We start from the raw sequence: 71876 nt of genomic DNA on the forward strand, positions 1-71876 counted from the left end.
CCTACATGAAAATAGCCTGGTATGTTCTACTGGTTTTTCTAAGCCCAGATTTTGTCTGTAGCTAGCTGGCCAATAAAAAATACATTAGCAATGACTATCAGCTAATGTATCATCTCATTAGATGAACTCCAAGCAAATTACTAGCTTTTTCTTTCCAAAGGAGACAGGAATGGTTTAGTGTTGATTGTCTAGGCTGAATTTTATGCATCTTCTGCTAAATGAGATAGAAAGCCCCCCCCCCGCCCCGTGCCCCACACCTCGCAAGGAATGTGGGGGAGATCTTTATAGTGTAATCTCACACTGCAATATGGCTTTTTGTTGCAGACAATAAATAAAGCATCTCATTCCCGCCTCCCCCTCACACCTCTGCCCGTTTTTTAATTGCCAACTCTGCTATGATAGAGCTAAATTGCTGTTATCTCATAATTAAATAGATTTTAAGGGTTAGCCCATGTAGATTTCAAGCAACCCATTAGTCGAAATTTGGAGAGACAAAAGCCATGGAGAGGCAATAATATAGATCAGAAATCATGAGCCAGAGTTTACATCTTTCACATTTGTTTAAGTTAACAAGATATAATTAGCAGACATGGAATCCCATCCCATCTCCTTCGAATCGCATGTCTACACGAAGGGTTTGCCCCGGGGTTGCTTCGCAGTAGCGGCACGTCATCTACATGACGCAGCAGCCGTTGTGAAGCCATCCAGGAGCAAACCCTGAAAACTTCGCTCCAAAAGAAGGACCTTTTAAAGGACCTTCAGAGGACTTTTAAAGGACTTTTAAAGAACTTTTAGAGGACTTTTAGAGAACTTCTGGGAGCAAACCCTGAAAACTTTGCTCCAAAAAAGTCAGGCACGTACCCTAAATTTTTTGGCAGTGGAGGCGCCCCTGTGCATCTAAAAATTTTTTCAAAAAATACCAGGAGGGGGGAGGAACAGTGCCATTCCTCCCCCCTTTTTAATTTTATGATCTCTATCTGCAGCGCTCCGCAGAAACAAATAATAAAAATAAATGCGTGTGGGTGGAGAGGAACAGGCAGTCAGAGGAAGGAGACACTGCTCAGTCTCCAGTCCCTTTTGTGTCCTCCTCTGGCTGCCTTGTTCCTCACCCACCCACCCATTTTTATTTTTAATTATATAAACCTGTGGCGCTCCGCAGATTGAGCTTATAAAATTAAAACAAAGGGGAGAACGGGCAGCCAGAGGGAGGAGACGTGTTCAGTCCTTCTTGCGTCCTCCTCTGCTGCCTTGTTCCGTTCCCCCGGGTTTTTTATTATATGAATCTGCAGATAGAGCTCATTAAATTAAAAAAGGGGGGAGGAAAGGCCTCGTTCCTTTCCTCCCCCCCCCCATTTTGGTTTTTAAAAAAACTTTTAAAAACTTTTTAGTTTTTAAAAAAAACGGGCAGGAAAAATCGCACTTGCCTTCCCTCCCATGCAGATGCCAGGAAGGAAGGCAAGTGCGGGTGCAAGGTGCCCGCTGCCGCCAAAGCACCTCCGTAAAGATGGAAGCCCAGTGGTCACATTCATCAAGAGTGTATCCTAGCAAGGATACACTTGGGTAGCCATGTGTCCTACTTCACAGAGGAGAGACCTCTGTTTGAAGGTGTCCTCTATTTGATGGATTGCCCAGTTCAGGTTTAGTTTTACATTAAAGAACAATCAGAAAGGAGAGCAGGGTGGACCCTTGAGGCTGCCCATCAATAATTAGCACCTGGAGAACCTAAGAACCTAAGAAGAGCCCTGCTGGATCAGACCAAGGGTCCATCTAGGCCAGCAGACTGTTCCCACAGTGGCCAACCAACTTGCCTAGTCGCAGGGAGATGTTCTGCAATTCTATTCTATTCTATTATTTATTTATGTGTAGTACTCATGCATATATATTCACATCTGCACATTTTATGGACATTGGTGGTGATGGATAAGTGGCCATCCTACTTAAAATTTAAACTAATTCTGCCACAACTTTCATTTAATGTTACTGTTTTACAATGTTGTTATTGTCCCCTGTGCCTGTTTGGCACATTCCCTTCCCTTTCTTGTTGTTTTATGTGATTTTATCAGAATGTAAGCCTATGTGGTAAAGCATTGCTGTGTTACTATGTACAGCACCATGTGCATTGATGGTGCTATATAAACAACAACAACAAGAAGAAGAAGTTGTAAAACTATTCTGTGTTTACATGTTAGTAATTCTCCCCCAATTTGTGAAAAGGGGAGACAATCACTCTTGGCTTCTCTTCAGACCATCATTAATCCTGAGGCTATTGTGCTAGAACAACATCCCAAAGTCTCTGGCTGTCTTTGCTTATCTTGATTACCACCATGCTTGATGAAATAAACCTGCCCAAGTTATAATGCTTCTTTGGCCATAGCTAGACCTAAGGTTTATCCCTGGATCGTCCAGGGGTCAAACCTGTTCATCTGGGTGACACACAGGGGATCCAGTGCTCAGGCAGGGGCGAACCCTGGATGATCCCAGAATAAACCTTAGGTCTAGCTGTGGCCTTTGTATCTCTCCCCCACCCCCACCCCACATGCACTAGTGTTGCATGCTGTGACCAAGAAATTGGGTGATTTAAACTGCATTCCTGTGATTGGTTTGTAGATTGCTACCTATCTTGGGTTGGAGATAGTACTGACCAGGTTGCACGTTATTTATTATGTGCTCCATGTACGACTGGCCTTCTGGCCAAAATGCACATTCCTTTAAATATGTTTCTAGCAGCTATGTCTCCTTTCCCATTTTTACTCTAGATTAAGCATGGGTGGTGGGCAATTCAGTCCCACTACCACCTCCATGCTAGGGTCCCGGTCCAGACTGAGGCCCCTGGACCAATGCTAGAGTAAAAAAGGAGTGGGCTAGAAGACATAACTGCTAGACTAGGGTGACTATATGAAAAGGAGGACAGGGCTCCTGTATCTTTAACAGTTGCATAGAAAAGAGAATTTCAGCAGGTGTCATTTGTATATATGGGGAACCTGGTGAAATTCCCTCTTCATCACAACATTTAAAGCTGCAGGAGCTATACTAGAGTGACCAGATTAAAAAGCGGGCAGGGCACCTGCAGCTTTAACTCCTGTGATGAAGAGGAAATTTCACCAGGTTCCCCATATATACAAATGACACCTGCTGAAATGCCCTTTTCAGTACAACTGTGAAAGATACAGGAGCCCTGTCCTCCTTTTCATATGGTCACCCTATGCTAGACACACATTTAAAGTCTGTTTTGGCCCTTAGGAACTAGTCTGACTACTCTCATGCAATGGTCTGGAAACTACTCAGATACCCTTATCATGTTCTTCCTCTTCTTTTAAACTTCTCTCCTACCTCTCCCACCAAACAGACCCTACTAATAACTTACTAGACAATGGAAATTGGAGGGGCACTATATCTTTTTAATCCTACCTGTTCTCCCCTTCCCCTACCTTGCTGTATCTTGCTATTTAATTTTGAATAACCACCATCTTGTTATATATGAATTTCTGGATAATCTGGATGGTGTGTGGGTGTTCACACATAGACTTCTGCAGTGGTGGGGAATTCTACCCCATTACTACTTTGATTATACACATCAAGGCAGTAGTAACCCCACACTGTTTTATCTCTCTCTTTGCATTTCTTAGTACCACCAAGCCTTGTTCCTATACAAGGATCGGGTGCTGACATGAACACATCTACTGACAAATACCAACAGTGACAAGATGAACAACAATAATTTCGTAAACACATTTGGGAAGGAGAGACGCAGATCCGATTTCAAGCCTAGTTACGTGTGCATTTTTAACAGCGTGACAAGTGCCAAGAGATGCTTCTACTCCAGTCCGTTATTCAGTCTGTCCTGCCTTTTCCATGTACTGTATGAACATCATTAGCGTTACAAGAGCTCCTCCTGGGCTTGGTATCAGGGACTGCTAGAAGCTTTAGGAAGCAGAACTGGGGGCCGGGGGGGGGGGAGAGAGAGAGAGAGAGAGAGCATGGATTCCCACCGTTAACAACATGCTTCTGTTCCAAAGCTGAGACTATGGCCAGATCTACACCAAAATGGTTTGAAAACTGCATATGGAGTGTGTCCTGGGCCCCAACAGTTGTCACTACTGTTATAAACCATTTTAAAGCAGGAGTGTAGATCCTTCCAATAACAAGGAACCTGGGCTGGCACCAGGTCAGATTATTTGTCCATGTAACTCAGAGCTCTATCACAGCTACTTTTTTAATCCATTTTTCATCCTCGGTTCCCCCCTCCATTTCCTTAGGGAGTCGAGCGCTAGGCAATTGCACGTGTGCGCTCTTTCAGCTCATGCGTCTTTTCACTGGGAGCACTACTATGCCGGCGAAATCTCCCACTCTGCCCCCTACGTTCTCCTTTTCCCTGCAGTTAATTTTTTAAATTATTTTTAATTATTTTTTTGATTTCTGTGCAAATACAATAGTATAGCAGCCTGAAGCTGTGCAATTATGATAAAACAACACACTGTACTTTCCCCTAAGATTATATTAAACAAACTCCAGGGAGAGAAGGAAGGGAGGCTGTTTGTAGGAAGTAGGAGGGAGCGCATGGGCTGAGTCTGTTCCTGCCGCTCGGCTTGGGAAAGGTTTACAGGGGAGGAGAAGCAAAGGTGCACTGCAGCTCAGGTACCAGGCATTGCGGTGCCTCGCTCCATTTCTAAAACAAACCAAGTCTCTAACAGCAAAGCTTCACAGTTCTAGGGAGGCCCGGGGGTGAACCACCACCACCCCTGTCCCAGTGCATATTCCGCATTTCTTTTAAGGTGTAAATGTACCCCTGGTCATGCCTACTCAGGAATAAGAACATAGAATCAAATGGGATGTCTCCCCCTCCCCCTCCATGGTTGAGTGCAGGACCACCCCTCCCTCCTCTTTTGTTAGCGAGACCACCCTTAGACACACACACACCCAACAAAGAATGGGATAGTCTGACAGAATGCAAGGACAGCAATACACGGGAAGGAAGAGCGCATTTATTTCGCATGGAGGGAAAATAATTCAGACTTTCCCCGCTCCGAAAAGAAACGAAACATGGAGGGGAAGAGGCGAAATGAGTGCAGGACAGGGACGACTTCATGTGAGTACTGGGCTGCAAAACCGCATTCCAGGCATGGCGAGTGTGTGATAAATCGCTGGTGTGATGAGCTCTCAGTGTTGTCTTTATTTCAACTGGCAGTGGCTCTCCAAGGTTTCAGACCCAGATCTTTCTCATTACCTGCAAAATCAAGACCCTGGGGGTTGAACCTGGGATGTTCTGCATGCAAAGCTCTGCTCTACTGCTAAGTTCTGTGGTCTTTCCTCAAGGATCCCAAAGAAATAACTTACAGGCTTAGACCAGGCATGGGGACCCTCTGGCCTCCAAATAAATCTATTTTAATGTGTTTTTATTCTGTTTTTATTTTATTTTATCTTGTACACCGTTCCAAAATTTTGAATGGGGAGCGGTATATAAATATTGTAAATAAATAAATAAATAAATGCCACAGGTATTCCTCATCTGGACCACCAGCTTTTCTTCCAGACCTCTGATCCCCTGCCTAGCATGCAGCCCTGACATCTTGAGCCAGGACAATTTGTTCTTCAGGCTGGAAGTGGTTTCCCACCTCTGGCCTAGACAAAACAGAAAAAGGAGAAGCAAAGTGGAACACAGACAATCAATACCTGTCTAAGGCAAGAACAGCCGTTATCATGTCCAGGTGCTTTAAGGGTAGGCAATCTATGTTAGATGATCTAGAGTATGGGTTGTATATATCAGCGATCTCTCTGCTATAGCTAAAGGAATGCTAGTATAGAATACAATGGGGCACAATTCAAATCTCATGCCAGTCAGGAACATACTAGCAGCTGTAAGCCACCATCTCCCTGACTCAGTCCTGTATTTGCAATATGAGATTGTTGGTTAATGGATCAGGATCTTCCTGCACTGAGTTTGACATGGGCTGAGAGGCAGCTACAGCTCCTCCTTTTCACCACCACCACCACCACCATTGCTTGGGCCAGGGTGAGAGGCAGTGTTATGTGTGAATGCAGTATGATTTATATAGAAGGATGGCTGCATAAATTGTACAACTAGTAAACAATGAAATGCATCATTAATACGTCATTACAGAGTAGTGTGAGGGCGCGAAAACATCCCATAAGTCATCAGAAAGTCCTTAGATCACCCCGGAATGTCGAGAGATGGTGGGGCAGTACAGCTGTTCTTGCATTTTCTCTGACAGCTTTATCTGAATCTTCTCCTATTGGCCATTTATGGAGACAGCATTGAGAACGGGAAGAGTTTATGAAGTCAGCAAACTCATACCAGCATTCCTTGTGCTGTAGTATCAGAGATGCCAAGAGATAACTCTTGACTCATGGAAGATCTCACACAGGAGGGGACGGTAGCTTCCCTTGATACCCGACACCAAATGCAACTCCATTTTCTCATGCTCACGTCACGCCATTCCATTGTCTGTCCAGCTGGACAGACATATAACCTGCCCTCAGATTCCTTCTGCCAGTGTTTGTTTATCTGGACAGGCAGAGAGCATATTAAGATATCCAAAGCTTTCCAGGCAACCTCTCAGAGTGGTGACTGTCCTAAACTCCTCGGAGACCTTCTTCCACCAACAGCTTGTGTTCAACTTGTAGTTTCGCCTATAATACAGAGGTGGGAAACCTCTGGTCCTCCAGATGTCGTTGGACTGCAACTCCTATCAACCCTAGCCACCATAAACAATGGTGAAGATTGATGGGAATTGTAGTCCAACAACATCTGGAAGGCCACACATTCACCATCCCTAGCATGAGGGTTCGTCACTATCTGTGTTGCTGGAGTACTTCAGGACTGCCATGGGAGGAAGGCGCATTGTGCCCTGTAAATCAGAAATGGATTGAGATGGATGCTTGAGCTGGTAAGAACACCATGCAGCATTTGCTGTATTGGTCACACGGTTCAGTTAAAAAAACTACACTGAGATTCTGCAATGCACAGACAACTCAAGCACAGCACACTGCAGACTGTGCATATGATTAAAAATAACATTTTTAAATAGACATAGATATAAAATAGACATAGCTTAAGGAACCAAAGCATAGTTGATGGTTTTGTACCTTGAACTGTCCACAAGATGGAGGACCCTTGCCAGGGTACTTCCCATCCCTTGCACTCAAATTGGGACTGTTCAGACAACACGCTAAGCCATGGTTAGGCCACTAACCCTTTTACAGCAAATGGTTAGTGAGCATGTTTAAACTGTGGTTATGTAGCCACCATGATTAGGAAAGGTTCACACAATACACTAAGCCGTAATGTTTAGCTCAAATTGCTTAACCACCGTGGTTTAGCGTTTCATCTGAATAGGGCCATTCATATCTGAAGATGTACATCTTGAAATGCATGGTAGTGTCAATTAAATACTCTGCATGTGTATCTTTGTTGAATTGCCAAGACATCTTTGGAAAAATTCCAGGTGGTTTTCTGCCGAATGTAGTAAAAGAGCCATGGAGAGGGCACGAACTATCCAGAAATCCTCAAATGATTGAGAAGAGCCAGATTAGTGCAGTGCTTAGAGTGTTAGAGTAGAAGTTGGGAAATGAGAGTTCAAATCCCCACTCCGTCAGGAAGTTCACTCTGGGAAAGACACAACTTCCCAGCCTAACCTACCTCACAGGGTTGTTGTAAGGATAAAATAGGAAGTGGAAGAGCCACGTACTCTGCTCCTCAGAGGAAGGGTGGGGTAAAAATGTAAATGAACACAAGCAATAGTAGGAGTCCTCTGGCTGGAAGAACTCTGGTTTAATTTGTTTTAATGCAGGATTTTTCATTTATTTTTACCTGCTCAGCTGCTCACTGTTTTGTACCACTCCTTTTTTTAAAAAAAAAAACTGATTTAAAAAACATTTTTAAAAAATAATAATAATGCAACCTGTTTTTGGAGGCTTGTTGGCTGAAAAGTAAGATAATCCATGGACTGAGTAAATCAGATTAATTAATTAAAAACAAGTGAGCGTTCAATGCAAGAGCAGGGCTGGGTCAAGGCATGTAGCCGCCTCATTTGAATGACAAGATGGCACCCTCTCCCATGCCACATAGAAAAGCTTTTGCTTCCACACTGGTGATGGGACAGCCTAGGGTGACCATATGGAAAGGAGGACAGGGCTCCTGTATCTTTCATAGTTATATTGAAAAGGGAATTTCAGCAAGTCTCATTTGTATATATGGGGAACCTGGTGAAATTTCCTCTTCATCACAACAGTTAAAGCTGCAGGTGTCGTGCCCTCTTTCAAATCTGGTCATTCTAGTATAGCTCTTGCAGCGTGATGAAGAGGGAATTTCACCAGGTTCTCCATATATACAAATGACACCTGCTGAAATTCTCTTTTCTATGCAACTGTTAAAGATACAGGAGCCCTGTCCTCCTTTTCATATGGTCACCCTACACAACCCATCCAGACTGAATCTAATACTTCTTTCATATTCTTAGACTGCATGGTATACTAAATCTACACTAAGCAGGATATGACACTTTGAAGACTGTATTTGGAGCGGGTCCTGGGCCCCAACAGTCGCTACTGTTATAAAATGTTTTAAAACAGAAGTGTAGATCCTGCCCAAACAGTGAGCGTGACATGAGATAATTGAAGGCAAATACGCTCATAACTCCAGAGTGACTGAGCTGGCTGCAACAGCTGCTAGCAGAAGAGCCATGTCGCTTCCAAGGGGACCAGGCATTTGAAACTCGCCTACATGAGCTCACGCAGGAATTGCTCGGCATGAATTAAAAGTAGCAGGTGCTTAGACTGGTTGTCTTTTAAAATGTTTGCAGCCTTTCCTATGAGGAGCAGCCTTACGAAGTTCTGCAGCTAATGCAAAGCCTAGAGAACAGCTTTTTAAAAAGCAAGAGAAAAGGAGCATATTCTAACAAGATCAAAGAAGATGCACCCAGGGTTAGGTTGATCTCATTTCTTAAACCCATCCCTTGTTACAGCAGCCTTCCCCAACCTAGTGCCCTCCAGATGTGCTGGATTACAAGTCCCATTGCCCCAAGCCAACCTAGCTGAGAGGATGGGTGTTGTTGCAATCCAACACATTTGGAGGACACCAAGATGGAGAAGGCTGTCCCACCAAGAAGGAAGAGCGGAGGAGAGGGATGCCACATGACCACTTACATCTGCAAATTTTGTTTGGTCGGATAATGAAAACTTCTGGTGCAGACTTGTTCTATCTTCCCCTGCTCCTGGGTTTTCAGATTGAGTGAATTGCCTCACTGGCATAAATATATGGTGATCATGGTGGTGGCACAGTTGTACACCTATGCAGCCCAGGGCAGCGCAGGACAGAAGCAAGTACATCTTCACATAGCGCATAGAAGGAATTTGCTACCACATGATGTAGTGATGGCCAACAATTTGGATGGATTTAAAATGGGGTTGGATTAATTCCCGGAGGAGAAGGCTATCAATGGCTAGTAGTCCACATAGCTGTGTGATATCTCCAGAAGCAGTTGCTGGGTGGGAGGGTTCCTGTTGCACCCCTGTTCTGCTTGTGGGCCCCTAGTCAACAGCTGGTTGGCCACTGTGTGAACAGAATGCTGAACTACATGGACACTTGGTCTGATCCAGCAGGGCTCTTCTTATGTTCTTATGGTCTTTGTGGGACTTACGGTGGCCAAAGATTCAATTAAAAAGTACATTCGAAAGGGATCCCAACTGTACACAGCTCATGAATGATACAGAATGGCAGGAGAACAAGACATTCCCTGCTCAGGGCTTGGCCTCTCCACTCTCAACTGTGGCACTTTCACAAAATTCCAAATGTGTCCATGGGCTCAAAAGGATTGTGGACCCTGCTCTAGAATATTGGCTCTACTTTGGCCTGCAACTCTGATGTTTTTAAAAAGTTCATGGCAAATCTGTGTTTATTATTTGCAAAAGCTCATGTGGAAGGAAGGTGTATCCCTCTCGGCACATACTTCTGGCCCTGATTACGGGCTTCATCAGACAAGCGTTTTATTGCACTCTCGTTACTGGGCACTCACGGATTTTCGGGGGTCTTACAACGTCATGTGCCACCCACATGCCTCCAGCCTCTTCGCACGACCCAAAAAGCCCCCGGCAAGTTCATATTATTTTTAAAGACAGAAGTTGCCGCTATCTCCTGCTGTGTGCAGGAGGAGCGGCATGATAAAGACGCCCCCTGAATGGGCCATCTGCACTTTTTTACTTCCTCTTTCTTCTCCCTGAGAGAAAAAGGAAGTATTGAGCAACAAAAGTGGGGTGGAGAAGCAACGGTAGGCAAACGCGATTTCCCCCCAATTTGGTGACGCTCGGAATGATCAATTCCGAGGTTGTCTCTGAACATGCCAACGTGCCCTGTGCTAGGAAACACTTCACCGCCTATGAGATATTTACCTTATGTTCAGACATCTTGAACACAGAAAACATGAAAATTATACAGGACCCAATCTGATAAACAAGCTAGGAAGGCATGATTTGTGTTGGATTACGACTGAAGAGTGTGTTAGAACATGCCAGCAGACATGCGGAAAGGTAGCATTTTCTTAAAACCAAAATATTCCAAGAATAATCATTTGTTTTGCCACCATGACCTAGAGGAGTCTACTTCCCATTGTTAGCACTGCTCTGTTTATGGAGTGTCTGGTCACATATTTAAATAATGGCTTGTGGGTAAAGATTTCATCACTGATTTTTTTGTCTTAGGCTGCAGGCATTATCAGGATTTTCAGATCTTCATGCAAAACAGCCAGTGTTTGGATTGCTGTATCCAGAATTCTTTCAGTCCTGTATTTGCAGAGGCCATCAACTCTTTAAGATCTAAGACTCACCTTTAACCCTAACTTGCAACATATACGTGCTTAAAAATACTACAGCTTTGTCTTCTATTGCATCTTGTCACTTTGCTTACATACAAACTCTTTCCCAGTATCAGGAATAAAACATTTTAGCGCCACTCTTGAGAGTGCTTTGACACCACACACTTCATACTTTTCAATGTAGCTTGTGCTACGTGTTGGGAATGAGTTGATGGCTTTATTACTTTAGTAGACCTTCACAATATGCCGGTCCTTACTACTATGGGCCATGCTGTTTTATTGTACCAACCAGCCAATAGCTTAAAAAGAAAAACTTCTACAGGCTACTAGGTCAGGGATCCCCAATCCCCGAACCTTTTGGGTCAGTGGGCACATTTTGAATTTTGAGATGAATATAGAATAGATTTTGAAGGGGCCAATAAGGCAATCAAGTCCAACCCCCTGCTCGGTGCAAGAATCCACATTAAAGCATACCTGACAGATGGCTGTCCAGCTGCATTTTGAATGCCCCTAGCGTGGGAGAGCCCACCATTTCCCTGGGTAATTGGAAGTTTTTCCTGATGTCCCGACGGAATCTGGCTTCCTGTAACTTGAGCCTATTATTCCGTGTCCTGCACTCTGGGATGATTGAGAAGAGATCCTGGCCCTCTTCTGCGTGACAGCCTTTAAGTATTTGAAGAGTGCTATCATGTCTCCCCTCAATCTTCTCTTCTCCAGGCTAAACATGCCCAGTTATTCCAGTCTCTCCTCAAAGGGCTTTGTTTCCAGACCCCTGATTATCCTGGTTGCCCTCCTCTGAACACGCTCCAGCTTGTCTGCGTCCTTCTTGAATTGTGGAGCCCAGAACTGGACACAATACTCAAGATGAGGCCTAATCAGTGCTGAACAGAGGGAACCAGTACCTCACGTGATTTGGAAGCTATACTTCTATACCCAAAGTCACACTTATCTTGAAGCTGACAGGAACCATTTGTGCAGAAGTAATTCTGAGTTTTGCAACCAACTGGACACAGATTCTGACAATTAGCAGCACTAATTTTTAAGATTTGGGAGCAGTGGTGCAATTAGGTAATTTTTGACTCTAGACTTCCCGATCGTATCCTCCTGCCCCCTCCCCATTTTTCAGATGGCAATGTGCATTTATTCTTTCACTTACTTCAAAATGTGATAAGCCAGGCCTGTTGCATTGGAGGGTCCTCCCCATGCTCACTCTGCTGCATGGGGCCCTGGACTTCAGCCAGAGTCCTGCCCTGATGGCACCAGGGTTTGGGGACTGACGTTGCTTTAAGATCTTCTGCTGAGCCCCCTATCCAGGTGCCTCCCCTTATCAGAAGTATGCTATTGTCACAAAGGAAAGGGCTTTCTCAACACTGCTGCCCCAGTTATGGAAAGCCCTTCTGAAAGAGCCTCGCCTGGTACCAACACTGCAACCTTTATGATGTCAGGTAAGAACATTCTTATTCACCCAGGCAGAAGCGTCTGCTAACAGCAAAGGTTTGTCCAACAACAATTGTATTGTTTAGACTTTGAGCAAATACAGTGAGACTCTCTACAAGAAATAATCAAAGGAGGGACAAGCTTCTGTGGGTTATTTAAACGATTTGTCCGTGTAGCCGTAAAGGACAGGAAAGAACAAAAAACGTGACAAAACCACCAAAGATGCTATGGTTCAATAAAACTGTAAATAATAAAGGAATAGGAAAAGATGTCTGCTGGGAACATCAGACCAGAGGCAGGGACTTTATGATTGCATTCTGGAGTACCTGCTGAACTCAGTGGGACTGACTTTTGAGTAAATATGTTCAGGCTCACAGTGTACAACTATTAACCTGAACTGTCAGCATGCAGCTTTGAGGAAGGCATTGGCTCTGTGCCTTTTAAACTTCCCCATCTGTAATCCCTTCTGATGCAGAAAAGAATGAGGATAAACTGAACGATTTGATGTTGCACTTCTGCATGGCCCAGGGTGAAGTATTTGGGAGGTCTGATGCTGACTCTTCTCTACTTTTATCCATTCTAAACTGATCCGGTTGTATTAGTGCTACCCCCAACTGTTTCTGTTTTTCTAAGCTTGTGTTTTGAGCTTTGACCATGGCTTTGTTATTGTTCTTGGAACACAAAAACGCTGTTCAAAAACAAACAAACAAATGCTATTACAACAGTTTTATTTTGTTTTTTTAAAAAATATTTTTAAGCTGCCTTTAAGGGTGGATCCCTAACAGACTAAACCAGGCTTCTCCAAACTGATGCTCTACAGATGTTTTGGACTTCAACTCCCATCAGCCCGTCAGCCTGGCCAATAGCCAGGAATGCTGGGAGCTATAGTCCAAAACCTCTGGAGGGCACCAGCTTGGAGAACGCTGGACAATAAGCTACCTAGTCTATTTTGTTTCATTGCATACAGGCACTATGCAGATCCAAATTCCCATCCACCTTGAATGATAATCAGTGTCTTGATCAGTGAATAAGGTGTTTGTGAACCAATCAGATTTATAAACATAGGGAAAGGAAAGGAAGAAGGCACACAGAAGTATACTGTATTAGGCCCAATATGTTTTGAATTAAGATCATCTTCAGGGGCACTATATAATATTAACAAATCAAAAGACTGTATTACAAGAAATTGGTAGAAATTACAATAAGGAAACATGACAACAAAGCTCAAGAATATCACTTGCATGGTTACTGTCAATGGCAATGAAATAAACGATAAAGACGACTGAATTATACTTTGCATTTTGGAATAAAAGATATTAAATTACTATGTATTTAAATAATAAAAAGAATAAAGCATTTATTTTTATTTATTTTTACAAAACTCAAGAATATGTTTTGGAAATGTGTTACAAATCCCAAATATGAGATGATGCCACTCTAATGCACACATAATTTAGACTTTACCTCTTCTGGCATACTTGTGTCACGTGTCCCCTTTCCCTCCGGCATTCCCATGTGCTGGCAAACTGACACGGGGCACCCAATCAGTGAGACCTCTTTTAGTCAAGGAAATCTCACGGTGAAAAGCTCAATGGTTACCCACTTCAAAAATACGTAAAGCTGCTTGATAGTCAGAAAGCTTTAGGCTCGAAGATAACGTACAGTCAAAATGCTACTCACTACGACTTGCGATACTGCCGATTCTCAGTGGTAAACTGCTTTGCAATCTTCCTAGCGTCTAGATGCGCAACTTCCCTGGGTCTTCGTGTGGTTTCGTGTCAACTGAGCTGAGGAGCAGTCAGCAGTAGGGCAAGGCAGGAGAAGCAGGCAGAAGATGGGGGCTTGACTATGTCATAACTAGGCTCACAGGACTTCCTGCTCCCGTCTACGTAGGCCACAAGCCCCAGCTGGCTGTGCCACCCATGCTGCCAATTGGATGCCTACCGGCTTTCTCAGGGGTGTTACACCTCAGGCCTTTCGGCCAAATCCAGTGCACCTGAGGTGCCAATTTGTAGTTCCCCAGATGGCCATGCTCCCTTCCCTTAGCCCCGCCCCGCCCCTTTCCCCTCGACTGCCAATCATTTGGTGATTTCCTGGATTTGCACTGTGTCCCCGTCCCCCCATTCTAAAAGGATGAAATGCATCTGCTAAGGCTTTTTTATATACTTGCAGTAAGAGCCTTCAGCTAACACATGCTGGTGTTTATTGAATTTTTGTCACCACCCCTTTGGACTTTCATCCTATCCCACTTTGCATTTGGCCTCACCCACCACTGGAATGTGGGCCCCAAAGATCCTCTGAAATTAAATTCGACCTTCTGGCTGAAACAGGTTCAACAGCCCTAGGTTATACGAATGAGTAGCAGACGTTGTTCAATGTAACCTAGATGTTTCTCAGCATTATTTTAACTTTTTGTATTACCAGACTATATGTTATATTAATATACCAATATATTTATTTAGACTGTATGTTATGTACTGTATTGCATGGAATATACCATATGTTTTTTTAAAAAATATTTACATTATTCTGGATAGAGGAAAAATGACACTAAGGGCGCAATCCTGTGCTTGTTTAGGCAGAAAAAATGACCTATAACTCTCAGCATGCCCCAAACCTGCCATGCTAGCTGAGGCATGCTGGTAGTTGTAGGATATTTTTCTGTCTAAATATGCGTAGAAGTGGGGCCCAAATAGTTTAGGTAAACCAAATACAACTTACACTGCTAATGTGCACTTCTCATATAGTGGTATATAATTTGAGCCACAGAAATATTTGTTACTCATTCCCCAGAGGGAATAAATATCACCCAAAATAGAATTATGAACATCATACAGCATGAACACAATTACTATAAAGTGCTTTAAATGCTTCCTCTTTCCCTCGCACCGCCTCATTCACTCAGGTCTGTATTCAAAAGGCAATCAAGACAGGTTTACTGGCTTAGTAAATATTTGATATGGCTTAGTTTTCCCCAAGAGAGATTATTTCATGGGCCTCAATCACCTGCTTGGGAAGGGATGGGAAAGACCTGGGATAATTTTGCATAAAAACAAAAAAACCCAAGTTTTTCAAATACTTATACACTGCCAAGTAACCAATGTGTCTTAATTCAACTATCAAAATGTGGTATTTCTGTTCGTCTTACAAACCTTATCAGAAATGACATAAGCATCTTTATCAAGGAATGAGCATCTATAAAACTGCAACTTTCAAACAATCTCAAACATTTTCATGAACATGGGCTAAGACGAATATAGATGGCTTTCACCTAACACTGCCCAATGAACAGCTTAATCTTAACAGTGAGGACACACATTTTAACACCAAGGATGGGGACATTGCCAAGTTAAGAAGAGACTAAAACCAGGTGCACGTGTAAACCAGGATCAAAATGCTATACTGGGAACTCCTGCAGCCTCCTTCCTCTCTGCCACATGATAAGCTGCTCCCAAACTTCTAGAGACCTTTGGAAATGGCTTCTAACGCACCACAAAAGTCTGTCTGTGGTCGGAAAGGAAAATTGGAAAACCAATCGTGTTGCTCAAGTAGAACCCCTTGGACACACTGAACAGGTTTACACTAGGGTTGTGCAATGTTGGAAACTCAGATATTCCAATACAAGGCTCAGAGGCCATTTTGTGACAGATCCGCCATTTTTGGATGGGATCCGCCAGGAGCAGAAGGCAGATGTGTCCTCGCTGCGCACGATCACTGGCTTCCCCACTGCCATGCTGGCGTCCTCTAGCGAGATCGCTGGTAAGTCCAGCCCTCCCAGGCACTGCATGCTGGGGGATGTAGGCTGTACCGTGGCTCAGGGCTGTGCAGGAAAATGGAGGATCCTGTCCTAAAATGGTAGACCTGCCACAAAATGGCCTCTAAGCCTTGGATTTGAATATCCAAGGTTCAAACCTTGCACAGCCCTAGTTTACACATAGGCCTGGTTCAGAAATAATGACAATCCATGCTAATCCATAGTTTATTTAACACATTGCTTGTTGCCCTATCCAGGTTTTGTCTGGCAGATGACTGAACCATGGTTTTCCCCCTCAGTTGTTGGTCTGTTTGTTTCCCTCTTCTTCCACCCACTCCCTCCCTCAATCCCAAATGTCTTTGCAGTGCTGTAATATGGGCATGCAAAGTGGAAGGATTTTCTTTTATGCTCTTGTCTACCATCTCTGTAGCTTGGTGAAACGACCCATGAACAACCCACAGCTCTGCATTCACTTGTAACAACAAGCCATGGTTTAAACAACTCAGAGTTCACAATCCAACAACAAACCATGGGTTCTCTTTCTGGGTTGTTTGTGATTAGAAAACCATGGTTTGTTAGCATGGCAGGGTTTGCACATCATGGCAGCAGCGAATTCAACCACCACCACCCATGGGTTGAATAAACGATGGATTTCAACTCTACATGAATATTCTCTGCAGGCTGCACCACAGCTATCGCCATGTTTTTCTACAAATTCTTTCAAGGGGTGACAGCTGGAGGAAATCCAACTATTTCCAGTTTTCTTTTAAAAAGCACAGAATTGTATTTTTTTTTTAATGTTACGAACCAACTCATGCCACTTCACTGCTTGGAAGGCCCCGAACGCAGTGGCTTCTGAGATTCCTACGCCCTCCTGTCCCTCTGATCTCTTTTATTTTTCGAGTAGGAGGGAAGGAAGCTAGAGGACAGTCAGGAGAAGTCATATCCTGGCCCCTCCAGTCTTGTCCCCCTCCGTTCCCACCAGAATGCCTCCTTTCCCCCTCTGCAAGGTCAATCTTCTAGCTGCGAGGAGGCAGGGTCAAGGGTTGGATCTCTGACTCCCCCTTCTGAGGTCAGAGTGCTGTCTCAGACTTCAGAAGGGGTTTTCTGAGCCATCCTATCATCCCTGGGATGCTTGCCCAGGGACAATAGGATTGCTCTTTTAGTCTCCTCCTTTTATTCTTGCTTAACTCTGGGACCTTCCAGTCAAACAGTTTCCCCAAAGCTACGTTATATAGATACATTACTATAGCATGATCTCAACTATAGTTCGGTGAACTAGATTTTCAATTCAATCCTGGCCTCACTCTTTAAACTCTCTTAAAAATAAGGCATCATTGATTAGATCATAATTGTTCTGTAGTAAAATCACACCATTCATTGCTGCTTCCAGAAATCTGAGTCAAGTGTCTGCTCTCTTTTTCTTAATGAACTAGTAGGCAAAGTGGCAACCAAGGACACCTGGGTGTGCTATGGTACGCTGGCCACTCAGAAGGCTGATGGGAGTTCTTCCCGAGGCAGGTCCTGGGCCACCTACACTTCAGAACAGACTCGGTTCTTCACTGCTGATGGATTCATTTTCCTGAATATACTTGAGAATGTCTACCTCAGCCATGGTTTGAATCTTCTCTTTCATTGGTGTTGCTCTTTGGGATGGTGATAATGAGAGCTTTGTATCACTTACTACTGGCTTCTTTGGTACTTTTGGCTTAGGTGGCACTGCAGGCTTGGTCCTGGGTTTGGGTTTGGGTTTAGAGCTCAGTTTCAACACTTCTTCAAAATCCTCGTCCACTCTGTGAAAGAGAAAGGGAGAGGAATCAAACAGGTGAAGGCTACCTTATGTCATTTGGGCAACTCTTACAGTCAAGGCCAAGCTACCCTTGATGGCGGCAGACCTGTGTCTTTTATCCTCGGTCTGCCACTATCACATGCTCGGGGAAGGGCTGTGTAGCTCAGTGGTAGAGCTCCTGCAATGCATGCAGAAGGAACCAGGTGCAATCCCTGGCATCTCCAGGTAAGGCTGAGAGAGACTTCTTTGCCAAACCTTGGAGACTTGCTGCCATTGTAGACAAGACCGAGCTAGATGGGCCAGTGGTCCGACTCAAGGTAAGGCTGCTTTCTGCAGTTCTTCCTGTGTCCCACTCCGGTGACAAGTGTTATTTAAAGTAACAACCAGGGCAAACAGATGGGCAGTACTGAACCCTCTCCCCACCTTCCTTCCCCCTAAAGTCAGTGCCCTGATAGCGAACCAGACTGGGAGATGAACAGCTGGGGAGTTCAACACCTTGGCCTGTACATCCACTTTGCACTTTAAACTGCACACCCCTCCTCCCACTTTATATGGAGCTTTTTCCGACTTGTGTTTAAAGACAGAGGTCCGTTTGTCACCCCAAGACCAAACTACAGTGCTCAAATCCATGTGCTTCACCGGAGCTTTAGAACCAATGAGCATGAGCTTGCTTACGCATGATCTGGTGAGAGAGTACACAACCTCAGGTCTATACCACCACTACCTAACCCCCCTGCAATAAGCTACCTATTTCCTCTGAATTCAGACTGGTATTTATGGCACGGTTTCAAAAGACTGGAGATGAGCCATAATTAACTGGAGGCATAGGGATGCTAATGGCATTCAGGATTGCAGTGGTGCAAAGCGTGGCATCTGCCAATGCTGCCACCGAAGAACGAAAAGGAACTCTTGGAATGATCTGCCAAAAGACACATTTCCAGTAAAAAGGGGTTGGGTTGAATCCAGATGAAGTTAGCCATATTTTAGTCCCAAAGGCCAAAAGGGGCAGCTGTCTTCCCAGCCCGCTTCCCCAAGAAGGCTTACAGGAAAGATGTGATGTCATGATGTCCCATGGGCCTCTGTTCTGCCAAGCTGCTGAGAACAGTCAAACTGTCGCTTGAAGCAATGACAAAGCTTTAAAAATAAATAAGAAGAAACCCGTATTTATGGCAAGCCCTCTGAAAGCTCTTTGGTTCCCCCCACAGATTGGGTAAAATCCAACGTAAGTCCTATTTAGAGTAGACCCATTGAAATGAAAGAGACTTAAGTTAGTCATGGCTAAGAAGTCCCATTCATTTCAATAGGACTTACTTTGGATTTTAGTCATTAATTCAAACTTTTGGGGTGTGTTTTGACCCCCAAAAGTAGTGAAAAGGTTTGGGACAAATACATCATCTGAATGTGAGCACATTACAATCACAAGTAAATGACCTGTGAGGCATTGTCTGGGGCCTCTGGAAATGTCTGGGCAGCTCATCTTTTGTTCTTGAGAACCTTTTTCAAATTCTTAAGATGTGGCTACTTTCATCTTAGTAGGGTTGGGTAACTAGAGAATTTCTATTGTTGTTTGCCGCCTCTTGTTCCCATTTTCCATAGAGTGTATTTTATATTCTTGTTATTCTCTATTAAAGAAACTTCTATCATAGAAGTTCTCAGAGCAGTTTACATGAAGTGTGTGTGTGTGTGTGTGTGTGTGTGTGTGTGTGTGTGTGTAAAATCAATTAAAAAACAGATAGCCATAAAACACCAAGACTAAAAGGCAACAAGTTCTTAAAAGTCAGATAAAAAATAATCAGCAGGGCTAACATTAAGTCTAAAAGGCCTATTTTTTAAAAAAAGTATTTGCTTGGTGCTATTAGGGGAACAAAGGAGGCAGCAGGCGAACCTTTCTGGGGAGAGCACCCCCCAATTAGTGTGCCACCACTGAGAAGGCCCTCTCCTTGGTAACCATCGACCTCAATCTCTGAAGTTCAGAAGCTGGCATTCAGTAGTTTATGCTTATTCACTGGTACACCCTAGGGAACGAATAGACTCTGTTTATTGTCACTTGTGATCTAGCACCCATGCCACACTGGTAAAGTCTATAAAGAAAAAATGTTGTTTCCTGCCATAATGAAAGAATTGGGCCTCAATATCACTTCCTAGCAAACTCAAGAAGAAAAATTAAAAGACCGCTTTTGGGAGGCAACAATGCTGATATGTCATAGTGTAACAAAAAACCATTTGTTGTGTATTATATGCCAAGTGCCAGGGGAATAATTCTGCACATATACAACAGTCATAACGAGTCAGCGGACCTGCAAACATCTGTCTCGTTAAATCTTCTTTCACTCTTCGAATTCTGTAAATATTTGAATTTTAAAATAGCACGTGCTCAAAGAGATGTATTATGGTTATGGTTTCTAGCATAAATAGATGACAAAGCAGCTCCCATTCACTTTGGTGAAAGCAAAGTGCTATAAAATTCTGAATCTAGCCTCAAAACTGCATGCATGGGGATCAATTCTTCTGAGGCTTCTTTCTAAATATCCACATCTCCTGTGCCATTAAAATCATTGGAAGTATTGATGGTGGTTTTAATAATGGCAAGATAGTACGCTTTCCATTTATTACTCCTCCAATAATCGATGGCACACCAAGAACATAAGAGCCATGCTGAAACAGACCAAGGGTCCATCTAGTCCAGCACTCTATTCACACAGTGCTGTCGACCAGGGAGCAACAAAGCAGGACACAGTGCAACAGCACCCTCCCACCCATGTTCCCCAGCAACTGGTACATACAGGCTTATTGCCTCTGATACTGGAGGTTGCACTTAGCCATCAGGACTTGTAGCCATTGGTAGCCTTCTCCTCCAGGAATTTATCCCACCCTCTTTCCAAGCCATCCAAATTGGTGGCCATCACTACCATCTTGTGGTAGTGAATTCCATACTTTAACTATGTGCTGTGTGAAGAAGTACTTCCTTGTATTTGTCCTGATTCTCCCACCAATCAGCTTCATGGGATGACCTCAGGTCCTAGTATTTTGAGAGAGGGAGAAAAATCTCTCCCTATCCACATTCTCCGTACCATGCATAATTTTGCACACCTCTATCAGGTCTCCCTTTAGCCTCCTTTTATCCAAGCTGAACAATCCCAGCTTTTGTAACCTTCCCTCATAGGGGAGATGCTCCAGTCCCTTGATCATTTTAGCTGCCCTCTCCTTAGTAATTAAGGGTCAACCTTTGGGGTGAGTGTGTGCTATGCCAAGCCCAGAGGATGGCATAGTGCTGCTCTAGTAGAGGTCACTCTACATATGTGGCACCCAAAGGCTCAGAGTGCTTTTGCTTCCAGTCTACCTTGCCAAAGAGCAGGCTGCAGTGCAAAGAGAGCAAGGCCAACTTCTTGTTCCTGTCCAGATGTCCCACAAACATCTGCAGCCTCTTCCACTTCTGGAAACCAGACTACAAGGTGGGTACACATGCTCTAAACCAGGGTTGGGGAACTTGTGGCCCTCCACATGTTTTGGCCCACAAATTCCTTTCTGGCCCACAGCTATAACCTAGGTTAACATTGACAAAGAGGGCTGGGTGAGTTGTGCAGTTTTCAGTTTTTTCTGACTAAAGTCATATATGCATAGGGTGACCATATGGAAAGGAAAACAGGGCTCCTGTATCTTTAACAGTTGCATAGAAAAGGGAATTTCAGCAAATGTCATTTGTATATGGAGAACCTGGTGAAATTCCCTCTTCATCACACCAGTTAAAGGTGCAGGAACTATACTAGAGTGACCAGATTTAAAAGAGGGCAGGGCACCTGCAGCTTTAACTGGTGTGATGAAGAGGAAATTTCACAAGGTTCTCCATATATACAAATGACACCTGATGAAATTTCCTTTTTAATACAACTGTTAAAGATACAGGAGCCCTATCCTCCTTTTCATATGGTCACCCTATATATGCAAATACATAGGCTAGACAGGATTGTTGTTCTATGCTTATGTGATGTTGGTGTTGGGTCAAGCAAGGCAGAAAAACAATAAAGCAGGGTGGATAATAATTATGCTTTAAAAAAAAAAAGTGGCTTAAAATTTTTTAAGTTGGATTTTTTTTCCAGCCCTGTAACTATCTAATCTTTGTTTGACCTATCAGTTATGGGTATTTTATTTTTGTTTGCTACTGTTTTCTCCAGAGGGCAAGGCTGGGCCAAGACAGAGAGAAACAGAAAGCAACAAGACTGGAAAGAAAGAGGACAAAATTGTCCAGCACACAACTTCCTCTATTTGCATAGGCTGCAATCCTATACCCACTTACCTGGGAGTAAGCCCCTTTGAACTCAACCTATTTCTCAGGAGACATGTATAGGATTGTGCTGTTAATTTCAAACTGTGATGGGTGCTGAGTATATTTCAAAGACATTACCTCTATAGGTAAAAAGAAAGCGTTCAAAATATATACATACATAAGAATGAGCAGTGTAAATAATACTCTATATAGTTGTAAATTAACATGGTTTATGAAAAAGTTTCCATGGAAAACGGGATTTAAATTAGTGATTAAGAGCGATCTTTCTCTCATCTTCATTTAAATCAATCCACCCTGATTTGTAACATATATTCTGAAATATCATTAATCTTATTAAAGAACGAGCAAATCTGACACAACCCAGGCCAATATCGAACCTACACTTTTTGGCAAATAAATGTGCTATTAAAAGGAACCACTGCAGTCAGAAAAACAGAGCAAAGCAACTATCTGAAAAGATTAAGAAACATCTCAGAGCCAACTCTGGGGTGGGTGGGGGGAGTATCACTATTTGTTTATATGGTTAAAAAGAGGTTTATAAGAAACACAGAAATCTACATGGTTTATAAGGAGCACAGAAATCCACATTCTATTTTGAGATTTAAACATATTAAGTTCAGTTTAAAAAGGAAAGACTCCGTTTGAACATCTTGTCATAATACTGTCCAGATTTAACTGCAGCTTGGTCTTAATGGAAAATATCTATAGCTTCTAAATAGGTCAAATAAACCAGAAATGCTAGATATGTCAGCTCCAACAAATAAGTAGTGCAAAATAGGTGTGGTTCTACTCAATAGCAGTTGACCCTAAGAAAATAATATTTTTTCCTATTCTGCATAACAAGAAACTCTTATTTATTGGAACTACATGATTACAAGTAACATAAAGGTGTTAGGAACTAAAGGACAGCTTTTGCAAAGCAGTTGCCTTTTTAATTTATTTTTTAAAAGAGCAACAAACTACATTTGTGTTAAGAAAACTGCAAAGGGTTACCTCAGTGATCAATGAAAGCGTTATGCACCGGCTGAACCATTAGCAAAAACTTTTCTGAGCTGAAGATATTTGTGGAAGATGGATGAAGACACAATGACCTGATCACATGATCACTGCAGCCCACCATGGCTTGTTTAAGCCACAGTGGGTTGCAGTGTATGTCAGCTACCATTTTGAAGATGAATGCTACAGCAGATGGGTACCATTGCTTGTTGTGTCATGCGAACCTGGGTGTCATGGTTTATGTGAGGGCTAAACAACCAATAGGTGGTTCTAGGGTTATGGGACCCAAACAGAGATGTGTAACACTGAAATGTGGAATGTCATTAACTTGGTAATCATTCAGAAGGTGTGTGTGAGGTTTCTCCCCACACCCACAGAGACATGACAAAGACATCTACCAAAATCCTCTAAATTAGGCAACTATTAGAAGTACGGGAGCCACATTGAGACTGCACTCATCCTTTTGTGTACTTCTGAGAATACAGAGATAAAGAGATGGAGGAGAGGGGGACGGAGCAGACTGAAGGAGTAGGCAACTGCAGCATTTGTCTGGTTCTAGCTGGGGGGGGCAGTGGGGGAGCTCGTACAGCCAGCTGAGATTAATGAGAGCTCTCCCATTGGTTTGTGACCAAACCACTCACGGTCAGCTTGACCGATCAAGTCAACGGATGCTCGCAGCCCTAGGGCCTGGAAACCACTTGGCTGAATGCCAAGTAGAGATTGATTTTTATTTTGTCTCATCAATTATGTTTAAACTACCATTCTTCCTGCCCCCAGCCTTGCTTGCTTTCTAGCAGCCACGCAGGTGCCATGGTAACAAGAAAGGCAGATATTTAGCTTAGATAGCTTTAAAGAGGTCATAATGGGGGGAAAAGTCTTTGGCTTGGATTCTCATCTTGCTACATATGATAAAATGCAACACAATAAATAAAGAGATACTGCAAGCCTAGATGAAAGCAAAACGAAAAACCAAACTGCAGTTGTTCAGGCTCTCTTTAGAAAGGCCAGCATCAGTGAGAGACACTGTCTAAGTTAAGATGCAATGGGAAACTATGGAACTATGAATAATACAGAATGACAAGCTTAAGACTCAGGTGCTGCTGCTCCCCTCCTCTTTTGCACCTGCAAGGAGAGGTTTTCAGTTTTAAACTAACCACAGTTCCCTGTGACACCCAAACCTGGGGAACTGTGATTTGTTTAAACCAGGGGTGGGCAGAAAGTAGATAACCAGCTTTGGACTTCAGCTCTTAGAAGACCCTGCCAGCATGGCCAGTGATCAGGAATACTGGGAGCTGCAGTCCACTACATCTGGAGATTTACTTTCTGCCCACCCCAGGTTTAAACTTTAGCAGACTTACCCAATCGGTTGCCTTCCAGATGGGTTTTGAACTACAACTCCCATCATCTCCAGCCAACATGACCAAGGATAATGGGAATTGCAGTACATCTGGAGGGCAGCAGTTTGAGGAAGGCTGAACTAGAGTTTGAGAACAAGCCAAGATCTGAATCCATGAAGTGATTCTGCTTGTTCTCACTAAGCATATCTTCGGGCTCATCTACACCAAGCAGGATATCCCACTATGAAAGAGATATGAAAGCGGTATATAAAAGGCAGGAGCCACACCACTGCTTTAAAGTGGTATTGAAGTGCACTGACAATGGTTGGGGCCCATTGACACATACCACTTTCACAGTGTTATATCCTGCTTGGCGTAGATGTGTCATGGCCCCCAACAGTTGTCAGAGCACTTCTGTTCCACTATAAAGCAGTAGTGTAGAACCTGCAGTGCACTTCAATACCGCTATAAAGCAGTGGTGTGGCACCTGCATTTTATTATACCGCTTTCATACTGCTTTCATAGTGGAACATCCTGCTTGGTGTAGATGAGCCCTTCAACAAAACAGTTTCCTGTGTTTGGATGTTAAAGGGAACTACGGTTAGTTTAAAACAGGAAATGCAACGCTGTGATCTTCCTGGGGATACGAAAGAGGAGAAAAGGAAGAGTGACAGCCTAAGTCTGAGCGTGACTCATTCTCATGGCAGGAAGCTTTGGTTTTCTGTTCTCTGAACTGAGCCAATGTAAAACTCATTTGACTGAAATGAGAAGCTAAATGTGCCCCTCTAGCTTTGAGGCAGCGGCTGTACTGAGTTCTTGCAGCATTACAAAATATTCGGCATTTCTCGCTTCAACTTCTCAACAGAAACAAGCGTTCCTCTCCTGTAACTAGAAAGCTGAGATCTCAAGTAGAAATGATCCATTGCTCTTACCAGGCTGATTTTATACAGGTCAATTTGCAGTTTAAGATTTCTATCTTACAAATCAGCTGTTTTGATTTTTTTTTCTTATCTTCATAACTGCTTTTTTTAAAATAATAATAATAATAATTCAGCCATTTATTATTTCACTGTTAACAAGGGCTGTGCACTTGGGTTTGGGTAAGGCAGGGACTGGCCAGTTTTGAGTGTCGTACCTAAAAAGTTTCCTCTGAAAGAAGTAGGTACAGGAACTGGGAGGTCTGGTGTGTTCTATCAAGCCTGTTTGAGTCTCTCGCCGTCAGCAACACAGAACTCCATGCTGCCAACAGAAATGTTCTTTGCTTCTCAACAGCTGTCTCAAAACAGACTCCCTGGTTAGCTAACTCATACTGTATATGGAAGAACTCTGTGTTTTGGAATGCCCGTTCTGTTTTTAGCATGTATAGTATGTGCCCATACAAAACTGTGTATGAAATGTCCCCCAATAAAAATCAGAATGGTTTAAAGATGAACTTCCAATCAGGAGCACTTACGAGGCATGTATTATTGGCCTTGTGAACTGTACATTGGACTGCAAGGTGTGAAAATAACTATAGCAGTTGGGGCTTGCTTTCAGAAATGAAGGATTCATTCATTTGTGAACTGCCCAGAGAGCTTCGGCTATTGGGCGGTATAAAAATCTAATAAATAAATAAATAAATTTCAGCTCCTCCCCGCCTATGAGAAAGTTAATGCTTCAGTTAATAGGCAGCTAGTCAAATTGACACCAAAACTCTGATCATGCTGTGATAGCAAAAGATGGAATCTGTTCACACCCCAAAGATTGAAACGTCATTGACATCCTGCAATCTTCCACGTCTTCTGCTGGTTCCTTCTACCAAGAGCAAGGCTACAAAATAGATAACGTACTTTTAATTTCAGCCTTTTAGTGCACTGTAATTTATGTACCCTTCAGACTTCATTTTCTGACACAGCATTCTCAGGGATAATTATACTGAGCTCCTTCTATTCTAATCAAAACACAGTATTTGCTATATTTCTCAATTTAGATTAATGAGCCATAAAAGGCCAATCACATTAATACCGCACCCAAATCTTAGTGTTACAGAGGAGTAAATTAGTACTGGAGCAGCAGAAAGATTTTAATGAGGTACAAATTTAACCTGGCAGATGAGAAGGTCACCATGAATACTTTCATAACATGGAAGGCTGCAAATGAAAACTAAGACATTGCATTAACAGCCAGTACTGGTTCACACTGATGTCTACTTCGCCTGATTTCTCTATACTTGATTGCTGGAACAACTTCCCTGTGAGGAAAGGTTGGGGATTTTTAGCTTAGAACTAAGGTGAGTAAGTGGGGGACATAACAGAGGTGTACAAAAATATGCATGGGGTGGAGAATCTGAGCTCCATCACACCAGTGTTATAGCCCGCTGTCACGGTGTGTTGCATACAAAGGACTCAGATGACGCCGTCCATGTCCTGCCCTGATCTTGCCTCTTCCCCCACTCTTTGCGAGGTTTCCAAGTGCGGGGAAGGAACGGTTTTTCCAGCAATGCGCTCGACCCTCTACATGTATTTTTATCCCATCGTACTCAATCCGATGTTCTGAGGGCGGGTGGCATTACTGATGAAACGGAGGGCGAGGTGTCCCTGCGAACAACCAATAGATTATAAGGGGAGGTACAAATGAGATCTGCAAGGTGGGGGGAAACAGTGATTCCGAGGAGAGGTGTGAAGATGAATGAAACGTAAGGCTTTCAAATGCCAAGTAAACAGAGGGGGATAATACAAGGGCAAAAGTTCAGGTGTGATGGAGCTATTGGAATCATAGTACTAGAACCTGGGGTCATCCCAGGAAGCTCATTGGTCGGAGATTCAAGACAGATAAAGGAAAGTACTTCTTCACACAGTGCATAGTCAAATGATGGAATTCGCTACCAGAAGGCATAGTGATGGCCACCAGTTTGGTTGGTTTTAAAAGAGGGAAAGCCTTGTTCTCTGTGAATTTGTCTATCAGTGGCTACTAGTTATGATGGTTATACATTACCTTCAGTATCAGAGGCTGTATGCCATTTGCTAGGGAATATGAGTTGGAGGGTGCTATTGCATTCACACCCTACTTGTAGGTTTCTAATAAGCATCAAGTTGGCTGCTGTGGGAACAGAATACTGGACTTGAGAGGCCTTTGGTCTGATCCAGCAGACTCTTCATACGTTCTTATGCTTTTTGCTGGATTTTGGATCAGGCATGCAGAGCCTCCATACAGACAGTTTTATAGGGACCGCACACAAAGTCATGTGAATGCCCTCCCAGCCCGTGCATGATTGTTCAATATGCCCTGCTATCATAAAAGGAGTGTTTGTGTTTGAAGTAAGGTAGAATTACATGAAAAGTTCTTATATTGTTCAACCTTTATTTTGGACTAGCTAGCATGGCCAGGAGTCAAGAATGCTGAGGGTTGTAGTCCAAAACATCTGGAGGGCACCAGGTTGGGGAAGGCTGGTATATAGGACTGTCACCCTTGTACAAAATTATCACGCAGGTATCCCATTCTGGTAGAAACCAGAACCGGTAAGAGAACAGGTAAACGCCACAAACAAGAGGAGAATGCCAGGAAACCAAAGGAAAAGTCTCTGATCAGGAATTTGTTCTCTCCTACTTCATCTTTGCCAGATGGTGATAAGATTCCTATTGCAATTCAGCACTAATAGCTAGAATGAGTTATCAGTCTCTTTCCTGTGCTGGCAAGTGATTTGCTATTCATCACATCCCAAGCTCCATGAAAACATGAGGGGTAAACCTTTGAGGCCTCTTTTACTTGACTGAGCAGGAAGAATTGTATAATTTGAAGTGTATTTATATGACAGATAAGTAAGCTGTTTCCAGCAGTCCATGGTTAATTCAAAGGCTTCAAAAAAAATTGTGTTTTGCTCACATGAACAAAATACCCATCTCTTATTACTGGGATAAAGCAGAGGGGGGGATAAAAACACCGAACTGTGCCTGTGTGTGTTCCACTACCTTCCCAGCAATATTGCCCTGGTAAAATCAAGTTATGCCCTGCAGATGTCACATCTTAGAAGATCAGATGTGGTGCCAAAGCACAAGAGACAGTATGTAATTAAAATCTATGCCTGAGTAAATTAAGGTAGGTGTCGCTGATTTGACAAGTTAATACTAATACGTTTTGTATAAACAATAGAAGCCACAAAATCACATTTTCCAAGGGACCTCACACAGTGGAGATTTTCTCCTTCCATTAGGAATGGGTTATTAAAACTTTGGAAAGTTACTAAAACACGACTCTTGGCCTGAATATCTTACATGCACGTGCATTCCTATAGTTCAGTTTTCCCCAACCTCCAGTCCACCATATCTGGAGAGTATCAAATGGCAGAAGAATGCTGCAGTGAGTGAAATGTGACCCTGTAGGACAGGGAGAGACAACCCAGTGCCCGTTTCGGACAAAAACTCCCACAATTCCTAATAATTGGCTGTGCTGGCTGGGATTGATGGGAGTTGTAGTCCAAAACATCTGGAAGGAATCAGGTTGCCATAGGATGTCACAGAGAGTCCAGTCACCTAATTCCCCCATAAAGTGTGAACATGTGCATTTGGGGGGAAATGTGCATTCGTTGAATGGGAACACAACTTTGGGAAATTGTGACATTTCCTTGAAAAAGTCGCTCTGGTTCGTATTCAGGCCTGTGAACAGGACATGTCCACATGATTTGCGAACATATACAAAGTTCTGGTACATTGCTCCTGGAGAGTCATACCTTAATAGTTCCTCAGTGTCCTCTTCAAGGCTAGCGTTTAATGCATGTTCTCTGCTGGCACAGGCGGTTGGCAACAGCAGTGAGTCACCTAGAGCCACCATTCCACCAAGGTCTGGATCTTCAAATAATTTCAGATCTATTGTTTCAGCAGACAGAGAGCTTTACTCAGATTTGAGCTGCATGCAGCAGCAACAACAACAACCAACATAAGTTTTGGCCGGGGGGGGGGGGGGGAGCTACTGTGGCCATGTGGTACAATAATAAGATGGATGGATGATATTCTGGAGCTGACGGACTCGACCTTGGGGGAGCTAGGGGTGGCGACGGCCGACAGAAAGCTCTGGTCCATGAAGTCACGAAGAGTCGGAAGCGACTGAACGAATAAACAACAAAAACAAACCCCCATGGAAGGGGGGAAATGCCTGCAATTAAGGGTGAAATCCTATGCATGTTTAGACAGAAAATGTCCTACAACTCCCAGCATTCCCCAGCCAACATGGGGAAAGCTAGGAGTTGTAGGGCTTTTTTTCCTGTCTAAACATACATAAGATTGTGTCCTAAGATGCTATTAATCCATATTATATTGCCCCGTACGGCGCACAAACTCTTCCTGAATTATGGTGCTATGTGTCATTTACGTATACCTCACTGCAGCTGTAGACCCCCTTTTTGCAGGTCTTCATTGCCTAACAATTATTTCAGCAAGGGAGCAATTTTGGGAGAATAAGGTCTGACAACACAAAAGCCAATTCTGCGTCAGAAGGCTACCATCAACCCATCTGCAGATCATGATGTGTGATGAACTTACACACATATATTTGTGTATGTTTATACAGGGGTGTAGACTTCTCAATTTGGGTGGGGGGCATGAGACTAAACCTGGGAAAGGGTGCTAGGTTTATTTGTTTACATTTATTTCAATATTTCTATTTCTGGAAACGATCCTCAATGGATCCTAGAGTGTTTAAAGACACATATTAAAATAGCCAGTACTGAACGAAAATATAACATTTTAATTATATTATTATGGTAGTTTATACACTACCCCTCCATCCATAGTCCTATAGAATATACCATCCAGGCTGAAGCCCAAGACAAAAACCAACAAACTCCTTTTAGGAATTAAAACAAATTTATTATAGCTAACCAGAGGGAGCACTGAAGGGTAGATCACTTAACAAAGCACTAAGGAGAAGAAATACATTCAGGATATGCTCTACGACCAACCAGGCTGTGAGCTTGCTGATCCCAGAGGGGGCTTGAGCCCCATCCCCTCTGAGATCAGCAAGCTCAGTTTGCTGATCCTAGTTGACACCCCTGTGTTTATATATGTGGTCTGAGTAGCCACAATGGGCCAGATCACCTTGCAGGACCTTGTGGTGTCTTAACCATAGAACCTTTCTTCCTTTTATTGTAGTATTGCACCTACTAGAATCTAATAGGTAGATACCATTACATATACCTAAGCAAGCAAGTTAAAGAGCTGTTATGTTGGAATAAACTATACCCAGAACCTGGCAGAGAATGATTATGAGTTTTACAGCTAGGGTTTTCCATGTTTGGTGAAAATTCTACACATATTTGCAGAGCGCATATCAAGAAACAGTGAGTAAATACATCACTTTCTTTGGCTGCTGATATCCTCTTACCACCACTGAATGAAGAACCTTTAGCCGAACCATGCAGGCCTTCATCTGAATCCGCGTCTTCATCAAAAAGGCTTGGCTTGGGTTTGTCTTCTTTGACAGGCGAGGGTGTGGGCTTCTTGGTCTTTTTAGATCTACATGTTTAAGTGACAAAAGAGAAATTGAGTAGATAATTACTAGAACTATTAAGAAAATCCCATGTACTTGTAAATTGGGAACTTTCAGGGGCGGGGCGGGAGATTAGGGTTGTGGCGTGGGTGAGATTCCCCCACTGCTGCCTAATGCTGATGGGAATTGCAGTCCAACAACATTCAGAGAGCTACATGTTCCCCATCCTAATCTACCTCAAGGTGTCTCTGGCTTCAGTGATCCATACCAGGGACTCTGCAATAGGTCATATTAGATTGCAACAACCATGTGTTCCAGCCTTGAACACTGAACGCCGGGCCGGGAAATGGCGGGCAGCAGCAGGTGTTGCTGACACAATCCATCATAGTCAAATAATCCACCAGGTCAGAGAACTTGAAGTGTTGCAATAGCCACACTAGGATCTCCTGCTTTACAGGGAGGAGACGTTTTTGCAATTGATAGTGAACATAAGAACATACAAAGATCCATGTGGGATCAGACCAAGGGTCCAGCACTCTGTTCACATAGTGCCCTACCAGCTGTCAACCAGGGACTGACAAGCAGGACATGGGTGCAACAGCACCCTCCCACCCATGTCCCCCAGCAACTGGTGCATAGAGGCTTACTGCCTCTGATACTGGAAGTAGTGACAGTGCTACGTTTTCTTTCTTCCAGGGAAATGGCAGGCAGCAGCAGGTGCTGCTGGCACAATCCATTTGTATAGTCAAATAACCTACCAGGTTAGATCTGCTTGAATTCCAAAGAACTCAGGGTACCCAAAAAATTATTATGGGTGCAAACCGATGCATGTTTGGACAGGAAAAAAGTCCTACAACTTCTAGAATTCCCTCAGCCAGCATGCTAAATACAGATTTATGGGAATGGAGTCTCCGTCTTTTGAGATGATCTTAGGAAATCCACATTGCCAGTAATGTTGGTCACAGAGGATGGCTGGCAAGGGAATGCTGGAGTTTGGGGACTTTTTTTCTGTCTAAACATGCATAGGATTGCATCCTAACAACATTTTAAACAATTACTGGGGTAAGTGTGTGTCTGTGTGCGTGTCTGGTATTTATAACCATCTTTCTTTCAGCTCATTTCCTTTCACGGGCATCACACATGAATTGCTCTGTGACTGACATTACCAGCAAAATAGATTTCCTTGGCTCACCTCAAAAGGAGAAAACTCCATTCCCATAAATCTGTACTTAGCAAGTTCCTGCCATCACAACCCATTACAAGAAGAATATCCGTCTGTGGCATCAAATGTACAAACGTGAGAGCGTATCGTATTAAACTTTGAAGTCGGCAGCGGCTGGAAGACGGTCCTGTCCTGCTCCAAATACGGAAGGCTGCTTTGGCAAAATCCCGTAATGGACATTAGGCTGAGAGAGGGAAAGTGCTGCCAGATGATTGATCAGAAATGTCACTGTGCCCAGCATGACATCATCAGAAAGAGCTGAGAAAGCATAACGTTCCGTGGGAACAGACAGAAGCGTTCCAGGCCTCACAATTCACTCAGACTTCTGAGTTATTATTAGCACCATTCGTAACTTCTCCAAAGCATCCCTTACTTTTAAAGAAGTTGAGTCTGCCAAGCGTACTTCAAGAGGTTTGTTGCTGGTGGGCAAAATGTGGCTTGGGCTACCATATCCACAGTGTAATTTCCGTCACGACTAGTTCAGTGCTGTTACTTTCTGGGAGCAAAACACTGCTGGGCTCACAGAACCTATTTATTCAAGATCTCAGAGTTCTGTGGAATTAAATCCATCGTTTTAGCCCAAGGACTAGAGGGTATTAGGAACAAGTCCTGAGGCAGGTATTTCAGTAAGCTGTGTAATCTTCCTCTGCTTTGGTGATATTAAAAAAAATGTAGGGCTTCTTCCTCTAACCTGTGTTACCTTGTATTTCAAATATTCAACTACAAAAAAGATGAATACTGATATCCCACCTTCTCAGAGTTTCTTCCTTCCATTATTCTGTGTATAGGAGCTAAATACAGATTATGATCAGCTCACAAAACAACTCAAATGTCTTCTGACAAGAAAACCTTTGCACAAGTCATATCCACAAGTCAAATGCCTTGGTATGCTCCAAGCCTCTTCTGAATGTTTGGGGGGGGGGGGGTTTAAATCAAGGGAATCCATGTTTGCACCATTTGGCAGTGGTTTTTCACCTAAGCATTTCCATCAGGAAATGGGAAATCACAGGGGCCTATGGGAGATCTCTTTTCTGATGAACAGGACACCTGGAGGAAATGGAACAAAACTCTCTTTTGCTCCTTTGTGTTTGCCGTTGCCCACACACATCTCCCCACTCCACTAGGAAAGGGGACATTGCCCCTAAGTTCTCTAAAATGTTGCAGGAAGGAAGTGGAGTGTGACCTTTTTATACTCCTTTTAGTCCTGCCAATGCCGGGGCTTCAAAGAGCATGAAAGAGGCCGTTTCTGCTCTCGCTCTTTTGGGCATAGCCACATACAAGGAGGAGGAAGAGAGATGCAATTGGTGAAGTAAGAAAGGGGTGGCGATGTTGTGCAATGCTGGCTTGGAAGGAGTGTGTAATCCTTTGTAACTAGCCTTGCCTCCCACAGCAACCATTTTGTGACAGTGCCCACAAGTTCCTCAAATTGCCAAATGTGTCACAGGTCCAAAAAGGTTGCCTACCTCAGTTGGGTTTGGGGCGAATCATCTAATCAAATTGTAATGCCCATTTGGAGTCCACTCAAAGTAAAGCTTTTAGTGCATTGGCTCACTCTTCAGTTGATGTCAGGCAGGCGCCAATGCAGCTTTGCTTTTGGCGTCTGCTGAAAACATTTTTATTTAAACAAGCTTTTCCAGAAAGACCAGGCACAGTTTGATCGGCATAACTTGATTTTAAATATTTTTATACTGTTGTATTTTGTTTCTTTTTTTAAAAAAAATATTTATTTACTGTTCACCGCCCGTGAATCATTTTTAGCTATAGGGTGGTTTATAAATCTTGTAAAACAAATAAGTCCCACCAACAGTAAAACCGTCAAAGGTCTTTCAGTCCAATCCTATGCAGGTTTACACTGAAGATGACCTCCAAACAAAAGTCGCATAGGAACAGGATGGCCTTTATGGTGGAAGGGGCTGTAACTTAGCAGTAGAGCCCCTGCTTTGACTGAGGAAGGTCCCAGGTTCGACCCCAAGCATCTCCAGGTAGAGCTGGAAAAAACCCTGCCAGAAATCCTGGAGAGCTGCTGCCAGTCAGTGCTGACAATTCTAAGCTAGATGGATTAATGTCTGACTCAGTATAAGACTGCTTTCTATGCCTTTGTGTGTGTTGTTTTGTTTTGTTTTATAATATAGTTTCTTTATTATTATTATTATTATTATTTATTTTTTATATAGCACCATCAATGTACATGGTGCTGTACAGAGTAAAACAATAAATAGCAAGACCCTGCCGCATAGGCTTACAAGATACTAGCCCTGTGTAAGCAATGCTCCAAATCATGTGGGAAGAGAGGGTGGGGTTGCATTTATTTTATTATTATTTTCATTGATATCCCACCATTTTTTCCTCCAAGGAACCCAAGATGGCATACGTAATCCTCCTCCTCTCCATTTTATCCTCACAACAACAACCCTGTGCGGTAGGTTGGGCTGAGAGACTGTGACTGGCCCAAAGTCACCCAGTGGGTTTCCATGGCTGAGTGGGGACTAGAACCCAGATCTCCCGACTCCCAGGTCCAACACTTTAGCCACTTCAACACACTGGCTCAACACACGGGCTCATGTGCAAGCTCCACTCCCAACATCCCTGTCAACTCCACTCCTGACTGGAGACTCCAACCACATCCAGCTGAGCATGATTACAACCCACTCTGTGTTATCGGGATTCCCAATTGTGAGGAAATGTCTAAGCACATTTAACTGAATGCTTGGAATCTCCCTCCAGAATGCCAGCCTGCATAGCCCCGTATCCTCTTTGCACTTAGTTTGGAGTAATGGCCAAGTAAAGTTAGAGTGTCATTATGGTAGACAAGTCACTAGCGAAGGGGTCTCCAATGTTTTGGGTCAGTGGGTTCATTGAGAATTTTGAGAGTGTATTGTGGGCATTCTCACAAAATGGTTGCGGGGGTGGGTGGGTTGTCCATTCACAAAATGGCTACCACCATGGGCAAAGCTGTTCACAAACACCTATTTCCTAGAGGGCAGACTGGGCATCAAAGCACAAACAATTCTTTTGAACCCACAGTTTTCGACTCTAGGACCCATTTCAGAAGGCAAACTAATGAGGCCCACAGCGAGGTAATTTGACCAAGCAACAAGGTAAAAATGGGGTCAGAATCCCAAATGCCAAATCACATATTTGCTCTCACAAAACAACAAAACATTCCGACTTCACAAAAAGCAGGATTAATCATTCTTGCCCTGAACTATTTTGATGGTGAGTGTCCCAGAACATGGATAGCACTTGATAATGGGCAAAGAGCCATATCGTTCCAGGAAACGGATCTGGAAAATCCCCTTATACATCCTCACTGAGGGAACTCTTGGTCCTTAAATAGTAAACGTTATTTTACTATTTATTGTGATGTTGTTGTTTTATTTATTACGTACAATTTGTACAAATCTTGGCTTCTTGTATATGAACATTTAATCAATCCAATGACTAAAACTCAGATGATTCATTAAAACGTCTTTATTTGAGGAACAGACCTATCAGAAATAATAGCTGACTGAGATGCCAAGCGGATGTAAAGGCTAGCCTGGTAGAAGTTTGCTCTGATCTGGTAGCTTTTGGTTTTACCTTTTCTGTTTTGAACAGCAGAACCCCGTAGCAAATCACAGATTGCTTTTGACACACTGCTCAGTTCCATGTACAGCTTACCATGCGTTGGAGTTTGGTGGGGGTGGCAGGAGAAACAAGCTGTCCTAAGACAAACAAATCTAACACTGCTCTATCCTCAGAATTACGGGACTAGTTCTACAGTTCTTTGAACCCCGGCCAATGTTTGCAAAATATTTGTAGTTTTAAAAGGAAAGGACAAACTCATCTTTTTCTCTTAAATCTTTTCTGTACTTGGATGGGATCAGACAAACTTGGTTATCATTTTGGCCAGGCAGTGGAAGAGAAGGGAAGAGAAGAAAAGGAAGGAAAATGTAATACCCTATTAAAAATTCAGATAAATGCATGGTTGTGTCAAGGCACCACTTATTATACGTTCAGAAGTATAGGAGTAAGGGAAAATACAGCTTACCAATGTTGCAATCCTAAGCAGACTTAGTTGGAAGTAAGGCAAAGTGAGGGGCAATGTGGTGTAGCGGTTAGAGTTTTGGACTGGGACTCGGCAAATCTGGGTTCTAGTCCCCCCTCAGTCAAGAAGTCACTAGGTGAGTTTGGGCTACTCACTGAATCGCAGCCTAATTCACCTCACAGGGTTGTTGTGAGATACACAGTGGAGCGGAGGAGAAACTGCCTTAGGTTCCTTGCAAGAAGAAAAGAGGCAGGATATAAATGTAATAATAAATAAATATAACGATAAATAGCACCTACTATTTATTGTTTTATTTATTTATTATTACATTTATATCCTGCCTCTTTTCCCTTCAAGGCTACAGATAGTAAATGAGTGGAGGGAGCGTAGGATTTTGCTTCCTGAACTCTGCACATTCAGTGGAATGTCTGAAAAGGACTCTTATGTACGTATGTTCGTAACTGCACAAGGTTCTTAATTGCACAAAGACACATACACCCATGCATTCAGCTGAACATGCATAGAGATTCCTTTCAGATTTTCTGCTAAATTAGAGGAAGCCAGGGAGCAGGACTAGCAGGAATGACCCCATTCCCCCTTCAGGCCTGGAGGAAAAGGTCCAAACAGAGCTTGAGACTAGAATCCTATTCACACTTACTTCACAGGAAGCCCCACTGAACTCAGTGAGGCGTTCTTCCATGCAAGCATGCACACACTTGCATGCACAGGTCACTCTAGCAATATTTGTAATGCCACCACTTACAATCTTTATCACACATGAAAAATGTTCTGAGATATACTCCAGGCCAACCCAGCCCCTGCCTTGACGGCGTCGCTTTGGTGCTGTGGGGCCTCCAGCTCCTGCACTTGCGTTCCTTCCAGGCATCTGCATGGGAAGGAACGCAAGTGCAGACTTTCCGTCGCAGCTGCCGCTGCGCTGAGGACCAGGAGGGATGGGGGAGGAACGAGGCAGCCAGAGGAGGACCAGGAGAGGGACACAGGGTGCCCAAACCACCTTCTTCCCTCTGACCTCCCTTTGGCTGCCAATTCCTCCCCCCGTTGTTGATGATGAGGAGGATGAGGATGATGATCTGCGCAGCTTCGCAGATACAGATAAAAAATGGGGGAAGGAACAGGCTCCATTCCTCCTGAGCTCCTAGAGGTCCGCCTCCTTCCCTGTCCAGCCGATGGCAACCAATCAGGGGGTGCCATCGGCTGTGACACGCCTCCGCAGACAAAAAAGTCAGGTTAAGTGCCCAAATTTTTTTCAGCGGAGTTTCTGGGGTTTGCCGCTGGATGGCTTCACAATGGCCGCTGTGTCGTGTAGATGACCTGCTTCTACTGCAAATCTACCCCAGGCCAAACCCATCATCTATACAAGCCCCCAGTATCAAGATTCCAAGCCCTTCTACCAGATGCTAAAGAATGAAAAGGTCCTCCGTATAATACACAAAGCTTTATTCAACAAATAAACATCGTTTCACACACCTAATGGGAGTGTGAATGCTAGGAGCTTTCCTCTACGCTAAATTAGCCTAACAAAGCTAGGCAGTTGCCTTTCAACTAAATGGAGAGTTCCCCGATGAGTGGCTACCCTAAGGGACCGCCTCCCACCTCCTCCCAGCTCTGCCCACTGGACCCTGCAGCGGACTCTGGGATCTGTCAACTTTGAAGTCCGCCCCCCCCTCCCGACAGAGGTTGAATTCCCAGGGGCGGGAAGAAAGATGGACTCTGAGCCTTCAGCATCCTGTCTGATAAGCTCCAGGAAAGATTCATCCTTGACTCCTGAATAGTGTTGGAGAATCTCCTCCCCTGCTTCTTGTTTAAGCTGGTATACTTTTGGTCCTGTTCCTTATTCTTCTTATTCAGATTCTGAGTCCGATTCAGGCCTGAAACCCCTTTCCCCACACTAGGGAGAACAGGTGTGATCCTGACACCCAGCTAGCATTTTATTTATTTATTTATTTATAACATTTTTATACCGCCCAATAGCCGAAGCTCTCTGGGCAGTTCACAGACATTAAAACCAGTCCTTCAAATAACCTGGCCCCAAGCTGTTTAGGGCTTTGTATGTTAGTACCAGCATGAGAGGAACTAGAGTTCACGCTCAACTACAGCTTGGAAATTCCAAAAAATACACTTCGCTTTCTTTTAAATTGTTTTAAACTATCCACACATAAACAATTTTCTACTAGAAATGTGGTGGTGGTGATGATGATGATAGGGAAATGTTACAGGTACATCCTGCCTTAAACCATTTAAACATCACAGCCTTCCAGGATGCCTGCGTCAGACTCGAATCTGGGATGTATATAAATCCTTCCCAGGTTATAGTATTATTCATGACCCAGAGTAGGCTTGCAGATAACCACTTGTTTGTGGCAACTAGGGGGGGGAAGTTTTTATAAACGAGAAGACAATTCGCCTCATCAATGCACGTAAGATGGTCTTGTAGTTTTATGGGCTTATTTGCAAGACACTGAAGAACATGTGGAAACTAGGACTTCTAGGCACAGGGAGCCAGATCATAAATGCTCAAACATACTTGGTTTATTTTTTCCTAATGCCATCAGTAAGGGTGAGTGCAAACATTCATGACCAGGATTCTGCTAACCTACATACACTGTCTGCCATGAATAAGCCCTTTTTAAAAACCAAGCCAGTTATTCAATTAAACTCATTAAAGGCTCAGAAAAACAGGCATCTGAAATCCACCCCGTTAACGCTTCCTATTGTCAACGAAACCGCTCTGTGAATCAAATGATTCAACATTTCCTGTTCCTCTGGTGGAGGCCGGCGAGCTGATCGATGAGGTAATGCTCATTTTGAATTCTAATTGAGGGGTTGAGTCATCCTATTATTATAAAGCCCTTAAGACAAAAGATGCTGAAAACTGGGCCCCCACCCCTTAGCTCATTTCCAAAGCTGGAGAAGGAAGAAAGCTTGGATTGTACTGAGCTGTAGTGTGACACTTTATGGTTTTTAAAAAGACCCCCGGCCTATTTCTCACAATCTCAGGGCCAGCCCAAGTCATTTTGCTGCCTAAGGCAGAGAAGCATAGGGTGCCTGCCCAACTCATGCACCCAAGCCAAGTTGCACAGAACCCAAAGCCAGCCAAATTATTTTGGTACACGAGGCAGACAACCCTGGAAGCGCCTCTCCCCATCCCTGACAGTAAAAAAAAAGAAAAAACTACAACAAATTAAGCAACTAACCATTTGATGCTCCTTCATGACACCCTGGCTGAGGCAGCTGCCTCACTCTGCCTAAATGGTAGGGTCAGCCATGAACAAATGCAGATGAGCAGGTAAACCTGTACCTGGACTGTGCCACTTCAGAATGCTAATGGGGACTCACATGGCTGAATGATCCTCCATTCCTCCTGCCCCCTCAACAACAAAACCCCAAACAAACAGCACTCCACATAAAAAACCTAGATGTCACAGAAGGATTTAAGCCTAGCTTTCTCCTCAATGCGCCGGTTTGTTCACAGGGGAGCATTCCATCATGGACAGGTTAACCGCTCCCTCTGCCGCTTGCGTTGTGGGGGAGAAAGGCCTCAGCGATTTTCTATATATCATTATCTCACTCAACACAACACTTTCCCAAGCTGTTAGGGAAAGTAACATCTAACTTTCAAGTCATCTGGTTTCCCACACAGCTGCGAAGGACTGTGTTTATAAAATGCACGATTGCTGCTAAATATATTATGAAAAGAAGCGGAGTGGCGATAGAGACAGTTGCAGGCCTTAAGCTGCTACTGAGCAGCAATACTGACCTGGTCTATGGAAACAGATGATGTGCTAAAACTGTTCCTGAGCTTTGCCACTACAGGCTGCCTGAATGCATATCCCCTCTCCCATATAAAAAAAGCCTTGCACATAGAAAATTAGATCTCAAGTAGGGTGACCATATGAAAAGGAGGACAGGGCTCCTGTATCTTTAACAGTTGCATAGAAAAGGGAATTTCAGCAGGTGTCATTTGTACATATGGAGAACCTGGTGAAATTCCCTCTTCATCACAACAGTTAAAGCCGCAGGTGTCCTGCCCTCTTTTAAATCTGGTCACTCTAGTATAGCTCCTGCACTTTAACTGTTGTGATGATGAGGGAATTTCACCAGGTTCTCTATATATACAAACTACTCCTGCTGAAATTCCCTTTTCTTTGTAACTGTTAAAGATACAGGAGCCCTGTCCTCCTTTTCATATGGTCACCCTAATCTCAAGGAAAGGTTTCTATTAGACTCAACTTTCCCCAGACACACCATATTTCTTTGATTCTAAGACGCCATCGATTGTAAGACGCACACTAATTTCAGTACTACCAACAGAAAAATAAGCTTTGATTCTAAGAAATAATAAATGACCCGCGTTTCTAAGACGCACCCCATTTTTAGAGATGTTTATATGGGGAAAAAGTGTGTCTTAGAATCAAAGAAATACGGTATTAGTTTTCAATCTGAAAGAACGGCTCAGTTCAGACAATACATTTTTCAACGGTGGTTTTAGAACTCCACAGTGGAGTTTTTACACCACCATTGAGAAATGTATTGTCTGGAGGGAAAACTCCACCCCAAAGTCGAGGGGTTGGGTTTTTTTTAGAAAATACTCTCTGTTGAATATCCATGCTGTGCAGAGTAGAGTTCCTGCACAACCGTTGGGTTGTGTGGAGGACTCTGTGGAGTTTCCCGTTGCTTTGAGAGGACTTTTCCCACTGGCTACAGAGTTCTCTGGCAAAAGCAGCGAAAGGAGCGAGTGCCACTCTAGGAAAGCCGCCGGGATTGTTTTTCTGCAGCAATGGCTGGTGGGATACCATCAGGCGGACTGGGGGAAGAGAGAGGGTGGAGAAACTGTCAATCAAATGTCACGTTGCCTTTTACTCAACTCCACGGTAGCCCACAGTCACACAATGGTGGAGTTAGAACATGTTGTGTGGTGAGTACCCCATACAAGCCCAACCGTTGAGTGGAGTTTTCCCACTACATAGAGAAACATGTTGCCTGAACTGAGCCAACATCTCTTTTGGGTGGGTGGGGCAAGGAGCGTTCCTATAGACAACTTCCCCTCCAGTACTACTTTGCAATTCAAAGTAGTACAGTCTAGGACAGTTTTTTCCACCTCATGTACCCTGTGTGTGTAGACCAGGCATGCTTCCAGGTATGATTTTTGCCCTGACTCTTTCATGACATTGCCACCTTTCCCTCGTAGCCCTCACCACTTCTTCACCTTTTTCCTTACTGTGGTAAAATCCATTAAGGAAGAAAAGATGGAATGGCTGCACAGTTCCTTCTGATTGCTAGCGCTAGGAGCCCTCCATCTGGAAGCAGCCAGCCCATAATTCTTTTGAGAGACAGCATGGACCACACTGGCACAACAATATTGCCTTGAAGAAGGAACTTTCAGCCTTGGTTTTCTAGCCCGTAAAATGGGAATAGTAGCCACCTAACTCTGAGCGCCGTTGCAAGGGTGTACATTAGAAAAGCAGGGAAGCACTTTGTAAAGAAGTGCTATATGAATGCATGATAGTACACCATCACAATTTGGACAGCATCTTGCCCTCTTACATGGCAGAATGCTGTCTTGAGAAACTGACTATTTCTCACCTGGGAGGCGATCCTACAATTTGATATTCGACAAAATTAAGGATAAAAAGGGGTTGTCGTACCACACACAGTCAACAGAGGGTTTTCCCCACCCCACTACTATGGTTTTGAAATTACTGCTATGGGCATGCAAGTTGGGCAGACCCTCAATGACAAAACAAGACTAGCTGAGTGTGGGAGTCAGACAATTCATATGGGAAACTGTCTGAATAGAATTAACCATTGCAATGCTAGACTTCAGACCGCTCCAGGGTGGCTTTTCTTATGCTCCTATGTACTAATCACGTAGCAAGTGAGAAATAACTTGTCCTCTGGAAAATATTTGCTATATTGAAACAAATGTGGATACTGACGTTCTCATTACAACGCCTCAGATGTCCTTCTATTTGTAATCTTCAGCATCCATATACAGACGCACAACAAGTTCAATAATAATAATAATAATAATAATAATAATAATAATAATAATAATAATAATAATAATAGAAGAAAGAAAGTGAGAGGAAGAAAGGGACACAGACAAAATACACCTCTCCAGCCTTCCCCTCAAAACACACAGAACCGCTATGGAGAGGGCCGCACATACGCTGTTCAGCTGTCTAGACAAGAACAGAAGAAAGTACAAAAGAAAAGGGGGGAAATACTTTTGAAACTTACAACTACCTTGCAACTATCTGAGAAGACTCTTATAGAACACATTTAAATTATACAGGAGATGAGCCCCCTGGGAACATCTCTGCAAAATCAACTTGTTCAGTTAAAAGCTACTTTCACAATATAATTGTATTGTTGCTATATGTCTGCCTGATAAGAGAATACTGCTGTGCTTGGGAAGGAGGGCAACCAGGCTGGTGCATCGTGGTGTAAGTTGTCATCTGAAAATGGTGGCTTTGGCAAACAGCAGGGACTAGAAGCATGACTGACTCTTGTGAAGGGGCTTTAGAGGACTTTTAGAGGACCTTTAGCAAAGTTTTAGAGGACTTTTAAGGGACTTTTAGAGGACTTTTAAAGCACCTTTAGAGGACTTTTAGAGGACTTTTAAAGGACCTTTAGAGGACTTTTAAAAGACTTTTAAGGGACTTTTAGAGGACCTTAAGCGAACTTTTAGAGGACTTCTAGAGGACTTTTAAAGGACCTTTAGAGGACTTTTAAAGGACTTTTAAGGGACTTTTAAGGGACTTTTAGAGGACCTTTAGCAAACTTTGAAAGGACTTTTAAAGGACTTTTAGAGGACTTTTAAAGGACCTTTAGAGGGTTGGGAGTTCCTGACTGCAAAAGTAGGAATGGAGTATTGGCACATGCAAGGAAAGGGTAGGAAAACGTGCATGCTCCTCCCTTTCTCCCTTACAATAGGTGGAAGGACAAGAGGAAGAGGAGGAGGAAGAGGAGGAGTGCAAGGGTAGAGCTAACGAGAAGGCAGAGATCAGGGGTAGACAACAAGTGGCCCTATTTTATTCTTTTACTACGAAAGTGTTATTAAAAGTCACAGCTTTCTGCCAAAATTTGGTGACAAATCACTACAGAGGCTAACAACGAACAAATTTAGCTTGCCATTCTAAATCCCCTGTAACTATGGAGGCAAACCTAAACTTTTTAAAAAAGTTCTCCCCCTTTTTCAGCAGCATGGCGGCAGTGGGCATGTGGTTCACAGCTGGTTTGGGCAGGGGAAGGGGGGGAGTGGCCCTCTACTCCTGGCAGAGATGTAAAAAACGCAGTCCAGTTCAAAGACAAGCACAGCAAGCCAGGATAAATTGGGCTGAACCAGATATTTGATGAATGCTAACATCCAGTTGTCATTTGCTATGTGCTCAGGCTGGTTAATGGAGCAGCTTTGGTCACTAATGTCCAGGCCCTAGAATTGGATTTTGACGCCTGAACACTGTCATGAAATCACCTTATTATTATTATTATTATTTATTTATATAGCACCATCAATGTACATGGTGCTGTACAGAGTAAAACAGTAAATAGCAAGACCCTGCCGCATAGGCTTACAATCTAATAACCTGCTGCATCGTGCCTTTCGAGTGGCATTCCGCAAGAGAATGAGATTCAAGGAGGCGTTTAAGAACACGCAGCTGCTTGGGCGTGATCGGCATGGGCCATAATTTTTCACACTGCACCAAGGCTGTTTGCAAAGTTCACCCAGGTTTCAGGAGGGTCTTGATGGGCAGGAAAGAAATGACGCTGTTGCGTTGGGATGATGGGCCCTGCTCTGGTTCTAGAGCTCCCCAAGGGTCTTCTGGAGCCTGGCCAAAAGACTTGTAAGGAAACAGATCCACCAGAAACTGAGAAGCAAGCTTATTGTTTGTTTTGGCATTGGGGTATTTATTTATTTATTTATTTTGGTACTACTTATATTTACTGTTAATAGAACATCCAGGAAAATTCACTGCCCAATTCAAAAGACCGTTTTCCTATCCAAAAAAGGGCAGACTCTTCGGAGCATCCGTACAGCTAAGGACAATTGCACAGGAAAACAATGCTTTATCGGGCTTCTCAGCCTAAATAATGATCTAGCTCAGCCTTCCCCAACTGGCTGCTCTCTGGATGACTATTCCCAGCAGCCTCCAGCCAGCCATACTGGTTGCCAGTGGTAGTCCATTACATCTGAAGGGGACCAGACTGAAGATGGCTGAGCTAGCTTATTGTCTGTGGGTTTTTGAAAAGAAAGGAAAAAAAACCTTTAAACCCTCCCTCCGCTGCTCCAGCATGCTGGATTTTAAAATATCAAGGGAACAGTTCCATTTCTGAACAATATAGGAAGTCATTAAATTAATTGTGTTTAAAATACCGCAAGTTACTAGGTAATCACTTAGGACTAAACTAGACATGCCATGGGAGAACTGTGATTGCTTCTCCTAATCTAGTCTCATTTTCCTAAAGCCGTACATTTTCCTCTCCACCGCTGACAGCAACTGGGCTTGGTGCTGGTGATGAGACAAATTGCATCAGGAAATAATTGCAAGGAGAGGGTTAAACTTTTTCCCAGTGCCATGGTCGTTATCAAAAATAACACCCCCGCTTTGTCTTTTGGGAAAATAAAAAGATATCACGTGCCAAGTTTGGTCTCACTCTGAAGATTCAACACATCCACTCTTCTGAAAAAAAGTCCTTTATGGCTGTCGACATTCAGCAACACCCAGTTCTAATCACAGCATTTCTTACCTAATGGCTTAATATTAGAAGTCTGCAGGCTCAAAATTATCACCTATTAAAGTTGTAAAAAAATAAAATGAGTATTACTTTCTAGGGGTGTGCACGGACCCCCCACTCCGCTTCACTTTAAGATCCGCCATTTTCGGATCGGCCCGCTCCGCCCCGCCCCCACTCCGCCTGTGCCCACTCCGCTCCGCTCGGAGCTCCGGATCCGGATCGGAGCTCCGGATCCGGATCGGAGCTCCGGCAACGGCGGCAGAGCCCGGTAAGGAGGAGGGGGGCCTTACCTGCCTCCGTCCGTGGTCCGTCGCCGTCTTCAATTGAGCCCGCGGTTCCACCAGGAAGTCTGGGCCGCAAGTGCGGCCCAGACTTCCTGCTGGAACCACGGGCTCAATTGGAGACGCTGACGGACCGCAGACGGAGGCAGGTAAGGGAGAGGAGGGCGGGGGGGTTACCGGGCCCTGCCGCCATCGCCGCCCATGCGGCGACAGCGGCAGAGCCCGGTAAGGGACCAAGGGGGAGGGGGCCTTACCTGCCTCCATCCGCGGTCCGTCGCCGTCTTCAAATGAGCCCGCGGTTCCACCAGGAAGTCTGGGCCGCAAGTGCGGCCCAGACTTCCTGCTGGAACCACGGGCTCAATTGGAGACGCTGACGGACCGTGGACGGAGGCAGGTAAGGGAGAGGAGGGCGGGGGGGGGTTTTACCGGGCCCTGCCGCCATCGCCGCATGGGCGACAGCAACCGCGGCAGGGCCCGGTAAACCCCACTTACCTTTCCGGCAGAGCTCCGGATCAAGGCGAAGGATCCGCCTTCACCTCGATCCTCTTCGCCACGCTCCGCCGCCCCCCCCAATCCTCTTCGCCTCCGCCTTAAGGGCAGGCGAAGCCCCCCGCTCCGCTACTGCTTCTCCGGTCCGATTAGAAGCGGAGCACATCCCTATTACTTTCTCTCACTTTTTTTGTCTTTCTTTTGTTTTGTTTTCCTGTTTTGCAATAAAACAATGAAACATTTATTTAGACCAGATTTTTGTTTGTTGTTTTTAATGCTTTGGAGTTACAGAGAGCTCTTTGTCAGTCAAGACTCTAGTTGTACAGAGAATACACACACAAAAAGGGCAGGGGGGAATAGAGGCACAATCTAGACAAAAGCTAAGAATTCTAAGGCCCAACTGATTTCTGTTGAACTCAAAGGGGCTAAACCATGCTTACTTAACTTTGGCTAGAACTTGCCTAACTTTTCTCTACGACTAGTCATGACATTCTCACATAAATATTCATGGTGCGGAGAAAGTGGATAGGGAGACATTTTTCTCCCTCTGCCACAATACTGGAACCCGGGTTCATCCCATGAAGCTGATTCGGTGGGAGATTCAGGACAGAGAAAAGGAAGGACTTCTTCACACAGCACAGAGTTAAACGATGGAATTTGCTACCGCAAGATGTAGCGATGGCCAACAATTTGGATGGCTTTAAAAGGGGGTTGGATAAATTCCTGGAGGCAGAGGCTATCAATGGCTACTATTCCCGATGGCTCTATGCTACCTCCAGTAACAGAGACAGTGTGCCTATATGCACCAGTTGCTGGGGACCATGGGTGGGAAGATGCTTTTGCACCGTGCCCTGCTTTGTAGGTCCATGGTTGACAGCTGGTTGGCCACTGTGTGGACAGAATGCTGGACTAGAGTAACCCTCAGTCTGATCCAGCAGGGCTCTTCTTATATTTTTGAGCTCACTTAATCAGTGTGAAGTGGCTGAGGGTGCTGTGTGTTCTTATCTTATGTGAATCTCCCTTGTTTCATACATCAAGCTTCCAAAGGCAGATCTGTCTCAACCTTCTCCTGGAGATCCCTATGGTGATTGAACCTGGAGCCCTCTGCAGGCAAAGTATATGCTTTTGCCCCTGAGCTACTGCCTTCCCCCTTTCATTTGCTCAACTTTTCTTGTTCTGGGGGCATCAGAATAGCTACTAGAATTCTGGAATACATTTCAAAATAATAATAATGAGGCTTGAACTAAGCTTGCACATACTGTATATAACATTGGTGGACAACCTCTGGCCTACAAGGTTGCCCCACCCAGCCCACTAAGGTTTAGGCTCCTTTCGCAAGCACCGCCCCTGGCCTGGAGGCTACCAGAGCTTTGGGAGGCCTTGGGGAGAGGAATCCCCTTCTTATCTCTGATCTATGAGGGTGAGCTGCATGGAGGAGAATCTCCTTATCACAGAAAGCACAAAAATCAAAAAGTGGGAGAGACAGAGGCACAATCTCTAGCAAAGCTGGGCAGCGCATTCGTCTGGTGCTTGCAGTGCCGGACGCAGGAAAGTGAAGGACAAGCGAACCCAGGCTGAGCAGGATCTCCTGCCCTGCACCCTCCACCCAATAGGAGGAGGCGCAGGCTGCACAAAACGGCTTGCTTCTTCTCCAATGAGAGAAGACCCATGTGCAACAATGCCAAGGACCAAATGACATCAAGGGACGTGTGCCCCTGTCCATTTGATGTCACTCAGCCTGTGGAGGGGTAGATGGGTGTCGTCAGGCCCCCACCCAATTCTGATTACCCACCCCAGCTGCTGGGGAACTTGGGTGGGAAGGTGCTGTGGCACCCATATCCAGCATGTGGGTTTCCTATGGGCAACTGTTTGGCCACTGTGTGAACAGAATGCTGGACTAGATGGACCCTTGGTCTGACCCAGCAGGGCTCATCTTATGCTTTTATGTATTTCAGGAGAATAATATGAAAAAGGCATACTTGAGAACACCAAGTGGGTCGACATCATCTTCCTCCTCTTCCTCCTCCTCCACTTCTTTCCCCACTTTAACATCTTGCACTTTCAATGTTTTGAATTCGGGGATCACATCGAGCACCTTTTCCTCCCTGAAGAAATCCAAGGCTTCGTTTTCTTCTTCCTCCTCTTCTTTATCAGGAAGGTTTTTCCCTTTGACGTCAACAACGCTCATGGATCTGGTTCCTGTAAGAGCATGCAATGAAAACAGGATGCAATGATGCAAAACAGCCCACTGTTTTTATTTGCCTACGTCCACCCTATTCGCTTCTAGGTCCACCTTAGTAGCTTCCCTTATATCTGTAAAACCATACATTGATGCGTCATACAGCTACCTTGGCCTGATAGTTATTTGTTGTTTGCTGTGGAATTTCAAAAAGTACCCTAGACACACCGCAATTAAGCCCTTTAGAGCACTTGGAGAAAAACAATCCTTCTCAGCAAAAACAGCAGAGATAGGGTTTTCCTCCCAGTTCAGACACAACAATAACAATGACGTTAAAGCCCAATGTTATGAAGTCTGCTGTGCAGAAGATTAACTACCACTGAGTTTCAACCCTGATTAGAGCCTTTCGTTTCCGCTGCTGTCAAATTAACAAGGCATCCAGTCCTTGCTGCCTTGAGGAAAGAAGTATAGCTCAGTGCATTTAAGCCACACATATCTATGATGAAGAGCTGTGTAGATCCGTCACTGGCAATCTTACCAAATCAAGAGCAGTGTGTATTCTACAATTCCACCATCACTATGTGTAAGTATGGTGTTTGAATTTCGTGGGGAAAAATCAACATTTTGAGGTTTTTAAAATAAAAAATAAAAACCAAGTTCCTAGTCCATTGTGTGGGTCATGCCTAGACTAATCTTAGAAATGTGATATCTACTGGTTATCCAAACCAGTAATTATCACATTTCTATAAAGCTCCTTCCTCTCTACATGACTACCAGATTTGAAATAAATGGTGCAACACAAGAAAATGGATGCAAATTTGTTAAGGCTGCAGACTCCAGATTTTCTTGGACAGAATTTGGGCTACCTTGGTGCAGAATTCTGATCACCCAGATCATCTCTCATATTAATAACTAAGGTCAGCTTTTCTTCTTAGAAAGCAAATAAAAGTGTATTTACACATTACTTTTTAAAGTTATTTGGGCATGAAAACTTAAAGCAAACTTGGCCTTAAAAGCTATAGGGGGTGAATGAAACATAGTTCATTTTTGTGAAAAACTTCCAAGGTTTGAGCCACTGCATATTTGAATACATTACACGGTTTAAGTACATTTTGGAATTACCTAGGAATTCCAGCAATTCAGGGCTTGTTGCTAGATCTGCATCCTTGGAGATAGATCTCATGATCTCATTGAACGCAGTTCTTCGTTCCCGAATATCAGATTCTCCAACGAAGAGCACTTTCCTGGGCAGCGGTGGCAGAGAGGTTTGTGGATGCCGTGTGGCCAGTCTTTGATAAAATTCCTCAATCTCACTGTACTTCTTAGAAACCTATGATAACACAGGCAGAATATTTCCTTTTATGAAACAGCAGATATGGCAAAGCACGTAATGGAGCAGTTAATTCTTCTTGATTCTAGAGTAAAATACATGGTAGTTAGATGTTTTGCCATCATAGAACACAGAACAGTAGAGTTGGAAGGGGCCTATAAGGCCATCGAGTCCAACCTCCTGGTCGATGCAGGAATCATATTGTCTTACTGGGATCCTAGCAAATTGCAGAGCAGCAAATTTGTTCCCCAGTAGCAGTGTTTCTGTATTACAGATCCTCTTCCCCATAGGCCCAGAGGATGAGGTAAATTCCATATGGTATTCTGCTATTCTAGTATGGTAAAATATTTAGAGCGCTGGGCTTTTGTTTGGAAGACCAAGACTGCCACCACTTCCCCTTCACAAGTAGAGAAGATCCTCCTCCTTGTTTCCTGTCTCTAAGCCATGTCAGCCAGCTTGATCTAGCCATACTTTTAATTTCCCACAGTGCCCCTGACCCAGCACAGCTCTGAGGCATTGTGGGAAATTTAAAATTTCACTCAGCTCTGCTTGGAGCACTGCCATCACAGATTTGGTAAGCCTCCCAGGGCCCGCAGATAGAAGAGGGGCCTCGTCAGAAAGCCCCCTTGAAACCTGAAGACAGCCTGTGGAAAACCCAAGATCTGGGACCTAATCCCTGCTCCATCATGAAGCTTGGGAATTGGATTTGAGCAAGTCTTACAAATGAAAGAAGAGTTCAGCATTCTAATTCCAGGATCAGGGATGTCAATGGTTCTAGGAAGCCCACAGGTCAGGCACGAAAGCAACAGCCCTTTCCCCCACCACACACACACACACACACACACACACACACACCCTCCGCCCAGGATCTGAAATTCAGAGGTAAGAATAACAGGGGGGATTCTAAGAAATGGAGAATTAGTCCAAAATACGATTGAAGGGAAATTGGGACAAAGGAAGAAGAAAAGCTATAGCATAAAGCAAAATTGAAAGGGGGCAGAGGGAAAGTGTGGAAATACAGGCAGACGTGAAGGGCTTGTACAAGATAAAAAGGAGTGTAGAGTTGTCCAATACCAATCTACAGATTGGAACAGATGGGAGAGATCGCCTGCGAACAAAATCGAAACAGCCAGTGGGGGCTCAAACTCAGAGGGAAGTATCCAATACCACTGCTTCAATTGTGCTTGTTCCATTGCGCTAGCAGGACCCAGCGCTTGGGCAACAAAAAGATAGCAACCCCAGCGGAAACAAGCAGAAACACAGGTTTCTGAATCAGCTCAGGTCAGTGGAGGTTCCTTCTGGAAGTTATTTTTTATTTATCTATTTATTACATTTATATCCAGCCTTTTTTCCTCCAAGGAACCCAAGGTGGCGTACATAATCCTCCTCCTCTCCATTTTATCCTCACAAAAACAACCCTGTGAGGTAGGTTGGGCTGAGAGACTGTGACTGGCCCAAAGTCACCCAGTGGGTTTCCATGGCCGAGTGGGGACTAGAACCCAGATCTCTCGTCTTCCAGTCCAACACCTTAGCCACTACACCACATTGGCTCTTAGTTCTGCTGACCTGACCAGTTCCAGAAATTAGCACTGCCGCTCATTTCTGGTTGTTTTTTTATCCCCTAGCTCCCTGTCACGCTAGCGGTGGGTCCCAATGGTAGCAGGCGAACTTAAATACTATCCACAGTCTTGAGAGTATGAGCATGTTGGACAGGTGGGGGTAAAGGAAATAAACTGCAAAGTGGCAAGAAAAGATTGCAAAATGGGCATGTGCAAAAAAACACAGAACACACAAAAGAACAGGAGAACTCTTTCCTGGCTAGGAATTGAGGGTGAGCCACACCGATGAAGAGGACGGAAAACCCTGACCGCCATGGAGACGAAGAGAAGTGGCTGTGAGGGTTTGTGTTGCTTCACCTGAAGATGATTCTGGGGTTCCAGCAACGGTGCAATGCTAGCATGGGCAGTGAGTCCAAGCTGCAGAGGCTGTTATATAAATTAGGGGTTTGCACGGACCCCCCGCTCTGCTTCTCTTCCAGATCCGTGATTTGCAGATCGGGCCGCTTCGCTCCGCCCCCGCTCTGCCTATGTCCGCTCCGCTCCGCTGCGGAGCTCCGGATCCGGATCGGAGCTCCGTTCCCCCCCCCCCATAGGCTTGCATTAAGCTAAAAAAGTTTACAACTTTTTTTTCTGTTAAAGTTAGAAACCTCAAGTTTGGCACCATGACACCTCATGGATGTATACACACGCACACCAAGACTCAAGGCAGTCCCATCATCCCCTGATTTTTGGGGAATTTATGAAAATCGGGCACCCCATTCACACCCCTTTCGATAGCTCCGTCAATTTGCACGTTAAAAACCTTAAACTCGCCACCATGATAGCTTATCCAGGGATACACATGCACGCCAAGACTCAAGGGAGTCCCATCATCCCCTGATTTTGGGGGAATTTATGAAAATCGGGCACCCCATTTGTAGACGTGGACTGTTCTCTGACATTTGGACAGATAAAAAAAGGGAAGTGGGCACACTCACAGATGCCATCTAGACCCACAATCATGCCAAGGTACAAGGCAATCCCATCATCCCCTGATTTTTGGCAGAGCTTAAACCTGCAGACAGCTCAATGGGGCCATTTCAAAGGAAATCCCAAGATGCCATGAATTGGGGAGTAGAGATCAACCTAAATATGAATCTTCTTCCACACTTGAAAAATGGATTTAGAACTTCCAAAAGTCTAATTGAGCGCAGGAAGGACTTCTCCCCTGAGTCAAAGCCAGACACAAACCATCCCTGCGAGGCGGGCAGGGGAGCAGGGAAGGAAGGCAGGCAGGCAGCAGACATTTCTTTACCGCCTTTACCCTACTTTTTAAAAAATTCTAGCAAGTGAACCGCACCACGCAGAGAGCTGAGAGTAGGCTCAAAATGACCCCCAGCCATGACTCTCTAAGCACAAGAAGTTTCAGAAAGATAGCTTCAAAAACAACACAGTTATCCCCTTTTCTTTTCCGCCATGCAATCCTATGGGCGAAATGTTTCAAAATGGCGATCGGATCGGTCCGCGGAAAGAGGATCGCTCCTTGCTTCTAGGGGTCCGCGGTCCGCTTCTGGGCAAGGCGGAGCAGGCCAATTCGCTTCTGATTCTCCGGTTCTAATCGGAGTGGAGCACATACCTAATATAAATGGTGTGGGAGAGATAAGAGGGGGAGGCAGGGAAGAAAGAAAGCGGGACGTTTGTGTTATGAAAAATGAGGAGGCCCGAGGCACACTTTGTTTCTGAGGGAGCGGGGGTGGTTACAAAGCTGGGAGATAGATTTATTGAGCTGAAGAGGAGGCACAGTGAAAACGCTGACCTGATGAGTTAGTCCTCTCTAAGCCAAGAGCCAGGCTGAAGTTCAGTAGGTCATCCCTAACAGGCGTTGCGAGTTGAAGCAGCAGGCCAAGATAGGGAATCTGGACAGGAGCAAGAAGGCAAGATGGAAGACAAAGTGTGTGCAAGGGTCAGGAAGAAAAGGATTTGGGCTGTAAAATGATCTCCTCACTTCCTGGCCCAGAATGAGAAGCAAGCAGGAAGAAGAACTTAGAAGCAAATATGAAATGTGCCCACTGGCTGGTTTCAGGAAAAGGCCATTTCTTGGCTAAGCAACAATATTCCGAAGAAGACAGAAAGCCAAGCCAAAGCAGCATTGAAAACTTCATCTCGTCTTGTATGTTAGGAAACTTAATCAGTTTCTCGACTCGTGTCAAACAAACACACACACCCCAACACTCAGTTTAAAATGTTGCATAGCAGCCAATCTGCATTTAGCCTTCCTACCAATACACAAAATATTATTTCACAGAATTATAATTCTCTCCTTCATCCACATCAGATGTAGACAGGGGACCCAAGCATGAACCATCAGCTATCCTGTCTCCAGCTTGAAAACATTCTTTCAGACCCTGTAAGCAAGAAGGAGGGAGGCATTGCGCATCTCAAAAGTGGTGTTTGAGCGCCCTCTTCTGGAATCCCCTGTTGCATACCACTCAGAAGTCACTGGATCACCAAAGGGTCCTCTCACTTCTTGGACTGACTTCTTGGGAGAGTACCATGGGCCTCTGAGGGTACAGAACTCAAAAAGGCCTGGTGGGCTTGCAGAAGCTTGCACCTTGGGATCCAGTCCTACCGCTCTATTTTTCTCTAAAGTTGTACGAGATGAAACAGAACTCCATCAAGTGCCCAGCCCTTTCAAAAGCCCCTCTCATCCGCATCACACAATCAAGTATCTATTAGTTGCCCAGGAAGTTTTTAAAAAGTGCACATGGGGGTGAGGAAGATTAGGCAGGAGATGGGTTCTACGGATGGTGGAGACCTCTACCTTTGCAAAATAAATAAATAAATAAATAAATTAATGGGGTCCAAACAATCTCCTGCATCACTTCCAAACTTGTGCTCAAGGAGGGCTGGAAAGCCATGCTGCCTGCACAACCCCAGAGAATTGCCTGGCAGGCCTCTTGCTTTCCCTTGCCTAACTCAATGGCCCTGTTCAGACAACACGCTAAACCATGATGGTTAAACGTCTTGAGCTGAACATTATGGCTTAGCATATCATGAGAATCATAAGGTTAAGACTTTCCTCTTTGCCCAGGCATATAGTGGCACATCTTAATTACCCACATGTTTAGTTTTTTAACGGTTTTTAATGCTTTATGTGTGTATGTTCTGTGTTTTAGAATTTTAAATTTTGTATACTCGTTTTTATCTTAATTTTAGAATTTCTGTAAACCGCCCAGAGAGCCCTGGCTATGGGGGCGGTATATAAGTGTAATAAATAAATAAATAAATAAAGTGTCATGTGAACCATTTCTAACCGTGGTGGCTACATAGTCATGGTTTAAACACGCTCACTAAGCCCTTGCTGCAAAAGGGTTAGCAGCCTAACCCTGGTTTAGCATGCTGCCTGAACAGGCCCAATATCTGCAAAGGGAGCCAAGCCCAAGGTAATCCTCAGAAGGTGATGGACTCTCCTTTGTTAGAGGTTTTTAAGCCAAGGCTGGAGGGCCACCTGTCAAATACGCTGCAACAGTGGAGGTCCTGCATCAGTAGCGGGTGGGACTAGACGCCATTTGAGGTCCCTTCCCACTCTGTAATTCTGTGAAGCACCCACAATTGCTCCAGGAGTGAAGGGAGGCTACGCTTTGATGGAGCGCAGGAAGAACGTTATCGGGCCGAACCTATTCCCACATTGCCAAGAGAATAGAAACTCTTTCACCCAGATGGCTGCATTCCAGAAGGGTGTGGGTTTTTTGGGGGGGATGGTGCATTCCAGTGGTGGGTGGGGCTAAGGCAAAAGGAGTGGAGTCAAAATACTAAAAATACAAGCTTGAAGTTCTTACTGCCCGTCACTAAGCCTTTGTAGAGGCATTTCAACCTTTTAGAATGGGGAGAAACCTGAACAAAAGCCAGGTATCCACCCAACGATTGGTGGCTGAGGGAAAGGGGGCGGGGCCATCTGGAGGACCCCAGAGGACTGGAGTAGGACCCCAGGAGAGCCGGATTTGGCTTCTGGGCTCAAGGTTCTGTACCTGTGCACTATGCCAACCGAAGCCACCCCTGTTTACCTTTGCACCAGAGTGTCAGCTGAGTGTTTCTGCAACCCTGAGGGAAGGAGTTAGGGATTAGTTCAGGATGGGGTGGGGTGGGGAGGCAAGTCAACCTGCTGCTCTATATTCTCACACACTGCCTCAAACGAATCTCCTTTTGGGATAGGAGTTCGCTGAAATACTTTGCTGATTCCCACCACTAAGGCACCCAACAGCTGAGGGGATTTCTCAGCTACCCCTCCTGCACAGGATTAACAGGCAACAGAGGAGGAGGAGGAGGAGGAGGAGGTGGAGATTTTAGGGGTTGAGTTAACAAGAGACAAGGGAAGGGAAGGAGTGACTTGAGTGTGTGTGTGATTACGCATGTGTGCAGAAACAGATGTGTGTGAGAGAGGGGTGTGTGAGCAAGAACAAAAATCTGCAGTTTATTAGCAGGCCTTCACTTGTACTTTAATATTTAAATTTCCTGACCTGTCTCAAATTAATTATGGTCCTCTGCTTATTTTAACTGAAAAAATGTTTTTTAGGTTTAAAATGGTAAAATCAGGCAGGATTTTACTAAGTGTGTTGCCATGTGCGCGCGCGCGCACGTATGTATATGTATACACACAGAGAGATTTCAGTGCTTAGCAAAGTGGAGCTGGCAAATTCTGTTTTGAACAGATTTGGATAATTTAACAGGGCATAGTGAAATAAAATATCTTTTCACTGTACAGCTATATATTTTTTAAGAAAAAAAATCATCTCATATAATCCCCCCAATCAGTGTATTTCCTTCTTCTCCCCCCACAAAGTTCTACGAAAAGCTCTCAACCCAAAACTTTGTAATATTAGCTGCACATGGCCAAACTATTTAAGGTATTTGACCATGTCAGTGCTTGGGTGACCCATAAATATTTCACTGGATAAAAATACCATTCCTACAGAGTGGAATGTTTTAATTCATTCTTTCCTTAGAAAGGGATGGAAGTCAAAGCAGCCAGAGTGTCTAATAAGGTACCATGACCAACATAGCACAGCTTAATGAAAAAACTGCAGCTAAAGAAAACTTCCCAGAACCCAAAAGAGGCAGAAGGATTATTCACAAGAATTAACCCCACTTGATGGCATTAAGTGACTATTTCCAAGTGTGAAGGAGCCATGATAGATCATTCTCCTCATGTTACCTCAATTGCAAAGCTTTTTAGCAGCAAGAGTTCACACATTCGGACAAGAGTTATCAAGTGATGAGAAATCAAGGCGTGTTTCCCACACGCATGTCCAAAATGTGTCTTCTCTACACTTGATGACTGACAGCTGACTGTGAGAACTGGATCCAGTGAAAAGTATCACTTTTGAATCAACCTGCAAGTTATGTCTTCAGTGTTATATCTGTGACAATCCATTCACACATAAGATCCACTGTCTGATGTTGCAGTGGTCAAGTGATGGGCACAAATGCATGAACCAGTCCACAACTATCCATTAAAACAAAAGGCCAAAGAAACCAGTGGTTCCCACAACTTGCACACGAAAGGTCAAAGTCTTCCTTTGCCTTCTAAAATGGAGTTCTTGCTTCTTATACTGGGTCTACTAAGGCAATATTTATATGCATTCTTAAAAACAAGGATCCCTGTATAAATGGCAGATTTCTTCATAGCCATCTCATTCAAATATTTTCCGTTTCCAGCCCAATATACACACTTTTCTGGAGGGAATACATAGGACAGAAATGAGTATGTCAGAAGTCAAAGCAAACTCATAGCAGTGGTCAAGCATCCAAAAATTGAAGTGACTACGATTTTCAGCACGGGCGTTTGGGAACAGATTTGCTCTATTGGTCCCAGTGGACAGTAGATGCAAAATACCTATGGTGACTTTTTGACTGAACCAATTGTCATAGCTCAAGAGTATATAATCTGTCAATACAATCTGGGCTACACAATTTCAGCCTGTAGACTGACATCATGGCTAATCATAGTCATTAGACATGTGACATATAAAGTCACATGAACAGATTCCTTTTGTATAAGAATACGGTAGCGAAAATGGCTTATTACTCAAGATCTACCAAACTGGAGCTTGAGCAGTGTAGACATGTGAAAATGTTTAAGCTCCTAAAAAGTTTAAAGCTCGAGCTTTGGGCAACTTGGGAAGGAAGAAGGGAGAGGGATGAGGCAAAGGGCAGGTTAATGCATATGCCCTAAACTGTGCATGTGGGCTAAACTGTGGGCTTTTAGAGTGTGGGGCCAATAAAAGGACAGGCAAAGAATGTTGGGAAAGGGTCTGAAGAAAAGTCAGTTGGTGATAGTTAGAGTAAGAGAAAGAAAAGTTGAGGAGAAAAAACGGAAAGGATACCAGAGGAAGAAGGGGGGATCTTACATCACATGTTTTGTAAATTAGACTTCAAAAAATGGTAACTGATGTTTTTAAAAAGAATATTTTCCACCTTTGCCAACTTATTTGTAGTACACTTATTTTAAAAGTGTGAAGTTGTTCCAGTTGCAAGGAAAATAGGCAAACGTATTTTTATCCAAGCATTCCCTGATTACTAGCCCCCATGGTGATACAGGATTTGCACTAGTATATTAATAATGTTATTCATTCTATATCATACACACATACACTCCAACCAATAAATAACTGATTACCATAAACTGAATGATGTCTTCTGGTTTGTGCTTTGCTGATTTAAATGCAGCCAGCTGGGTAACTACTACAATATTATATTCCACATGACCAGACATCATCTTTCCCCGGATTTCCTGGTACTCTGGGACTGACAGGTCTATCCCTGTGTGGCCATTTTGAAGAGGTCTGCAAATGTAAACACAGAGGGTTTAGTCAAAGATTGGCCAAATTATAATGTTAGCAGACTCCCAACTTCAATCCCAGTTTCTGTCCCACAGGCTTTTATGGCAGGACTAAAGGTTTAAATCTGTACAATTCAGAGCATATATCAGCATCAGAGAAGTAAAGGGCGACTCTGCTATACTGGGGTTGTGGATCAGTAAGCTAAACCTAGCACACTTTAAGAGAAGGAAGAAGAGAAAGCTCAGGAATGTTCACAGATGAGGACAATCAGGCTCTCCTGTGCTCCATAGTAATAAAGAATGCAATGTTTCCCTCCTATTGCATCATTTTATTATTTTTTTATCCCACCCTTCCTCCAAGAAGTTTACAAGATCGCCACCCAATTTTATCTCCACCCAACAACTCTGCAACACTGAGAGATAGCAACAGGCCCAAGATCACCCATTCGTCTCTAATATTTTTTATTTTTGGCCTAGGTACATGCCCTCGACAGTGTCTTGCACCCAATCAAGTGTTCGGCCCAATCCAGTTCTATGCCACCTGAAAGAGGACAGGGGAGTAGCACGTGGTGTCTCCAAAGCTTAGTTTGAGGTACACCCCGTTGTTTTTATACTTTTGGTGGTTTTAACTTTTTGTGCATTTGTTTTTTAATGTTCACTGTTTTTAACTTTTGTAAACCACCCAGAAAGCTTTGGCTATGGGGTGTTATATAAATGTAATAAATAAATAAAGCTGTGCAAATGCCCTCCTAGCCACCACCAGGCCCTGGACATCCAGGTTCAAGGCCAGGTCCAAGAGTACACACAAACTGTGAGCCTGAGTTTTCAGGGGAAGTGTAACCCCATCCAGCACAGGCTGACTCCCTATCCCCTGATCTGCCTTTTGACTACAGACGGGAAACTCCTTGGGGACAAGAACCTTTTGTCTTGTACTCTATAAAGTCCCAGGAATATTGATCGCCCATTATTATTATTGCTCAAAGTCTTGTTAGTTTCATAATCATGAAACTAACAAGACTTTTCTCTCCTCCCAGGCATTTAACAGCACTTAACGGCATATGCTGAGTTTTTTAACTGACCCCAGAATAGTTGTTTTTAAATGGATATTGTCTGTTTTGTTTGTATTTTATGCTTTTTATCGTTTTAAAATTTGTATATTTCTTTTTAATGTTCACTGTTTTAAACTTTTGTAAACTGCCCAGAGAGCTTCGGCTATGGGGTGGTATATAAATGTAATAAATAATAATAATAACAACAGTGCAAATCTACAAATGTCTACGCAAAAATAAGTCCCATTGTAAGCATGTATAGGATTACAACCTGAAGAAAGTGTTTCGATTGAAGGAAGAGTATAACTGATGTCATGCAAAGGATGTCCAATGAGCAAGATAAGACCTCACAAACCATTTCAATACAGATTGCAGGGGGGTGGAGGAAGACCTCCATACATTTTGGGCTACAACTCTGAACATTCCTGACCACTGGCCATGCTGGCTGGGGCTGATGGGTGTTGATGTCCAAAAGATTTTGGCAGCACCAGCCTGGGAAGGCTGCTATACACACTTAACAGGGCGTACACCCAGAAAAACTCGGTCAATTGCACTATAAAGACTGTAAAAATTAGGGTTGCCAACTCCCTCACCCCTGGAATGGTTCTAGGTGAAGATTTTCCTAAGTGAAGTTTTTCCTAGGTGAAGATTTTCCTAGAACACAGATGCAACACAGGGGGTGAGCAACTCTTGGCCCTCAACTCCCAATAGCGTTAGCTATCACAGTCAATGGTGAGGCCTAATGGGAGTTGTAGGCCAAAACATCTGGAGTGCCACAAGTTGCCCAGCCCAGCTGCTGAATACATTTCTCTTGGTCAAGCAGAAACCATTAAAGACAAAAAGAAAAAAGAAAAAAAAGGGGGGGGTGGACCATATGTCAACTGTGACAGACTGGACAATTGTCCATGGGTGACAGACATCAGTGATGGGCCACGGACCTGGGCGATGAGTGGAAAGAGCACAGCAGGAAAATATTGTAGAGGAGGGAGAGGGTGTTTTTGGAGGAGGCAAATATCATGGAGTGAGGTTATTAAGTAACTGAATAATTTGCTGGGGGGGGGGGGGAAGCCGCTTCAGAAGGGGTAGTCAGAGCGCTCCCTAATGGTAGAAGAACCCCACCCCACCCCACCCCACCCCATCGCACCAGGAGGGGGCAAGATCCCCGCCGCGGGTGATAGGAAAGGGAGTAGAAGGGAGGAGGATAAACTCCTTGAGAAGAGGCTGGTCCTCATGAACTTGAAAAGACGGAAGCACAGCCAGCTGCTCCCAGGGGCGGTGCTAGGCCTGGGGCGTGCAGGCATCTGGTGGGTCCCGGGCAAAGGAGGTGACCTGCCCGGAGGAGAGGGGCGGCACAACCAGGATGCCTTGCAGGGAGGGAGAGAGGGAGGTCTGGCTGCAAGCTGGCTGGCCCGGAGGCGCGTGCGGGAGCAAGTCCATGCCTCTCGGGCCAGCCCCGCATCCCCCCCCCCCTTACCTAGTGGTGACCAACACAGCAGGCCCCGGGCTCTGTTGCATGGTGCTGCCCCTCCCTTCCAAGACCGCCGCTTCCTGCCTGCCTGCCTGCCTGGCTGCCCAGCGCCGCGCAGGCTCCGCCGCTCGTGTTGCAAGGCTGGGCGGAGATCCGGGAACGCTATGCCACGGCGGCCCCTTCCGCCGCGTCTCCCTTCCGAACCCTGCCTCTCTAACCCTTTCCTGCCAGCTGGGATTCGGCCAACCCATTAAAAGCGTACCCGTATAAAAATGAGTACTCCGTAGTCGGCAGGATTCGAACCTGCGCGGGGAGACCCCAATGGATTTCTAGTCCATCGCCTTAACCACTCGGCCACGACTACTCCTAGCGGGGGAACATGTCCCAGCAAGTGTTTTTAAATTCCTCCTCCTCACCTTTGCTCTTCCTACCAGGTTGTCTTCCAGGCCGGTGTTTGCATCTCGAGGGAAGAGAGTGGAAGAAAAAAATCTATTCGTCCCGACACAATGTCTTCCTCCGTGCTACACTGTCTCCTCCTAAAAGCGCAATGCTAACTGCCTGTACTGAAAAGAGCGCCTGCTCTTTTGTTGCAGGAACTACTTGGTTGCATACAACAAATTGTACTGGACTGTATTCTGCCAGGATCGTCAGCGTTGCTCATGGGATACTCATGGGATTCGCAGATCCCGAACCCGCTGCAATATCGGGTTGTTGTTGTTGTTTATTTGTTCAGTCGCTTCCAGCTCTCGCAGCCATAGGTTACAACGGGGAATACCGTTGCTTTAACTATGCGGACCTTTGTTGTCAGTGTGGTGTCTCTGCTCTTAACTATTTTATCAAGATTTGTCATTGCTCTCCTCCCAAGAAAGAAAGAAATATCGGGTAGTGGCAGACAATGCCTTGATTCTAATCTCTTACTGGAAAGCCTTGTTATTTAAGATCGCTGCCTTTGGCTGTAACACGCAATCCGTGTACTTGAAAGTAGCTCCCACTGAGTTCAATGGGATTTACTCCCAGGTAAAGCTTTGTTGTCCTTTCCCCACTACACACCCACAGCTGTTGGGGACAGTGTAAAAGATGGAACGGGACAGAACAGGCCTGAACGACCCCTTAATATTAATAATAATAAAAAAAAATATACCAAAACAGTGGCATGTGTTAGCAACACTTGGGAACAATATTTTAGGACTAAAACCATTGCAATATTATATCACTATTAACCCCAGAACTCCCAAAACAACGTCCGGAACAGAATGGGATGGCCGGAACGGCCACTTCTGAAGGTGATATCAACCAAACTCACTAGTCACACATAACTCCATGGCAGGGATGCAATAAGAGCAAGGAAAGGTGAAATCCTTAACGAACTATCATATCATACTCAACAAAAAGTTAAGGATATATATACAGTGAAATCATAATATGTAATATACAAAAATAAAATAAAGATTAACAATGATATTGCATTAAAAGTGCAATAACATATTGCACAGACCAATGTATAGCTAAAACAACATAGAAAAAGGCCAAACACGTTTCAACAAGAGGTCTTCGTCAGTGGCCAATGCGGGGATTGGTATACAATAAGCCACAAAACGTCCAAAGAAACTGTGTTCCGATACCCGTTCCGCACATAGTCCATATTGCGCAAAACCGGCCGAAACAGCAGCTTCCAAGTGAAATAAGTCAACCAAACTCACCAGACACATATTACTAGGTGGGACAGATACAATAAGCTCCAAATATTGCACAAAAACCATGTTGTAATACCCTTTCCGGGCCAAAGTCCATATTGCACAAAATGGGCCAGAACGGCAACTTTCAAATGAAGTAAGTCAACCAAACTCAACAGACACAAATTACTAGGTAAGCCTGATATAATAAGCACCATAAGCTCAACCAAAACCACGTTCCGATACACGTTCCGAGCGATAGTCCATATTGTGCAAAGCTTCCTAGTGGGGTAAGTCAACTAAACTTATCAGACACAAAGTACTAGCTGAGACTGATATAATAAGCGTTCCGACCCATTTGGCCTGATACGGACTTTGGGACATTACGCCAGTCCTTTTACAACTTCATTGGCTGCCAGTCCAGGTCCGGGCCCGATTCAAAGTGCTGGTATTAACATTCAAACCCCTAAATGGTTTGGGGCCAGGTTATTTGAAGGAACGCTTCCTCCCGTATGTACCTGCCCAGACCTTAAGATCATCTACAGGGGCCCTTCTCCGTGAGCCCCTGCCAAAGGAAGTGAGGCAGGTGGCTACTAGGAGCAGGGCTTTCTCCGCTGTGGCACCCCGGCTGTGGAATGAGCTCCCCAGAGATGTCCGCCTGGTGCCTACACTGTACTCCTTTCATCGTCAGCTGAAGACCTTTTTATTCTCGCAGTATTTTAACACTTAATTTTAACTTAAATTTAAATTTTACTGTTCTAATTCTGTATTTTAATCTTATATCGATTTCTGCTGCGTGGTTTTATCCTGGTTGTGCTTTTTATACTGTATTTTGTGTTTGTGTTTTTAGACTGTTGGTTGTTTTATTATGGTTTTAATTTTTGTGAACCACCCAGAGAGCTTCAGCTATTGGGCGGTATAAAAATGTAATAAATAAATAAAATAAAATTGGCCCAGAACAGGTATCGGAACGTGGTTTCGGTGCAATATTTGGAGCTTATTATATCAGGCTCACCTAGTAATATGTCTGATGAGTTTAGTTGACTTACCTTCATAAACTTTTCAGGTTATGTAAAACCACGCACCCCAATTACTCATTTAGAATGGTAGAATGTATTTTCTATTGATAACCCTGTAAATTTCCGTTTTGTCTCTTCCTTTCTGAAGGTATTGGAATTGCCTGTGCTTTCTCCTGTCCTATCTGAAGGTACACAACAAAGCCCCCTACTACTATAGGAGTGTGACTTACAAGATGAAAATTTTGTTACGGAGCTCCCACTAACAAACTCCCGTTTCCTCCGCCTGTTCACTCCTCTTCTCTGCTTCTGCTCAGCTTGGAATCAGGAATGAGAATGAAATTCCCCGCCCACTCAGCAGCTCCCTTGCCTTCGGGCTCCCTTGCCCATCATGCACTGAGGGGTGGCTGTGGCTAATCCCCACACAGAAGGCACTGTGGGCTTTTGGTAGCCATTCGGCTTGCCTGCCCACCCTCTGCCCTGTCTAGGGATGCCTCCGCCTTGATGACAAGAGTGAGGTTGGACAGTGGAAGGGCTGTGTTTGCTTTGCTCCAGCCTAAATAGGTAAGTCCCTGAATTTTAAAATGTGGTGTTTCACAGGAAAGCCCTGCGGTGGCTTCAAAGTGGCTGCTGTCTCTCAGCGCCACGAGACATGTTGGACTACAATCCCCATCATCCCTAGCCAGGCTTGCTGGGGATGATGAGTGCTGTAGTCTGACACATCGGGAGGGCATAGGGTTAGAGGAGGCTGATCTGTCTCATCTACGTCTGGCTTACGGTTATGAAACCCAGATGTGAACCTGCAGGGAGATTTTTATATCAGGTCTTCTTTGGTTGAATTGCTAGATTTAAAGTCTGCTGTTTTATAATGTGGGAATACTATTGATAGTCCAGCAAGGCAGCCTTTTAAACCTGCTCACATAATCTCGAAGCAGGCTGTATTTATGGCGGAGATGCTGGAAGAATTTCCCCATCTCTCTCCCCCTCCCCCCTGCAATCTTAAACATTTCATTTGTATGTCATGAGGGATAAGTCAGGACCAATCAAGACAAACCCTTAAGCAATCCCTGTTGGAAGATAAACTTGCCACTGGCCTGGCTTGAGGCCTCCTGAAGTTATGATGCCTATTTCTGGCAAGCTTTGGGGGTCTGCATAAATCACGAGAAAATTTCACAGCACCGGGAAAAGGAGAAGAAATCTCACATTTCCCCATTTGCCACAGATTAGTACAAGACACTGTTTCTATCCCAACAAATCTGTCTTTATTACTTACATTGGCTAGTAAAAGAATACATTGGGAGTTATTAAAAAAAAAAAAGGGTGGGGGAGGCTGGTTGAATGATTCCCACCGCAATCCTACACATGTCTACTCAGATGTAAGCTCTGGAGGGTTCAACGGCAATTACTCCCTGGTATTATTATTTTTATTTATATATTTATTTTATTTCATTTCTATACTGCCCAATAGCTTTATTCACAACAGAATAAAGTGTCTTGAACTTCAGAAACAACTATATCAGGCCAATGATGAATCATCACCCAAAAGCAGACGTGGTTCTTATGTAACAATGGATGAAAGTTTATCCAGTCCAGTTGCACAGTAAAAAAAAGACAAAAGAAAGAACAAAAATTACCGTATTTCTTCGATTCTAAGACACACTTTCCCCCCATATAAACTTCTCTAAAAACGGGGTGCGTCTTAGAATCATGAGTGCGTTTATTATTTCTTAGAATCAAAGCTTTTTTTTTTTCTGTTGGTGGTACTGAAATTAGTGTGCGTCTTACAATCGATGGCGTCTTAGAATCGAAGAAATACGGTAGGAAGAATCTAACCTCACTACCTCTGTGGATCCTGCTGCAGCTGGGTCGTTTTAGGCTCTGGGCTTAATAAGAACATAAGAAGGGCCCTTATGAACATAAGAAGGCTCCATCTAGTCCAGCACTCTGTTCGCACAGTGGCCAACCAGCTGTCGACCAGGGACCAGCAAAGCAGGACGTGGTGCAACAGCACCCTCCCACCCATGTTCCCCAGCAACTGGTGCACACAGGCTTACTGCCTCAGATACTGGAGGTAGCACATAACCATCAGGCCTAGTAGCCATTGATAGTCTTCTCCTCCAGGAGTTTATCCAACCCCCTTTTAACACCATCCAGATTGATGGCCATCACTACATCTTGTGGTAGTGAGTTCCATAATTTAACTATGCGCTATGTGAAGGAGTCCTTCCTTTTATTTGTCCTGGATCTCCCACCAATCAGCTTCATGGGATGACCCCGGGTTCTAGCATTTTGAGAGAGGGAGAGAAATGTCTCCCTATCCACATTTTCCATATCATGCATAATTTTGTTCACCTCTATCATGTCTCCCCTTAGCCTCCTTTTTTCCAAGCTAAATAATCCCAAGCTAAATAATCCCTTCCCTCATGATTTTATGGGGTGGATGGGTAGAGGAGAGGGTTTAGACATAGATCTGTATTACTTCAGTTGTGAAGCATGCAACCAGCATTTTTCTTCTTCCTCCTGATATGTTAGAACAGCAACAAGAACATCCTTTACCAGCGGAGTGTGCAGTTTTTCATTTTAAATTCACTTAAATCGTAGCACCAACATATCTAAGGGAATAAAATGGAGTTTGCTTCTGCTGTTCTCTGGGTGGTCAATTGCCCGACACAAACACATAAACTATGTGGCCCTGGATTTTGGCCCCGTGGTCCCATCCTAGCTGCCTTTGAACCATTACCCATTGATAAACACCTTGTGGTGGTGTGATAGATAGCATTAGCCACCAGATGGCGCTGTTTTCCAGTTTATGAATAAAGAGAGGCTTGTCTCCACATTTTCATTGGAGTGTGTCAAGAGCAATTAAATGCTGATGCTTTCCATTCTCGGTTGAGTTGTTTGACAAGTTTGTCACTTAAGAAGGACAGCTTTCCATGCACATAGACAGGCATTCCTTTCTTCCTCCATGTGTTAATGAAAGTTTTGTCTGCTCCACCAGGTCAGTGCAGGAGTGAAGTTAATTTAGCCCGCAGCTGATCCTTAATGACTATACAACAACTCTGGTGGCACACAAGTCATATTATATCTTTTCACTCTGAATAAATTCACCAAAAATAATTAACACTCACAATTCAGGACTTGAAATTACCACTAGAGCTTAGAATTCTCATTTCGCCTTTAAACAACCATGTTAAGAAATGCTAGGGTGACCATATGAAAAGGAGGACAGGGCTCCTGTATCTTTAACAGTAATGTAGAAAAGGGAATTTCAGCAGGTCTCAATTGAAGAGGGTGGAATTCCCTCTTCATCACAACAGTTAAAGCTGCAGAAGCCCTGCCCTCTTTCGTATCTGGCCACTCTACTATAGCTAGTGTAGCTTTAACTGTTGTGATGAAGAGGGAATTTCACCCTCTTCAATTGACACCTGCTGAAATTCACTTTTCTACATTACTGTTAAAGATACAGGAGCCCTGTCCTCCTTTTCATATGGTCACCCTAAGAAATGCAGGATCAGACCAGGAACTTTTCTCCAACAGCAGTCATTCAAATAACTTGGAAAGCTGAAAAGCAGCACATGGCTGAGACAGCCATTCCCATTGCTTGCCCACAGTATCTGGTAATCAAAGGTATATTACTCCTGACAATGGAGGTTCCGTGTTTAGCTGTTGTGGCTAATAAGCAGAGATAGATCTATCCTCCAAAGATTTGTTTAATTTTCATTTTTGAAATGCCATTACAATTTCATGCGGCAATGAATTCCAAGGGTGATGCGTTTTTAAGCAGTCTTTCCTTTTGGCTTTGTTCTTCTGAATCTACTACCTAATCAAGTTCACTAGATAACTCTAAGGTCAGATCTACACCAAGCAGGATATGACACTTTGAAAATGGTATAAAAACTGTATATGGAGTGTGTCCTGGGCCTAGGGCTCCATCACACCTACTTTTCCCCCTGATTTTCATCCGTGGTTTCCTCCTCCGTTTCCTTAGTGAGTCTAACACTGGGCACTTTCACTAGGGTGACCATATGAAAAGGAGGACAGGGCTCCTGTAGAAAAGGGAATTTCAGCAGGTATCATTTGTATATATGGAGAACCTGGTGAAATTCCCTCTTCATCACAACAGTTAAAGCTGCAGGAGCTATACTAGAGTGACCAGATTTAAAAGAGAGCAGGGCACCTTCAGCTTTAACTGTTGCGATGAAGAGGAAATTTCACCAGGTTCCCCATATATACAAATTCCCTTTTCTATGCAACTGTTAAAGATACAGGAGCCCTGTCCTCCTTTCCATATGGTCACCCTACTTTCATGTCTGTGCATTGTTGCGTCACTTCAGCTCATGTACCTTTTCACCTGTATCACTACTATGCCAGTGAAATCTCCCGCCCTGTCCCCTATGTTCTCCTTCCCCCTGCAGTTTTTTTGAATATTTTTTAATTTTTTTTATTTCTACACAAATACAGTAGTATGTCAGCCTGAAACTGTGCAATTACAATTTGTTTTTGGAGAAGTTTGTGGTCAATGTTAGTATGGCAAGGGGGAGCTGACATTGTTCTGGTCGGGAAACCTAGACATGCCTACTCAGGAGTAAGAACCATAGAGTTGAATGTGACCGAGTCTTGGGCATGGGCAGCGGCAGCCTCACTTGCCTTCTCCGAGGGGCGTTCGGGCGCCCACTCTCCCTCCCCCTTCAGTGTTGAGCAGTTGAGCCAAGAACTGTGCCACCTTCCTCTTTTGTCAGCGAGACGGCCCTTCAACACACATACAAAAAAACGGGATGGTCCGATATAATGCAAGGACAGTAATACACGCGAGGGAGGAGCAGCTTTATTGTGCATGGAGGGGGGAAACCCAAATTTCCTCCGCTCCAAAATAAAATGGAAAATGGAAGGGAAGAGGCGAGATGAGCGCAGGACAAGGATGACGTCATGTGAGTACCATGCTGCAAAAACACGCACCAGGCATGGTGAGATGGTGTGACGGAGCTCCTAAACAGTTGTCACTACTGTTATAAACCGTTTTAAAGCAGTAATGTAGATCCTGCCTTGAATAGCTAAATTCATGATCCTTCCAGGCACACATAAAGTAAAGGAGTATGTGTTGTTCCATAAGAGAAAAAACAAAATCCATAATAGGGTGATACATTTATCAGGAGCAACTGAAATACCACAAAATAATGAGCAAGCTTTCAAGTTCTCCAGAGCTCTTCATCAGGCCAATGTTAAGCAAAGGAAAGTGTGGGTGAGGTGAGAAGTAATAATTGTGAGAATTGCTGTTTACATGCCCCATCTTGTGGCTTGTACGATACATCCATCCACTTGAGCCTAATTGGTCTTTTTTAAAAAAACAAAACAAAAAAAACCATTCCTAATCATGCCTAATACTGAATTTGCCATTTTTTTTCATTGCTGCATTGCAGAACATTGAGTGGACGCTTAGCTTTCTGCTTAGTTATTCTCAAGGTGTTTTTTCTGGATGACTAGAACCATTTTAGACCCCACCAGAAGTGCACGGGGGAAATTAGGAATTTGCATTTGGGATTAAGGTATGCATAATCAGTGGCGTAGTGGTACATTCTGAAGTGGAGGTGTGTTAGTTAAGACCACTGCATCAACCAGCCAGCCAATTTCTCAACCTTGAACCAGGACTGTCTGTGACTTTCCTGTTCAGAAGAGGAGCTATGGCTAATTAGACAGTCCCCAATTTGTTGTAGATGTAGTTATCTCAACCAATCATTCTGGGCAACAAGGTTTATACTTGGAAAGTATACATTTTGTGGTCCCCAAAGCACCTTTCAAGCCAAACAACACAAAACTGATGCCAATGAATATATATAATTATTGCTCAAACAAGTATCAAGAATGACACCATTTTGGAACAGTAAGGCAAGCAAGAAACACTCCCATATATCCTACGAGTATGATAACTAAGGCCTTAGCTAGACCTAAGGTTTATCCCGGGATCATCCTGGGGTCATCCCTGTTCATATAAATGACACACAGGGGATCCCGGGAGCAGGCAGAGACAGCCCCGGGACAATCCCAGGATAAACCTTAGATCTAGCTAAGGCCTAAGTGTATATCTGAAATAGTAGCTAATACCTTAATTAATCATTATTACTGATACTATTCCATTCAATGAAGCTTATATAAGATCAGATTTACCCAGTTCACAGTTCTAGTTGGCAGAACTTAAGTGTGTAATTCCTTTTTCCAGGATCACTCTGCCCGGCCATACTAAAATCCTCTTTCTTATAGCATTCTGCTGAAATTGGCCAATATCCTTATCTTAAGAAAACACCCATGTGTCTGATTCGTGGAAGCTCTGCCTAATTTCTGGAGAGCTTTCCTACAAATTCATCTTCTCCCAGATTCAAACAAGCTGTTGCAATGTATTCTGCACTAAATTTATTGAAATTATAAAGAAGTAATCATTTCATCAAAAATATGATTGTTTGTCACTATTACATATATTTTCCATGACAGAAGGTATTCATCATGAGATTCCCCATAGCCACACACATACATCAGGAAAGTTGGAAAAATGCAGAATCGCTGTGTCGGCGGTCCTATCAGACAAACCGGTTCTAGGAGTTTTAATCTCCAGGTCTTTTTTTAAAACAAATGGGTCTTCATTGCCCATTTAAGACCTGGCCACCCCAAAATACTTTGCATTACAGGAGGGTTAACTCACATCTACATACTGAGTCTGGGAAAATCCGTTTCTCCCACCCCACCAGCTACTGTTTGGATTGCAGCTAAATCCAGAGGAAACAGAAAATCTGAGGCACTATCGTCCCTGCTAATGAGAAAGTCCTGGTGCTTTGGCCCTGTGAGGCCTGGCTCCACTACACCACCGGGTGTGATGTATGGAGCAATGCCAGCAGCCCCTTCACATATGATGTGAGCTCAGTTTCCTTCATATTTCACCATTTGCAAGACTGATCTACAAACCAGTAAATGAAGTGCTAGACCAGTCTCTAGTCTGCAGATCCTCCTCCATTTGAATGAGACCAGAACAGCCTTCCCCAAGCTGGTGCCATTAGATGTATTGAACTCCAACCCCCATCATCCCCAGCCAGCATGGCCAGTGGGGCAGCAGGTTGGGGAAATCCAGACTAGAGACATCAACATGAGAAACAAAAGAAAACAAGGATTCATTGGTCAGTGACTTAGCCTTGGTCACACAGAAATCTCTTCTTTTTACACTTTTGGGTCTGAGCCCAATTTACTTCTTAAAAGGAACTTTGATTGACCAGACTGCCAGCTAACCATTGCTGCTCACCAGACAATTATTTGGACTTATCACTTGACAATAATAAAACTAGGGGTGGTCAACTTGTGACTCTCTGGATGCTTTGGCCTACAGAGTCCAGAATCTAGTTCAGTATTCTGTTCACACAGTGATCAAACAGCTGCCCATGGGAAACCCACAATCAGGACATGAGTACCACAGCACCTTCCTGCCCATATTCCCCAGCAACTGGTGTGTGTGTGTGTGTGTGTGTGTGTGTGTGTGTGTGTATATGTTTGCTTCCTCCAATACTGGAGGTAACATACAGCCATCAGGATTAGTTGCCATTGATAGCCCTATCTTGCATGAATTTGTCCAATCTCCTTTTAAAGCCGTCCAAATTGGTGGCCATCACTACATCTCATGGAAGTGAATTCCATATTTTAACTATGCACTGTGTGAGGATTGTTTCCTTTTATTTAATAATAATAATAATAATTAATAATAATAATAATTTATTACCTGCTTCTCCATTTTGATCGAGGCAGGGAACAACAATAAACAAAATACATAATACTCAATTAAAACATAATATACATTGTTAAAAACATCCTAAAAACATTTTAAAAACATCTTAAAATTCCACTGGATAGGCCTGATGGAAGAGATCAGTCTTTATAGCTTTCTTGAATGCTGGTAGACTGTTAAGTTGACGAGTCTCCTCCGGCAGGCCATTCCACAGTCTGGGAGCAGCAGAAGAGAAGGTCCTCTGGGTAACAGTTGTTAATCTAGTTTTGGCTAGCTGAAGTAGATTTTTCCCAGAGGACCTGAGTGTCCTGAATCTCCCACAAATCAGCTTCATAAAATGATCCTGGATTCTAGTATTATGAGAGAAGGAGAAAATGTCTCCCTATCCACATTGTCCACTCCATGCATAATTTTGTATGCCTTTATAATGGCCCTGTTCAGAAGACACCTTAGTCCACAGCTTTAACCATGGTGAATAAAGCTTTCTGGCTTAACCATCATGGTTAAAACCATGGTATAAGGTGTCTTCTGAACAGGGCCTATGTCTCCCCTTATTCACCTTATTTGTTCTAAGCCAAACAATCTCAGATATTATAACCTTTCCTCATAGGGGAGTTGTTTTAGCCCCTTGATCATTTTAGTTGCCCCATTCTGAACTTAGCCTACAAGATTCTTCTTAGCTATGGTTGGCTGTCCCTGGGTTAGATCATGGGACAGCCATTCAGGCCATCTTTTAAAGGCAACGTTATTAGGAGTCAATTTATAATTTGTTCACTTATAAAGATAAATACAAACTTGACAATTGCTCCCCTCCAAATTCAGTACAAATCACACTTATTGCATTATTAGATAAGGCTAAAATACTAATAATCCTGAAACAATTTGGGATGCATTGCATTTTGGCACTCCATTTCTGAGAGCCAAGCCAGACATGATGCATGAGATCTATGAAAAGGGTGACTTTTAAACTGTAGGTTAAGAGCAGTGGTTGATGAGCAGGGCTGGTGTCAAAGGTGGGGTGTGTTTGGCTGGTGGGGGGGAAAGAAGAACAGGGACTGCTGGGGCTTCCCTCTGCAGTCTCTCCCCTCACCTGCTGGGCGTCAGCTGACTGAGTGCTCCACCTCTCCCTAACAGGTACATCTGCAGCCTGCCAGAGGCTGGGAAGGTGGGGTGTGTTTGGCTGGTGGGGGGGAAAGAAGAACAGGGACTGCTGGGGCTTCCCTCTGCAGTCTCTCCCCTCACCTGCTGGGCGTCAGCTGACTGAGTGCTCCACCTCTCCCTAACAGGTACATCTGCAGCCTGCCAGAGGCTGGGAAGGTGGGGTGTGTTTGGCTGGTGGGGGGGAAAGAAGAACAGGGACTGCT

The 71876-nt window shown here is 44.0% G+C and overlaps 1 protein-coding gene and 1 non-coding gene across 2 annotated transcripts; both read right to left on the reverse strand.

The window, feature by feature from the left end:
- Positions 1-12974: 12974 nt before the first annotated feature.
- On the reverse strand, positions 12975-60155 carry HS1BP3 (HCLS1 binding protein 3). The gene is made up of 7 exons (XM_063125216.1): positions 60071-60155; positions 57386-57551; positions 48964-49171; positions 47642-47861; positions 30779-30909; positions 29130-29265; positions 12975-17810 (listed from the first exon to the last, which is right to left on the reverse strand). The coding sequence occupies exons 1-7, from the start codon at positions 60109-60111 to the stop codon at positions 17558-17560; spliced, it is 1155 nt and encodes a 384-aa protein (XP_062981286.1). The 5' UTR covers positions 60112-60155; the 3' UTR covers positions 12975-17557.
- Positions 60156-60346: 191 nt separating this feature from the next.
- On the reverse strand, positions 60347-60428 carry TRNAS-AGA (transfer RNA serine (anticodon AGA)). The gene has a single exon. It is a non-coding gene; the product is annotated as a tRNA-Ser (tRNA).
- Positions 60429-71876: the final 11448 nt, after the last annotated feature.

This window comes from Elgaria multicarinata, chromosome 4 (assembly GCF_023053635.1).
Source record: "Elgaria multicarinata webbii isolate HBS135686 ecotype San Diego chromosome 4, rElgMul1.1.pri, whole genome shotgun sequence".
In the NCBI taxonomy this organism is placed as follows: Eukaryota; Metazoa; Chordata; class Lepidosauria; order Squamata; family Anguidae; genus Elgaria; species Elgaria multicarinata.

What these genes read in the sequence shown, in the direction of transcription:
- HS1BP3 (XM_063125216.1), bottom strand. Translation starts at nt 60,111, where the DNA reads ATGCAACAGAGCCCGGGGCCTGCTGTGTTGGTCACCACTAG. An exon ending in AAGACATCATTCAGTTTATG is followed by an intron (nt 49,172 to 57,385) that starts GTAATCAGTTAT and finishes GTGTTATCATAG; the next exon opens with GTTTCTAAGAAGTACAGTGA. An exon ending in AGGTTCTTCATTCAGTGGTG is followed by an intron (nt 29,266 to 30,778) that starts GTAAGAGGATAT and finishes CTGAAACAATAG; the next exon opens with ATCTGAAATTATTTGAAGAT.